Raw genomic sequence first — 72,089 nt, 5'->3', positions numbered from 1 at the left:
ACAAATTTTGCTCTTTCATCCAAGTCCACATGCAACCAAGCGTATCGTCCTCGTTTTGCATTTGTGGCCTGAAATAGGCACTCCGTAGCAGTACATAAGTGTTCAGCGAAAAATAATGGAACCTTTAGTTCCAATCTAATGCTCTCCGACAACAATTTTGACGTTTCTTTTATTTTTTTGCCTTCACAATAAAAGAGTCACTGTTTGCCAAGTGTCCAAAGTGAATAATTATGCGGGCATTTGCGTTACCCCCTGGTTGAACGCGTTGACAAGCTTCTATGTCGCTTTCCTACAGAGCAATAGCTATTACCGTTCCGGCCATCTTCAACATGTCCAAGATATCACCCGATATCCGGGGCACACCTTTCAGTTCAATATTAAAGCTTCTTCGGATGTATTGCTCAGCTTGCACAAATATGACCTCATGCTCTTTCACTTTATTTCACTTTTATAAAATATAGATAGATACATCACAGATGTTTGAAAGCAATTACCAAGAGGTCGGAGGGCAAAAAAAAAGTAATAAGCACCAGGCAGGGCACAAAACACAACTGGGTACGTCGAAAGCAACACAACCTAAAATGATACTGTCCGAACATCAACAAATGCCTCAAATACGAGAACACACACGCGATATCATTGCTTTAGACAATCAAAAATATGCTAAATTTCAATCAGTTAGGTATGAAGCGGCCACATTGTAGGGCGGCTTTTCATTCTCTGCAGGATGTTAGATCACTTAGACTCAAGTGATCAATTTGGCTTAGGCTCAAGTTCTCGAGCCGAAGCCAAATGCATCGCAAGCTCGGAACTTATATGTAGTGATGCTGTTCCTGACGTCGGCAGACCTCCGTACCCCTTCGACACTCTGCGCACCTTCTAATGAACGCTCATAAAAGGGCAACTCCGGCGATGTTTTAACCATGTTAGGATATTATCATTTACAAATTGCATTGACAGTCGTGTCAGCGGTCAGGTGGTTCAATTTACTTAGAGAGTCGTCAATAATATTAAATGCACAAATGAGCGGGCTTCCGGAACCGAAACCTAAACGGGTAGCTGCTTCGAGTATCACGAACAATGAGTAGATGACGTCCGAGCCTACACAACCGCAATTCAAAACTCGCCGAACGCATAGTAAACACGCAGTAAACGTGGTAATAACGCGAAAAAGAAATGAATTGGCGATGTCTTCCGACGACACCTAGAGCTTATCTAGCTCTTTCGAACTAGACAGCGACGATTTCAGCAACGATTTCAGCGCTGAGGGATCGCCGTTGGCGTTTGACCCACCACCGCGCGAAGTAGCTGACGTGCCCAAAGCTCAACGCAGTGCGACGCGGCAATACAAAAGGTAAGCACCGGTTATCATGTTTGCGTTTTTCTTTTGCACTTAGTTATGATGAAGTTATGACTGCTGTCGCCTCAACTTATACAGATGTACGTGCGGTGAATGCCTACCCGACCGCAGAGACGAGCTGCTATGCTGCCGGGGCATTCCTCTCATTGTGGCAATACTAGAGGGCATCAGGTGCATTTGTAAACACCGGATGTTCCCGTTGCTATGTCTGGACGGCCACCTGTTCGAAGTGAACAGACGCCAGCTACATTTTTATAACCCTACATATCTGGAAGGCGTTGATAGAAACAGGTTAGTGCAGAACCTTCTGTTTTTTTTTTGTTGTTCTTTTGTGTACTCGAGTGACAAGCTCTGAAATGCATCACGCGCTTACAGGCAAGAAAATATGTGCAGATGTATTCCCCTTGTCCCGCGGGTAGCCTCTAGCGCCATTGACTCAATGCGGATTCAACTTGATTCAGATCTAGTGCTGCCGCATATGATCGTTTAAGTGAACATTTCGACAACTTTCCCTAAGACGCGTTCAAGAATCGCGCGTGCACTCTGAAAAAAAATCTAGTCCACCCCAAGAGTGATAAATGTGCCCGTGCTAACACCAGTATTACAGCTGTGTTTGCTATTGGAAACGCAGGCTGACGCATTTTGGCCTTTTACAGCATCTGCGCCTTAACATGTACTGCCTTCGCAGATATATACGGTATTCAAGAAGTGACTGTTATTGTTTTACAATATGAAGACTACCCCATAAATAAACCGAATTATATAGTTTTACACGCATTTCTTGCTAAGAGACATGCCTGTTGCGGCTCAGACAGGATGATGTGCTTTTTGTGCAAGATCAAAAAATACCATTGCAACTACGCTAGCAATCAGATAGTCCGCAGGTAGAGATGATGCTGAAAATTTCAAGATCACAAAACTGGAATAAGTGAACACACTCAGGTTAAATGCATCGGGCACAAAGTTTGGATGTCCATGAAAAAGAACGAAGCAAGGCTGCATTGGCTTGGTTTATAGTTCTGATATCTCACATGGAGAGGCAGGAATAGGCAAGAATCAGATGTGTGCGTGAAGAGACAATGCCGGCAATATTTTTACTAATATGAATGAGAGAGTTCAAGTGGCTGAGGAGTTCTATAGAGATTTATACAGTACCACTAGCACAAACGACGATAATGGAAGAGGCCATACTCTACAGGAACTTGAAATACCACAAGCTACGCCGGAAGAAGTAAGGAAAGCCTTGGGAGCTATGCAAAGGGGGAAGGCAACTGGGGAGGATCGGGTAACAGCAGATCGGGTAGCAGCAGATTGGTTGAAGGCTGGTGCACAAATCTGGGAGATTGTTGGGCAGATTGTTCTACAAAAACTGGCCACCCTGTATACGCAATGCCTCATGAACTCGGGCGTACCAGAACATTGGAAAAACGCTAACATATTCCTAATCCATAAGAAAGGGGACGCCAAAGACTTGAAAAATTATAGACCGATCACCTTACTGTCCGGTGCCAACAGAGTATTTACTAAGGTATTCGCAAATAGAATGAGGAACGCCTTAGACTTCTGTCAACCAAAGGACAACGCAGGATTGCGTAAAGCCTACTCAACAACAGACCATACTCACACTATCAATCAGGTGATAGAGAAATGTACGGAATATAACCAACCCTTATAGCTATCTTTCATTGATTACGAAAAAGCGTTTGATTCCGTCGGAACCTCAGAAGTCATGGAGGCATAAGGCAATTAAAGTGTAGACGAGCCGTAAGTAAAAATACTGAAAGATATCTATAGCGGCTCCAAAGCCACCATAGTCCTCCACAAAGAAAACAACAGAATCCCAATAAAGAAAAGCGTCAGACAGGTAGAAACGATCTCTCCAATGCTATTCACATCGTGTTTACAGGACGTATTCAGAAACCTAGATTGGGAAGAATTGGTGATAAGAGTTTAAGGAGAATACCTTAGAAACTTGCGATTCGCTGATGTATTGCCTTGCTTAGTAACACAAAGGACCAATTGCAATGCATGCTCGCTGACCTGGAGAGGCAAAGCAGAAGAGTGGGTCTAAAAATTAATCTGCAGAAAACTAAAGTAATGTTTAACAGTCTCGGAAGAGAACAGCAGTTTACGATAAATAGCAAGGCACTCGAAGTGGTAAGAGAATACATCTACTTAGGACAGGTAGTCACTGCGGATCCTGATCATGAGACTGAAATAATCAGAAGAATAAGATTGGGCTGGGGTGCGTTTGGCAGGCATTCTCAGATCATGAACCGCAGGTTGCCATTATCCCTCATAAGAAAAGTGTATAACAGCTGTGTCTTACGAGTACTCACGTACGGGGCAGTAACCTGTGAGGCTTACGAAAAGGGTTCTACTTAAATTGATGACGACGCAACGAGCTATGGAAAGAAGAATGATGGGTGTAACGTTAAGGGATAAAAAAAGAGTAGATTGGGTGAGAGAACAAACGCGAGTTAATGACATCTTAGTTGACATCAAGAAAAATAAATGGGCACGGGCCGGACCTGTAATGAGGAGGGAAGATAACCGATGATCATTAATTGTTATGGAGTGGATTCTAAGGAAAGGGAAGTGTAGCAAGGGGTGGCAGAAAGTTAGGTGGGCGGATGAGATTACGGAGTTTGCAGGGACAACATGGCCACAATTAGTACATGACGGGGGTAGTTGGAGAAGTACGGGAGAGGCCTTTGCCCGGCAGTGGGCGTAACCAGGACGATGAATAGAATGGTAATGATGATGATCTCACATGAGATGTCTGCTCTGCTCCCTGCTGCTTGAGAAAGCTGAGGTACACCGGCTACAGATTACTCGTCTGGTGGTTATGAAGCCGCCTGAGTGGACGAAATGATCAGGCACTGCCTGGCTGCATTCTTCGGCAAATAAGGAATGCATTCCGTTCGGCCGCTTACGCGGCAATTTTTTGGTATAGGTGAGTAAACTCATTGGGGGTATGCCAAGGAGTGAATTGAGTACGGAATATAACCAACCCTTATAGCTATCTTTCATTGATTACGAAAAAGCGTTTGATTCCGCTGATGTATTGCCTTGCTTAGTAACACAAAGGACCAATTGCAATGCATGCTCGCTGACCTGGAGAGGCAAAGCAGAAGAGTGGGTCTAAAAATTAATCTGCAGAAAACTAAAGTAATGTTTAACAGTCTCGGAAGAGAACAGCAGTTTACGATAAATAGCAAGGCACTGGAAGTGGTAAGAGAATACATCTACTTAGGACAGGTAGTCACTGCGGATCCTGATCATGAGACTGAAATAATCAGAAGAATAAGAATAAGAATAAGAATAAGCTAGCCACAGTGGGTAAATAGTACCCACTGTGGCTAGCTAACACGCATGAAGAGACACGTAGGTGCTAAGGAGTGAAGTGACCAGAGCCCTGAAGGTTCACATCCACTACAGAAAGTGCCTGCGTGTCTCCTATGAGGCATTGCAGTCCTGCATAAGCAGTGAGACAAGAAATGTAGCGAGAGTCCCAAGCATGGCTTCATTTTAGTGCTTGTAATTACCTGCACTGAATTCCACCCCACATAACGAGTAAGTTAGGCATCAGGCTAAGCAAAACTACTGGAACATGAAGTTGTGCAAGATGCTTCAATATGCTTATGTGAAAATAAATAAAATATGGGCCGACAGAAATAAAAAACATACATTCTGGATGCTAAATATTATAAAAAGCGATTTCAATTTAAAAAAGTAAATAATTCAAAATACCCATCCCACTGGTGCTCATGCCATTTCATGATATTTGAAATGTTTCTATGTAAAGGATCTCTAAAGCTGTGCTCTTGACATTGCAATGACATAATCTGTTAGTTTCATGTCAATGTGAACATGACTGGTGGAAAGGCGTATTATGAATTTTCCAATTTTTTTCTATTTATTGTACAGATTTATTGCCTTTTTGTGGTGTTTCTGTGTCTTCTGCAGCTATCAATTTTACCCTTGTCTTACAGCATCTTGAACTCAGCGTCATTTCTTTTGAGAGGTCGTCAGTTTAAGGCTTGTTTCAATGCATTGGCTTTACTATAATACGGTGAAAATTAGCAGCAGTGAGAAGGTAGTCATAGAAGAAATTGAGAAATATATTTGGTCATACAGGGGCACAGCACTTTACCACATGAACTTAGGTGAACCGCTTAATTTTTCACCTGCTCAGACTTCACTGTTATAGTAAAACTTTTGTTCTGGCGAGTTGATTCATGGCTATTCAAAAGGCGCAGCGCAACTGGGACGGAGACAGAGAACACAAACCACATCACAAGCGCTGTTATCTTGTGAAAAAAATTGCAGGTTGTGACTTGTTGCACTTGCTACTGACAACCATTCATATTGCAGTGCCACTTTTGCAAAAGTACGGAACTAATTTTCTTTAAAAGCACATGAGGTAACAGTCAAGGTGGCTGGTAGAGCAGCTTCTTTGCTGCATGAACGAGAAAGAAAAACGAGGAGCTCAATTTTCGTTCATCACAGCCCTATATATTGTAACGTAGATTAAAGACGGAGTCTTACAAAATAGACGCTTCTCTTTCATGGCGGGCCAGGAGAAGAACGTGCAGCTCACGCGCTTCATCGTCTTTCATGGCACCGACCTTTGCGCGCGCCGTCCCGCGGTGCGGGAACCCCACATCATTGTGTCAACTGCCCCCCCCCCCCCATGCGCAAAGCGACCGTCTCGGTCACGTCAGAAAGTTCTCTCGGTGACAAGAAATGGAGCTCCTCAGGTGCATCTCGGCGTTCACGTACGCACATAGTAGGGTTTCATGCGCACAACATCAACAACTTCCGCGCGAGGACGACCACGGAGCGAACCGGGGTCAGAACTTCAAAGGAGGACTAGCTCACGTCACTGAGGCGCCGTGCAACCTTGTGGGGACTAAAATACCGGCGGAGCAACTTTTCCGAGAGTGCACGGCGCCGCATGGGCGTCCAGACCCACACGAAGCCGCCGGTATTGTAATGGACGTCGCGTTCACCCTGGTTGTAGCGAAGGGTGTCGGTATGCTGCTCGCTCCGGATACGATGCAGAGCAAGCTGGCGTGCTTCTTCGGCTCTTTGTACGAATTCTTCCCGGTGTTCGCTGGGCGGGCTATTATCAACCAGAGGTAGCATGGCGTGAAGTGTTGACGTGACGTTGCGCCCGTATCAAGTTCGAACGGCGTAAACTGTGTAGTCTCCTGTATAGCCGCGTTGTACGGGAAGGTTACATAGGGTAAAATTTCATCTCACGTCTTGTGCTCTACGTCGATATACATGGAGAGCATATCAGCCAGCGTTCTGTTCAGACGTTGCGTTAACCCATTGGTTTGAGGGTGATGCGAAGTGCTCTTGCGGTGAGAGCAATGCGTCAGCTTGAGATCGTCCTCGATAAGTTCGGCTGTAAATGCTGCACCGCGGCCGGTGATGAGAACATACGGTTCCCCATGTCGTAGGACTATGTCGCGTACAAAGAACTTCGCCACTTCATATGAGTTTGCTTGCGGAATAGCTTCGGTTTCGGCGTACCGGGTTAAGTAGTCGGTAGCGACGACTATCCATCTGTTGCGCGAAGAGGTCACTGGCAATGGCCCGAGTAGACTCATTCCTATTTGTTGGAACGGTGGTTGAGGAAGGTCCACAGGATGGAGAAAGCCAGCTGGTTTAACTGGTGGTTTCTTGTGGCGCTGACAATCACGGCACGTCTTGACGTACGGTTGCACCGAAGAAAAAAGCCGGGGCCAGTAATACTTCTGGCGTATCCTTGCTAATCTCTTAGCGATTCCCAGAAGACCCGCGTACGACTCATCACGGCAGGCTTGCACAATGTCTTGGGGCAGCGCCGACGGCACGAAAAGGAGGTGCGTATTTGGACCACTTCCACGGTTTTTCCTGTAAAGGACGTTGTTGTGCAAAGAGTACGATGCTAAGCCGCGCACGAGCGACCGAGGTAAGACACCTCCAGCTCCTTGTAGGTGCTCGATTAACGGCAGCAGCTCAGTGTCAACGCACTGGTGCTCAGCCATCTTTATGGCGTCGATAACGCCGACGAATGGCAAGTCATGGTCAGGGTCCGAGGACGTCGTAGGGTGTGGTGCGCGTGACAAACAGTCGGCGTCGCTGTGCTTCCTTCCAGATCGGTAGACAACTGTAATGTCGTACTCTTGTAAGCGCAAGCTCCAACGGGCTAGTCTGCCTGAAGGATCCTTGATGTTGGCAAGCCAGCACAGGGCGTGGTGATCGCTAACAGCCTTAAAGGGTCTACCATACAAGTAGGGTCGGAATTTAGCATTGCCCGCACACCCGCTAAGGATTCTTTTTCATTGGTTGAGTAGTTTTTCTCAGCCTTGGTGAGACTACGGCTTGCATAAGCAATGGCGCGTTCCGCACCTGCTTGCCACTGCAGAAAAACTGCGCCGAGACCCGCATTTCTGGCGTCAGTGTGAATTTAAGTTTCAGTGTCTTCGCAAGTATTGGGGCCGCTTGCAAGCGCTTGCGCAATTCATTGAACGACTGCTGCTGCTCGTCCGACCAAATGAAAGGCACATCGTCGCGTGTGAGCCGTGTCAGAGGCTCAGCAATTCTCGAGAATCCCTCGACGAAGCGCCTATAATATGCGCACAAACCAAGGAAGCGTTGGACAGCCTTCTTGTCTGTGGGTGGCGAAAACACGGCTGTGGCAGCTAACTTTTCGGGGTCTGGTCAGACGCCTTTAGGATCAACGACATGGCCAAGAAATTTGCGCTCTTGGAAACCGAAGTAGCATTTTTCAGGCTTGATGATCAGGCCGACAGTAGGGATCGCCGCGAGGACACTCTCGAGTCGTGCGAGATGTTCGTCAAACGTGCTCGAGAACACGACGACGTCGTCCAAGTCTACGAGGCAGGTTTGCCATTTGAGTTCAGCAAGCATGGTATCCATCATCCGCTGAAAGGTGGCATTTGCGGCACAGGGACCGAAGGGGAGAACGTTAACTCATAAAGCCGGTGAGGTGTCACAAACGTTGTTTTCTCACGATCCGGTTCATCAACCTCGATTTGCCAATACCCTGATTTAAGATCCAACGAAGAAAAAATTGGCATGTTGTAGACGATCCAATGCGTCATCGATGCGTGGCAATGGATAAACATCGCGCTTGGTTACGCGGTTCAACTTTCTGTAATTTACACTTAAGCGTAGTGTGTTGGCTTTCCTACACTAAAGGAGAGGCCCGCGGGCTTGTAGACGGTTGGATTACGTTACATTCAAGCATCTCTTTCACTTGATGCTTGATAGCTTCCCTTTCCACTGGAGGCACTCTGTAAGGATGCTGACGAACCGGACGTGCGGTCTCGTCCGTTATAATGCGACGCTTTGTGATGGACGTGCGCCTACTTTGGACGACGTTGAAGAACAGTCCGCAATTTCATTCACTAGACTCAGTAGACGGTCTTTCTGATGGTCTGGCAGAGCAGCGTTAACGTGAATCCGTTCTTTCAGGCAGGGGGACTCAGATTGCTGAGACGATGCCATTTCCAATGTGGCAATGTCAGTAACAGCAATGATTTCGCGAAGAAATGCGATTGTCGTTCCTCGCGGTACATGCCGATATTCGTTGCTAAAGTTTGTTAGCAAGACGATTGAACATTTGTCGCGCACCTGAAGAAGCCCTCTGGCTATGCAAATGTGGCGCTCAAGAAGCAGAGGGATGTTTGCCTCCGCAATTCCTTCGGCGTCGTCCTGCATGTCGCATCGGACAAGAGTAAGTACGCTGCTCTTGGGTGGTAACGTGACGTGATCGTCAGCTACACGAAGCGCGATGTCACGGTCGTTGCCATTGCTGTTCGTTATGGCTTCTGTAGTAGCGAAGCTGACTCTAGACTCTTGCAAGCCGATGATGGCACAGTTCGCCTGAAGGAAATCCATGCCGAGTGTAAGGTCCTTCGAATATTCAGGAAGATTGACGAAGTCGCCGATGTACGTGAAGCGCCGAGTGTTGACTCGTGCCGTGCACCGGCCCATTGGAGTTATGAGGTGCCTTCCTGTAGTACGAATCTAAGTCCCGGTCTATTGCGTGGAAACATTGTTCAGCATACACACGAGATTCTGGCTCATAACTGACGTATCCGCACCCGTGTCGATTAACGTCGTGAGTTCGTGGTCATCTATGTTAACTGGTATGTCGCAAGATACTGACACCGAACTACACTGCATTCTCTGCGTCTCAATTATGTCACCTCGCGGTCGCCTTAGTGGAGGATCTTCAGCGTTCGCAACGTCAGCGACCTCACCTCCGCAGGTCGCTTGACTCAGTTTTCTCGGGAGGCAGGGCTGGGTGAGCGACGCCTTGTTGAGCTCGGCCTGAAGATGGGGCTGGAAGACCCGTTTCAGGTGGGTGACGGTGACCGGGGGACACGGAATCGTGGGGTAAACGATGTCCTAGCATCCGCGAGGTAGGCTTCGATTTCCAGGGTGCGTTCACCATTGCGCGGGCACGGGGCATTCAGTGAAAATCCACGGAGCCCAGCTCGGCGGTAAGGACACACCCTGTAGAGGTGATCGGCTTCACCGCAATCAAAACAAAAGGGCCTCCGGTCTGCAGTGCGCCATACGTCACTCTTGCGGGGTGGTGGTGTTTCAGCCATGAATGGCGTGCGGCGAGTCCTGAGGTCGCCAATTGCTTGTTCAATGGCGCGCACACGATGAAAGTGCGGGACGTCGCGCACATCGTAAGAAGTCGCGGACAACAAACTTCGCGCAGCTTCCGCATACGACATGCGAGGCTGTGGCTGCCGTACCTTGTTCTGTGGTGTCTCGCTTCGCTCCGGGACTTGTACTGCCTGCCTGATTTCCTCCCGAACGACCTCAGCCAGAGCGACTCGCGGTACCGATACCGGACCCACCTGAAGCTTTTGAAGCGCTTCTCGGACAACAACCCTAATGAGCTCCCACAAGGCATGGGTGTTGTCCAAAGGTATAGCGATAGGGTCACGCGATAGGGTCGACACGTCGCGGTTGTGCTGGCTTCTTCGCTGTTGCAGTGCCTTTTCCATTGATATGGCTTCCGCGAGAAACTCTGCAACGGTCTTTGGTGGGTTGCGTATTAGTCCACCGAATAACTCTTGCTTGACGTCACGCATCAAGTTCCTGAGCGTCTTTTCTTCCGGCATGGATGGATCCGCGCGTCGGAAAAGTCGGCACATATCTGCCACAGACATTGCGACGCTTTCGTTCGCCCGCTGCACTCTCGACCTAATAGCAGATTCAGCACGCTCCTTGCGATCGAGGCTGACTGACGTATGCGCTGTTTAGCTGCCGTCAGAATTCATCCCATGTCGATAGGGCCGCCTCGCGGTTCTTAAACCATGTCCGCGCATAGTCCTCGAGGGCAAAGTAGGCGTCGCGTAGCTTACGCTCTGGAGTACAGCCGTTGAATGCTGCGACACGCTCTTAGTGATCGAGCCAGTCCTCAACATCTCCGAAGGTGTTCCCGTGGAAGGATGTGGGGATTCGCGGCTGATTAAGGGCTGATTTACGCTCGAGCCGCTCATCGCCGCAAGCCGCACCGCACGCTTGCGGTCGCGCGAAAAATTGCACGTATGCAGCGCTTGTGCACAAATTACCATTTACACTGTGTGCACCAGTGTATACCTTACACACTGTAAACCGAAATTTGAGCACAAGTGTTTGATACGTGCAATCTTTCGCGCGATCGCACGCGTGCGGTGCGGCTTGCGGCGATGGGAGGCTCGAGCGTAAATCGGCCCTAAGGACGACCTCGGTCGGTGCGGTTGAGGAAGAAGACGGGACTGAGGTACTCATCCTTATAACTCGATTGGATTTAGGCTCGTGCTCAGGTGGCAGCCCTTGAAGTCGACGGCTTGTCCGTACGTGAACTGGAGTCAGCTCGACAGGACTTCGTACTGGGCTTGTGGGCAGTGTTCGATCTGGGAGTGGCAGCATGTACCCCGCACCTCCACCAGAAAAATAGAACGTAGATTGAAGACGTAGTCTTACAAAATAGACGCTTCTATTTAATGGCGGGCCAGGAGAAGAACATGCAGCTCACGCGCTTCGTCGTCCTATATGGCGCTGACCTTTGTGCGCACCGTCCTGCGGTGCGGGAGCCCCACACCATTCTGTCAATATCATATAAGAAATGAGCTATACTTCAAAATAAATGAAGAGATAACTTGCTGCACAGTGGACCTAATCCTACTGCATCCGCCTTACGCATTTGTTGCTCTACCAATTCAGCTACGGCGACAGTCATCTCTCCGTCTACTTTCTTCGATATTTCTGTGTGCCTTCGAAGGTCCTGGACTGCTAGCCAGTGCGTATTTGGCCATGGTGGCTGTGTATTCTTTATTACCCTATTAGTGTATACCTCCTTCAGACATGTGGCACTGTGTTACTTCAAAGGTTTTGTGTACCAGGAGTCAGAGAGAGACAGTTAAGAGCCCATAGCTCTTAGCATCAATTCTGTTGCCCTTAAATTCATTATGGATGGAAAAAAATACTCATGTATCACTCTTTGTTTTGCATGAACAGCTATGTTTCCTGGTTTTCTTCACAATGTTCTGGAAATGTGGTCCTCCAGAGACTTCCCTTTCAACCTTGTAAGAAATATGTTGACTCCATTTCCTGTGAGTATCACTTTTCCTACTCTGTACTGTATTCTATACTTAGGTGAGTGATGGTAGATGTGTTCTTTCCTGCAAGAACACTTCGTTCGAAATCTTTAAGAATTTTATGCACAGGAAGACTAATTGATTTATAACATCACTGGTTGATTTCTATCAAGTTGCTTGTGTGCATGAGCAACCGGCCTAGCTAGACTGAACATTTGCACTTTCTACGACGATCATGCAGTGGCTGCTTGGCATAGAGCTCAGTATAAAAGCGGCCGAAAGGCATGTGTAGCCGTGTGCTGCTGTAAAATTGAGCTATTCATGCGGCAGCAACTGCTCAAAGGCTCTATATAAAAAGTGCAATTCAACATAGTACCTATCTAGGCCATAACAAGGTTCTCAAGCATGCTATAATCATGGAAAGAGCTGCATGGGCAGAAGACCAAAATAATAAAGAGAAGTATGACCAAACAGAGAACAGTGGAATCGGTACCATACGCATCCCTTGCAAACGCAGACATGTGAAGGCCCTGATAAGGGTCGTTTTTAACTGGTTGGGCGTCCTTATAGCGTGACAGCAGGGTCTTGCGGCTTCCTTACTTCAGATTGCTGTGCAGCAAACCATGAAGACTGCTTCCTTCTTGACTCATCTTTTGCTGGCTTTGGGCCATACTTCAAGAAAAGGGTGTCATGATGCTGCTGTACCGAAGCCTGTTCAGCTGCAGAGAAATATGGCCATTTCTCGATGCAACCCATATCATGGCTGATGTGGATGGACACATACTTTGAAACAAAAATATGGCCGCACTGCATTTAACAAAACACACTTTGCCATGTCTCTCCTTGCAATTCTCCTAATCCTAATATGTATCTTTTCAGCTTGTCAAGTGTCGCATTATAACAAGACATTCTACAGGCGCTGAATATAAGGCACGTTGCACATCCACCCCTGGCGTTTATAGGTCTCTGCAATGTATGAGGTAAATGGGCAATATGCAGGAAGTACAGGGCAGTTTAGACATAAATTGCTATCACTAACTTTTGAGCGTGCATATTAAGCAATGGAGCAATAATGAAACATCAAGGGTTGTTGAACACAAGTGCATTTTTGTCGCTATGTTATCATAAAATTTTTACTAACACTTGTTACCGTAACTTGACTGCTCTTTCACTGGTACCATGGTCCATTCCTTTTCACCACGAGAAAACTTCTGAGAGATTCGTTGAACCACGTTCATGTCTGTCAGTATAGCCTTGCTGCCATTCTCATTCTAATTACGAGCAGCAAGTTTGTGTTCTGGAAAACATGGAATTCCAAAATAAACTCTTAAACCTTGAATGTTAATAAGGGCGTAGTACTTTAGTGAAAAAAAAGGAAACCAGTGCATTACAGTTTCATCTGTCTTGCATCGTTGAATGTTTAACTTTTGCAAGTACCAAGCAGCCGACACTTGCACGTTTCATTCAAGTGCAAAGTGCCTCAGCGAATCCGTGCCAACTCTTCATTTGTAGAAAACAACACGAGGGAAGACAGCTTTTCAATTATATGAACACTAGCATGCCACACTGTCCAATTGAAATCTGCTGACATTTTGGCTGCAACGTGCAAAGCTATTCTTGCACCACATGCTATCTTTAAAGGTTACCTGCCTTGGCGCACAGCAGCAGGGATGCCGACTGTGAAGGTCCACCTAGTGACCACAAAAATGGGCGTAAGAGCTAAAGAAAGCCATTCATTTGCCTGTTTTTGTGGTTGGTAGTCGGTAGTTACATGTTTTCAGTAGCGACCAAAAAGATATATGTTCCATTTGGGTCCTGCGAGCTAGAGAGCTACTAAGGTTGGTACTGTGTTATGAAGCCAGCTCGAGCCCTGTATCGCACTGTCAATAACAAAAATTTTATCCCTCTTTGTCGTTTTCGCCTCCAGCACAATTGACGGTTCCATAAAGCTCGACTTCCCACTTTGTTTATTTCATGGAGCTCACTGCTGTCTGTTTCAGAGTTCTTGTGCGTCTAAGTCTACCTTTAACGTACTATATATTAAACCTGTAGTAGCATGCCAAACCTTCTGCTCTGCTAAACGCCCCTCCCATCATTAACGGTTATCTCCGCAGTATGTATTAATTTCACACCGGTTAATACCACGGTTTTCTTGCAATGCATTGGAATAATCAATAATGTACACGGTGCGTGGACTATGCGGTATGAATAAAGTACGATGGCAGTGCGTGTTCAAGAGACCTTTGCCCTAGGTAAGCGGTCTGGCTTAATGCAGCTCCAACAATCTAAACAGCTGAGCATACAGGATATCAATAAAAATACATATTTTTCTTCAGTACTGTATACACTAAAATCAGAACTCCATAAGAAAATCACCCAGAAGAAAATTCCAAACATAACATAGAGCTACCTTTGGGTACACCACAAACAAACAGGCGACTTTATCAATTCATGAGCTTACATCATGAAGGCTCAAAGAAATGACAACTAGTATGTTAAACTACCTTGCCAGCATGCCTTTATAGTTGAATCTGCTACTCTTTGGGGCAAAATAGATGAGCTGCCTATAAAATGATTCGACGCCAAAAGTCTGCGCGGTTGGTGATGCATCTGGCAGGTCTCGGAGAAGGTACGTGGCGGCCAGAATTGACCTTTGTCTTTGAAATTAATATCCTAACTAGTTAAAAAATACTCCACGTATTGCTACTATGCTTCTCAAGTCACTCTTTCAACTCATGTTTTTTGTTTATTTATTTTTTTGTCTTTTGTGCTACTCGCGCACTGACCGCCTGGCCGGCTCTTCTGCTGCCACGGGAGCATGCGGCCAGCGATACCGCTGGATGCTTCCTAATCTCTCGCATCCCCGACACGCTCCCAAGCCCCGGTCTTTCATAAAATTTTGTTTTTCTCTTTCTTGTTCTTTCTGTCTCCCTCTTTTTTTTCTGTCTTGGGGTCGCCCTGACTTCGCCCCCCCCCCTTTTTGTTCACTGTCTTTATTTCTTTTCTTTTCTCCCCGCGCTCCCACGCACCCGTTCTTCTCACCCCGTCATGGGAACAAAGCTCAGAGACGTCGGACGAAAGCGCTCGTTTCCTCTGAATTCTCTCTCTTTAAAAGCAGCCGCCAGCGACAACACCCGCACGTGACGTCACTGCACTAACCCTTTAAAACTAACATGCCGAGGATGACGAGGCCGCCTTTGACGAAGATATGTCATCCTACCGAAACATTGGCCAGCCTTTCTGAAGCACGTTATCACTGTTTTCAAACTTTATACCAAAGTATGATCCTAAAAGCAACAATATTTGCAATACTGCATGCAGACACCAGCGCAGATTCATGAAAAGCCTGTGAGGTGTAAATGCCTGAGATTACGCCATATATCATAACTGTGTTACGGAACAAACGTAAAAGCATTGAAAACTCTTCAGACATTACCTTCTAGCAACCAGTCACGGTCAGGCACTGGTCCATGAAAGCACAAGGGATGCAACAGCTCGAGGTGCTCCTGAACATTCACCATGTGACAAAGGATTGAGAGCCACCTGGCTAGAAATAACTTCTCATCACCATCGCTGTTGACTGCGCACCAATATAAATGCCGTATGACAGTCCTCCGCCACCCCAGCACAATATCGTGTTGCTTTGTACGGCCAAGAGCGCAAATCTTCTTCTTCAAGCTTATTAAAAAAAGCCTACATTTCAATATGCAATTTCATTGCATTCAGCAGCACATAATGACGTGAAACATTTATGTATTTTGAACTTCTGGGCATTGTACTAAGGGCATATGACGACATGCAACTTGGCTTTTGCAATGTGCCACAGGTCGAACAGGTGTCTTATATTGGGGTGGCGCTTTTTGACAAACGCCTTCATCTCGGAGATCCTACCAGTCGCAAGTGGTGAGACGAGCACATCCTTCTAGATTATGTGGGCAAGGGCTCTCTATAAACCTTCTTTCTCCATCTTATTGCTGGATGACGCTTTAGTGGACTGGAGAAAAGTTGAAAGGTATTCAAGTATGCAACTATAGCAATTATACAATTATAGCAGCAAAATAAAGTACACCCAATGCACCCAGTGGGTACAACCATTACTTAAATAATATTGCGCGACAAAAAAAAAACGACACAGACGTGAGAGAAGACGACACACCAAGCGCACACCCAGTGGGTGTAATTACACTGTGCATTCCACTTCATGCCCTTGAGCCTCGAATAGTTTAGAGGGCCCATTTGAAAATTTTTGCATGCACAATAATGTGCAAAGGACTGTCCAAGTAGCAGTCTACTCAAGCTTTAAAACGGGTTTAGTACTGTCCGAAATGAAACCAAAAGAAAGAGTACATTGAAGTCAGGCCCTGTCCCACGGCATGACTATTTGGCCTTTCTGGTTGCTATGCATCTGTATCGGCTTTTACTGATTCCAATGCTGAAAATGTGCAAGGTTCAACTGATAAAAAAAGTTTATATGTAATGAGCATTGTGCTGTCTTACTTTTGTTTCCCATGTGCTACTGTATTACAACTCTGAAGCCATGCTACCCCCGACTGCATGCACCTTTATTACTCGGAAGGCCTTACCCTGCACAATCTCTGTTTAGGCATGCATTTTGAATAGAAGTTTAGTATTGTTTACTTTGATTTTTTGTGAGATGCTGAATAGGAGGACGTAAAATCGTAAATGACATACAACTGCATCTGAGCTCAAGACACTGGACATTGCTGTCTCATTTAAAAAGGTTGGGAATAAATGTAAGCACACACTGAGTTCATCCATATTTCATCTGGATAAATTTTTAATAAGAATGAAATCCTGCGCCTTGACAAATTCCACGTGCCGGACATTGTTCATGGTAGTGTCCAGTAAAGCATATATACCTAAGTCAGCAGAATTACTGGGTGTGTCACACCTGCCATCACCTGCCAACGTGGCTGTTGTTTCACCTGGTCAACAATGCCCCTTTGATGTGACATCCACGCCTAAAAAAGAAGAACAAAAGATTATCCCTACCGGTAATACAGACTAAAATTTCAAGAGTCTATATTAAGAAATTGTCTTATTACAATCTTTCTTTGCGAACCCATCTTCGCGCCATGAAAGAGACTACACTTCCATGTAGGAAATTTAATGCCTTAGAGTTATAATTTTATGAACTGCGGCTACTGCTATTCTTCAAAACAGGTTTTAGTGTAAGTACATATCAATATTCTGAAACATTCATACTAGCATTATATGATGTGTGGCCTAATTAGAAAAAAGCTACTCTGCACATACCTGATTTAAAACTTTCTAGTTTTGTTTCCACCGACATTGCATTCATTAAGCATAAACTTAGCTGTGACACGCTTCACTACAGCTGTTACTTGTCATTTTAATAACATATTTACGAGTACAAACCTGCTGTAGCGCTGGGAGAAGGAAGCACCTCTGGTGCTGAAAGTACTGGCTTTTTTTGTAAGGATTGCACTCCCATCACAGAGAAGAGCCGGATAACTTTCGTTGGGCTGCTACCAGCGAACAGGGTCACACTGCTTAAGAATACATTGCCAGGGGGCTTGCCTTTGGTCAAAGGTTGACGGCACCACTTTATCACCTGATGATTGCTGCATGTTCTGGTTGCACAAATCCTTGTTCTACTAGATCTACAGTGGGCTCTTATCCTCCACAAACCACAAACTTGGCACCTTTTGAGGAGCTGAATGAGGCAAGAGTGAAAAATTTAGTATATTTTTTTCTGCTTCCCAGTCTTGTGTAGGCGCTTATGGTGCTGCTGGCCTATGGAGACAAAAGGGAAAGCACGGAAATAATTTTTACAGTGAATGCAGTTTCAGAAAGGCAGCTGCTGGTAACTGTTTGAAATGAATGAGTAAGTTGCTACTGACGTGTTTAGCACTTTCACAAGCTGCCCAAGTGGCAAATAAGGGCATCTCTATTCACTTGCTTACTTATAAGAAGCCTTTCAAAAAACTCTTGTTAGCTTACTCAGCATCACTGTCATCTTCCAGCTCATCACACACATAGGATGATTCCTTTGCCTAGTCCCTTTGAAATCTTAGCAGGTGCCTTAGTCAAAGTAGGGAATGGGCATGCACATTTTATCTGTCAGGTGATTACTATAAACATTATAAAGAAATAGGAAGGTTCCGTTTACACGGCTTTTGCAGTAATTTCAAACCATTACATGTAAAAAATCGCATGATTATATGCTTCTTAGTGTATGCAGTATGACATTTCTTCCTTGTAACGGCAGTTCTGTGTGGAACTCCAGATCCATATCATTGCATTCCTAGGGGCTGTGTCAAGGAGCATCAGTAAATCTTGGCTTACAGCATTACATGTATGCTGTGCGATCTGTACATGTGCATATGAGCACAGAGCCCTGTAACATAAACCTGTCATGCAGCTGCAGCTGAACATTTCTCTTAAAGTGTTTATGCAAATTCATGAGAAATACAATAGACATCTCTTACTCCTCACCAAGATCCAATTCATCAGAGCCACACAGGATATCAGGAAGGTAGCCACGTCTGAAGAGAAAATTAAAAATTATGTAAACAACTTTATTAGAAAAGCATCTAGCTTCCATTCTGAACAATGCGTCACTGTCATGTCCTACCTGTTCGCACCGAAAGGTGGTGCGTAGATGTTCTGTTTAGATGTCGAGCACAGATGTTGTTCTTGGGGTGACTCAGAGACATCTGCTAGCATGTCACCTGTTTGGATGCCACTGTCTTGAACAAAAACTGCATTGACCTGGACCCCTGCGATGCCTTACAAAAATATGTAATACTTCTAACCAGGGCTCAGTTTTTCTAGTCACACCAATACTAACGATTTTCACCAACAGATGAGTTCTTGAAACTGGTTTGTGTCGCCCTGGTGCAGTTCCCCAGATATGCCTGCACACCAATGTCCCGCGAATGTTGTCCTGCGGCACTTGTATCTGCAACCCTTTGTTCGTCCCTGCCTGCTCTGCTGGCGGTGGCCTGACAGCTAGGGGCACTCTCAGCACTGTCTTTCAAAGAACTGCCAAAGTACGCGGCTGCATTGAAAGCTTCTAAGACGAGCTCTTTGCAAACCAAAACATGAATAAAAGCACACTGCAGCAAACACACTCACGTAGGTTGGCTATTATATATTTGGCTCTCACGGCGGAGAGCTGCACCAGCTTACTGGAAAATTTCACCGTGAGAGCAAAATAACATACAAATGATGTCAAATGGAAATATGCACAAAATTGTTCCCATGATTACAATACAATGTTGCGGTACCTTAGTATTGCTGTGACGCTATGTAACAACGCCACTCTAACCATCTGGAATATTCCAGCTATTCTTTTTTCGCGGTAGGCATCATATCGTCCAGCTTTCAGTTACAAAGTGCATATGCGCATACCGTAAAATCCGATACGAATGAATAATTTCCTTTTGTGCATGCAAATTAGCCACAGGAAAGTTATACTGGTGCCGCACGGGGCATTTTGGGTCGTGGTCGAACCCCGTCGCAATGGAATTTCTCAATCGCGCTTGGGTATTTTGTGCAAGCTCCGGAAGGTAGCCAATCGCGATGGACAAATCTGATCCAGACTGGGCTCGATTGCGATCGAAAAAGGCCGCGTAACGCCCTGATAACATTAAGTGCCTACGATAATAAATTAAACCTGAAACAGGTTAACGATTTTCGACGTCGGCCTCAAAACCGATGAGAGACCTAAGTATGTCACTCGGATTTATTTGCGTGGTAATTGAGAAAGCTGGCGCTTGGCAGCTTTGAACACGTCATAACATAGTCTAACCTCTGGTATAACTTACCTCAGTTCGTATCCGCTTGACCGCTGCCCCTCGTGGTATTAGAGGTTGGCTGGGCTTAGTGTACATAAACTCCGTCGACACAGCGTCTTCCTTCAAGTACCTATGCTAGTTTGGCGTTGCGAGTCCATAAGGTTTCCTTAAGTACACGCTGCCTTTATAGCACTCTGGAGTAAAGTTATCCGAGCATACAGACACGTTTTTACTTGAGGACTTGTCGGCGACCCGAATAATACAAAGCCACTTCTTCCGAAGAGCGCTCTTGGAAGGAATCTGTCATAACAGACACCCTTCGTCGTCGCTGCTGTGTTCTTGCAACCCTCAGCACAACACCAGCTTCCACCCGTCGCTTTACCTCCTACAATGCCTACAGACCGAAGAAGAATGCTTGCAGCGACGAGCGTCTGTCAAAACGATGATTGTAGGCCACCGTCACACAGAAGAAGCAACGCGCTTCGTAGTCTGCTGGGAGAACGGCGCTTTAGGTTCGAACGTCACAAGAACAGGGTGGCCAGTAAAAAGATCCATTCGTGGCCATGAATTGGGAGCATGCAGCCAATCCTTGAAACTCAATATCAGGAAAACTAGGTGACTTGTGGTCGCATTGTTTGGCCCAGATAATATGAATGCCGAAGAGAACTTATGTTCAAAATTTTATTGAGATCGCTGGACATCAAAAAATCGCTGGAGTTGCCCTTTAAACGTTCTCTCCATTCTTTCCCGGCCATGACCCTCTTCCCATAGTGTAAGGTAGCAAACCGGACATCATTCAAATTGATGTCCTTGCATTTCTTCATTTTATTCTCTTTCCTTTCAAATATTTATATTAGGCGGCGTCTGCGGATGGGCCAGGGCACGCTGATAACATCGGAGGCGACGTGCTTCAATTTACCTCATATCCGCTAACCACCTGGTGCATGCATCGTCAGCTTTGATTATTTTAAAATACTGCTAACGAGAAAGGTATACAATTACTATCCCTTCAGCTTTGTCAATGTTGTTTCAATGGCACGGACCGCTCCTATCGAGAATAGAATACAATAGAGCCAAAGTGAAATGTCGTTGTAGGGGTTCTTTGTTGTCGTCTATTTGCATTTAGAAAATTGCTCCAGCATGCCGAGAAATATTGTGGGAAGCAATTTTTGCGATATTTGCATACAAGTGTGTTGCAGTTTTTTTCTAAATATTAGCCTAATGGAAAGAACATATGTGAATGATAACTAGTAATTAAAGCCCCTTTTCGAATTATTTCATATATCCCCCATTCTTTTACGCCCCGCTTAGCTAAAGAGAATTGGCCTGCAAAATACATTTTTAAGGCTTCTGCTATTGAGTGGTCCCGTGCTCAAAGTATTCTACAGTGAATCAGCTAACTAGAGCACCATGACAGCTGATAAAGTGATACGTTGTTGCTTTTGCAAGATGTCAATCTTTAGAATTCCAGCTTTAAATATGTTCATAGCACTTAACCGCCAGCTCAATTGTATATGACGGGTTATGGCATCATAAATTGATGTCAGTTCGGCTGCGAGTCTGCACAGCATTTGTTGTGCAAAAACAGCAGTCTTCAATAATAAAATGCATGTTGCTTCTTTCAGTACATTCGACTGCGGTTTGCTCCCTACATCTCATTAACCATCTCAGTCATCTACATCTTTGCCTCGGTAAGCAACAAAAACAATTTCCTGAACTTCGTTTTCTAAAAAAAACTTGAATGTGAGCATCCGAACAACACGTCCGCAAAAGTTTATCTCCGTCTTTAGGTCACAGGTGTAAGTAAATAGCCCGACGGCACAAATGTTTAAAAGTATAGTACTTGAATGGACAAAAGTAATATTCCAATGTAACACCTTTTTGGGAAATTGCCGAAAGCGCATTAACTTGCCTATTCTTGTATTGTTATGACAACTGTGGGTTGATATTTTAGCAAGCCAATAATGGCGGTCATGTTTTTGACTCCATATTTTAAACAGCAGTGTTTGAAATGTGATGTTGTGCTGCAGCTTCAGCACTAAAGGACGTAAATTTTCCACAAGAAGTTGTAATCTCGTGGGCTTTGCGCAAGCTAGCTCAGATAACCATGGTGTGTGACTGCTATCACAAATTCATTACGATAAGTAGTTTGGAGAACTGCAAATTGTCGCTCCATAAATCATTTGAGTGATTAGAAGTGCGCCGTGTTAACCAACTTGCACCAATGCACCTCTGTCGCGTGACGCTGCGTTGCGCGCTACATGCACTATTCCTCGTACTCGATACCAGAGTTGCGGAATATCAACTTCGGAACTAGCATGATTCGGCAATCATTATACGTTATCAAGCACTCGAAATGCAATGGAAAAATGGGACGACAGCAATCAGGAGGGTGGAATCACAGTGGAATTGGAACCCGATGTTCCGGAATAGAATTCGAATAGAATGGGCACAGAGTTCTTGAGCACTAACTGTTCATTTTAGGCGTGACTTCAAAACTGGTACATTTCTCAATTCAACTAAACTAAACGCGGCCAATTAATTACATTTCTCCATTTTTTATTAAATACCTGCTCTTTCAATATATCCTTAGACATATGACCACATCTGCCGCGGTAATTATAAACAGTATGGTATTCTAGACATCCTAATCCTGTGAAATCACGGTATCTTTTATGCATCTGCAACTTTCACTTGTCAAGAGTGATTCGATCTAGCTTGCTTCACCTACGGCTCAAGGATGGAGGATGAAAACGATGTCGCAAACATTTGCACTGTCCGTGGGTCCGTGGTGACGTCGAACACGCGTAATTTATTTTCTCGAGCTGTCGTGTATCCAGACTGCTTGATAATTGGCATTCAGAGACGTTTGCTGAAAAAAAACAGTGCCCGTTAACATGGCAGTACATGTGAAACAAGAAAGGTCATGCTGCAAGACATATGAAAGCGTTTCGTTTTTATGGTAACCCTCAAACTTTCATGATAGCAGTAAGTACGCGAAAAAGTACCACCTAACGTTATTTATTTCGTACTTATGATTTCCAAACTATGGTATTTCCTACCATAGGCGCAAAGGGGAATAGCTTCATAATTAAATATAAAAGAAGCGTTTCACTCATTGTAATTAGAGTTGTGGAATAGATCAGCTCAGACATTCCTGCGGCCAGCCTGGTCCATCTCTCAATATTACGAAGAGGTAAAAGGGACGGAATTACGGTGTTCTCCACTTTCTGTAATGAAGTGCGAATGGAATGGAGCTTGCCACTCCACAGCTCTGCAGGACACGCTGCGCGGGAAAAGTGGATACACGCGACTAGAAGGATTTCTCTTAGGGGACTATTCGTGCTAAGATTGTGTCGACGCCGAAAGAGGCACCAACCGCTATTCGCTGTATGATACTGAAGTGTTTGTAACACGCGTACCTAATCTTAACCGAGCTTTTCAAGAACTAACCCCCACTGCTTTCATTTCAGCAAAGCCTTGGTGCGCTGGCCATTTTTGCGGCAAGCCTGACGATTGTAGCAGGTATGTCTCGTGTACTGTGAGATATTCAACCAATCGATGAATCAAACAACATATCATTAAATGCATCAATGAATACATCGATCAATACGTCAGTCAATACGCCAATCAATCAATCAATCAACCAATCAGAAACTTTAATTGCAGGATAAATTACATTATTCTATGGCGTGCGGAAGAAAGTCAGAAAAACAGCGACTTGACTACTAGTCCTAATTGCCAAGACAAATCAGAATGGCAGCAGGCCGGACATGAGAGTAAAAAAACGACAGATCTAGAGAGAACAGCAGCAACTACACAAAAAGAAACGTATTAGCCACCTATCTTAACAGGCGACTTCAAAAACGGAATAAAATAAACAATATTCTCTTGTCAACCTGCCTTGAATTTATCTTTAATTATGGTCAGCAGCCACTCGCCGCAAGTAGTTTTCACAAACGTTGCAACAAAACGTAACAACGAAAGGTCACAAACGTCACACAAAAGTTGAAAAATTTGTCAATATTTCATCTTGCTGACAGAAAAATTACAAAATTCTTCGGAATATAGAGTATACAGGCTTTCGCGAGAACGGAGGGGAATCCATCCTTTGCCTCCTGAATGTGTTCACAGAAAATATTCATACCATGTTACTATATTTTTTTACTTTTACTTACAATGCGATCATACAGTACTGTTGCGTGCACAAAGTCTGATCATTTGCCAACATTCAATCTGACAAGTATTTCAACTTATTATTCATCACACGAAAATGCTGGCTGCTCCCACGAAGAAACATAGTGCTGCAAAGCTTGAAATGCCAGACCCGAGACCATGGTGAAGCAGATTGAAAACTTCTCGTCTAGAATCTAACTGCCTCGCCTCACATGCATCGAACAACATAACGTGATCCAACTACTCTTTCGTTTCATAGCAACTGTTGCGGTGGAGTGGTTAGAATATCTGTCTCTAAGAAAACATATATTCCCGCGGCTTTATGTTCGCTTGACTAGTGAGTGCGTATTCCTTTGACTAGTGAATTAGTTTGACGACAGGTTGACTATGCAGGTGAAGTCAAATTTAGGCTGCGCGAGCCGACGACAACTGCATGTTCATTATCAGTGAGCGCCACGTTATACCAGTTATTTTCGTCAAAAAGTTTGTCTTCAAACGTTCTTGTAACAGAACCTTTTTTTCCGCGCTGTAATTTTAATTACTGTTCTTCAAAATAAAGCAGAGCTCATCACTGCACAGTGTTTCATACGGTGGAAATAAAGCTTTAAGACGTTACAGTTGGCTTTACGAGCTTTTGCAGTGTAGCCTTGGCAAATGTGGCTCAACTCTACGCTATTGCTTTCTCTTCTGAGACGCCTTCGCGATTACGAAAAATAGTGTTTAATGCTCATGTGGAACTACAACAAATATGTTTTCAAGAACACTGCCATTTCTTGCAGTATTCGGATTTTCGCTGCTCTGGAGTAACATCATAATTGGACTGTGCGCGACAAGTTACACGGCACTGGTAAGTTTAACACTTCTTTAAGGAAGATGGCGCTATAGCATTACACACTAGTATGCGAGCTGTTTTCTGGCAGACAGTACTTTTACCCAAATAAATGACCTAGAAATCCTACAATCTGTAAAAATAGAACGTATTGAACATGCCATAATAGACTCTGATTGCAAAACAGCCGTCACCGGGCAAAAAAAAAGATATTAAGCTATGTCTCAACGTTCGCTATGAAACGGCCGTCCTGAACAAATCCATTCCAGTGCAAGAAGCAAAGCCGCGTAAATGCTTACTTTTCTTTCTACTTGCGCCCTCCGAGAACGTCTCTGGTCTTATTTACATTTTCATCAGTTTCACTGAATAACTATATATATGGACAGTTACCTCTTGCGCATTCCTTAGCGTACACATGCGCAGACCAGCTACCGATTACGTTGCAACCATATAACGGATTTTGATGCAAGATGGGAGGATGTGTGAGCGGTCTCCACAGCTGCAGGTCATGGACGGTGAGCAGCCGCTTTGCAGCAGCTGCAGTGATGATACGTAGGCTTTAAAAATGTCATATACGGTGATACTGATGTGGTCTTCGGCGCCACTTGAACACTCTATGCTGTTGGGCTGTTGACGTCTTCGATCACTGAACAATAGATTAAACGTGGTGAAATTACAGCGAGATACACTGCGCGTAGCAGACTGGAGACAATGTGCCCTTCTGCCACTGGGACACTCAGAAGTGGCGGCATCTGGCCATGTGTCCTACGCGGGATAACATTACGCGGATAATACGGGGGACTTGACAATTCATTGAGTGACAGCGAAAATAACGGCGGCAGTTTCCTGTTGTCCAGAGTCAGCGTGACATACAGCGTCGGTCCCGAAATGCGGCATCAGTAGCGGTTCGTCGCATATATATATATATATATATATATATATATATATATATATATATATATAGCCTGGTTCCCATGCACAAAATTTCAGTGGCGGTGCAGCGGTAAATCGGACAGAAGAGCATTAGCATGACGTCACAGCAGTTTAATCTCCAGGATCCATTATTCATACCCCGTTCACCACATTGCACAGTGTTGTGCAGCAGTTCACCGGGTACACGTTCTGCCATGATAGAATGTTTAAGCTCGACTGGATGAGGACGTAGAAAGAAACAGACACACACAAACAGCGCAACTTTCAACTATAAGTTTTGTTTTCGCTAAAGACTAAAGGCAAATAGACTAAGACTAAAGGCAAATAAAGACGCAATCTGGTCATATATAGCTCATTTGGTGCCATCGCTTTTAAGAGCGCCTAATAGTAACGAACCGCCAAAAAGATCCGAGGTAAAAATTTCTCCTTCTAGGCTGCACGGTAAGCCTCATTCTATATGGAATTTCTTACAGAGAAGGTGTTCATGGCTAGGTTCTGGCGGATGTAATCTCGGTCGACATAGACCAACTTTTTTCCATACGTGGGCCGATCCCGAAGATAGTGCAATGCCGAGCCGACCCGCGGCGGAAGTGACACAGGCGTTAAGCTCTCCCCGTACGCTGGCCGATCCTGAAGGTAGTGCAATACCTGGCCGATCCGCGCAGAGGCGAACCAGGCGTTGAGCACTCCCCATACGTGGGCCGATCCCGAAGTATTGCATAGCCGGGCCGACCCGCGATAGAGGTGAATCAGGCACTGGGCACTCCCTACACGTGAACCGGTCCCGAATATTGTGCAATGCCGGGCCGACCCACGGCGGAGGCGAAGCAAGCGTTAAGCACTCCCCGTACTTGGGCCAATACAAAAGATAGTGCAACGCCAGGCCGACCCGCGGCGGAGGGGAAGAAGGCGTTAACGACTCCCCATACTTGATCCAATCCCAAAGATAGTGCAATGCGAGGCTGACGCGTGGTGGAGGAACTAAAAAAAATCATGGGGTTTTACGTGCCAAAACCACTTTCTGATTATGAGGCACGCCGTAGTGGGGGACTCCGGAAATTTCGACCACCTGGGGTTCTTTAACGTTCACCTAAATCTAAGTACACGGGTGTTTTCGCATTTCGCCCCCTCGAAATGCGGCCGCCATGGCCGGCATTCGATCCCGCAACCTCGTGCTCAGCAACCCAACACAATAGCCACTGAGCAACCACGGCGGGTAGGCGGAAGACGTAGGCATTAAGCACTCGCCATACGTGGACCGATCCCGAAGATTGTGTAATGCCGGTTCGACCCGCGGCGGAGGTGAAGTACGCGTTAAGCCCTCCCAATACGTGGACCAATCTTGAAGATTGTGCAATGCCGGGCCGACACGCGGCGGAGGTGAAGTAGGCTTTAGGCACTCCCCATACTTGGGCCAATCCCGAAGATAGTGCAATGCCGGGCCGACCCACGGTGGAGGTGAAGCAAGCGTTAAGCACTTCCCATACGTTGGCCGATCCCGAATATTGTGCTATACCGGGCTGACCCGTGGCGGCGGTGCAGTTCGCCAGTAAGGGGCCCACATTTCACAGCTTCTCTGGTCATCCTTCTGCACAGAGTGGAAGGGTACTAATTTTTTTAACTGCACCAAAAAATTACCTGAGGTCAAGAGCACAGTTCGAACTGTTCATTCAAATTACTGCATGAGGCGGCCGTTATTCCTCCGAGGAAGCAAAATCAACCCTGTGCATAGCGCTGCGATGCTGGCGCAGGTATTTGTGTTTCAGGCTCATCGAAAGCTCCAAGTCTGTTAAATTTGTGTGCTTTCAGATGAAGTCCAGCTAAACCGAGTGCAATTTTAGAAGCAGGGTCATACGCCTGTGAACATATGTCAGAGATTCAAATTACGCACCTGCTGACTTTGGAACTGTGATATTCTTAATGCGGATCTAGTAAATAGCCCCGCCTCCTACACAGAAATTCCCCCAGTTCAAGTAGAATCAAAGAACTTCATTTTCATACGGGCAATCCTAATACTTCGTGCAGCGAAATATTCATTCAACCTTAACATTATTTTGCGCCCTGCTGCTTCTGTATTTCTTTGCCGACATTGTAGTCTTTTCTTCAACTTTCACCACTTTTAAATGGCCAAATTTTTACACCACTTATGTTTACTTCGAACCCATGCTCAAGGTTTTACAGCCGAGCTGTATATGGCTACTACCTCGGAAAAAATGTGCCCCTCCCCTCCCGAAATGCTGACAAGCACAAATCATCATGAGTGATAGCGCAGAAAGAGTCCAAGCTCAACGGCACGGGCCTCTGTGGTCTCGAGGACCTGCAACGTGCCCTTGAACTATCCTTGTCACACGTGGGACCCAAAGAGGTCCTAGCCAGACGGGTAAAACAGATTTTTTTTTCAAAAATGTGTTGTACAAAGGTTTTCAAAAAGGACTGTTAAAAACTTCGCGGCGCCAACCGTGCAGACGCGCTAGTGCCACTGCTCGCGCGTTCGTCGTCATTATTCATCAACAGCTCTCTCCGTTGTGCGAAAAACGAACATCATCAGCAATGGCTCGAGTGTCGTCATGTTGCACAGCTGGCTCCGTTGCCGCTCATCATTCCAGCGGAGATGATGATGGTAGCAGCTTTATTGTATCTCGCCGGATAAGGAGGACTCCTACTCCCCGTCCCCGGCACACAGGCCTTGGGGACGGCGGCCGGGACCTCCGCGATTAGAAGCAGGCAAAGAGGTCTTGACTCCTCGCGGCTTCTTCCGCCAGACGGATGGCGTGCTGCTGTGGAGTAGGGTCCTCGCTCCGCAGCAAAGGTTCCCAATTTCACTTCTGTCGTCATAATAAGGAGGCCGCGTTTAGGGGGTATGAGCCATTGCTTAAGGTGGTATGAGCCATTCATTGTCTTATGTGACGGACCCATTGCATGACAGAGTTAATACGCCAATGTGTGTGAACCTATATCGCCACGATGAACACAGATTAGGACAATAAATGTGTTTGTACCTTTGTTAAATATTCTGGATCACCTCTGTGTCGTGCGCTAAACAGCTTCACTGGTCGTAAATCTTCACATAGTGGAACGGCCTCAACTCTTTTTGAAATACTCTTGTATATATTATAATATCATGCTCAAGTAGAAGAAAACCACGAGAAGAGCATAAACGTGTGACGAAAAATAAGTGAACACCTGCCATGGTTTGTTTTCATTGTCTCCTTCCAATGTTCCCATTTGTACTCTATAAAATATAAATTAGGGTGGACTCCGAGGTGTCGTCTGGACAGACTGCATGCAGTTAGTCTTCATCCTGCTGGGACCGGCAACTGTCATAGCGAAGGTCATCATAGACTCGAGAAGTTCTGCAACGCCGATACAACCAGTAGATGATTTCGATTTGCGCCCATACATCGCAAAGTAAGTTGCCTTCAAGAATGACGCTTTTATATCTTAATTGAACAACACTTTCCTGCGGCTTCCGGGAAGCCGCAATGGGTCTTCAAATGTTGCCACCAACAGATTAGTCGATACTGTTGTGCGACGTTATCGACAAATATTTCATCACCATCATCGTCATCATCATCAGCCTGTTTTATGTACACTGCAGGACCAAGGCCTTTCCCTGTGATCTCCAATTACCGCTGTCCTGCGCGAACCGATTCCAACTAGCCCCCATTAATTTCCTAATTTGAAAGAGAGTAGGTTAGGGCGTGTTGGTATTCCATAACTGAGGTTTTTTAGCGCACGAAAAGGGGCGAAAGACAGTGGGGAAACGAGGACACAGCGCTGTGTCCTCGTTTCGCCACTGTCTTTCGCCCCTTTTCGTGCGCTAAAAAACCTCGGTTCCCAATTTCATCGCCACAACTTGTCTTCTGCCGTCCTCGACGGCGTTTCCATTTTCATGGTACCCGCTCTGTAACCCTTATGGTCCAATGGCTATCTAACCGGCGCGTTACATGACATGCCCAGCTCCATTTTTTTCTCCTAATGTCAATTAGAATATCGGCTTTACCCGTTTGCTCGCTGATACAAACCGCTCACTTTCTCTTCCTCAACGTTATAGCTAGCAGTTTTCGTTCCATTGCTCTTTGCGCTGTCCTTACCTTGTTCTCAAGTTTTTTTTGTCAGTCTTTTAGTCTCCACCCCATAAGTCAGCACTGGTAAAATGCACTGAATTTACACGTTCCTTTTCAATGATAATGGTTAGCTTCCAGTACGGAGCTGACAAAATCTACCGTAAGTGATCCAACCCGTTTTTATTCTTCTATGAATTTTCTTCTCATGATCAGGGTTCCTAGTGATTAATTGGCCTAGGTAAACATACTCCTTGACAGACTCTACAGGCTGACTGGCAATCGTGAACTCTTGTTGACTTGCTCGGCTAGTCATCACTATCTTTGTCTTCTGCATAATAATCTTCAACCCCACTCTTACACTCTCTCTGGTAAGGTCCTCCATCATTTGTTGTAATTCGTCTGCATTGTTGCTGAACAGAAAAATGTCATCCGCAAATCAAAGGTTGCTGAGGTATTCGACATTGATCCTTACTCCTAAGCCTTCCCAGTTTAAACGCTCGGATACTTCTTCCAAGCCCGCAGTGAATAGGATTGGAGAGATTGCGTCTCCCTGTCTGACCCCTTTCTATATAGGTATCTTCCTGCTTTTCTTGTGTAGAAGTAAGGTAGCTGTGGAACCTCTGTAGAATGTTTCCAAGGTATTTACGTAAGCGGTCTGTACTCCTTGATTACGTAATGCCTCTATGACTGCTGGGATCTATACTGAATCAAATGCCTATTCGTAATCTATGAAATCCATACCGAGAGGGTTATTGTACTCTGCGGACTTTTCCATAACCTGATTAATGACTTGATGTGATCCATTTTAGAGTATCCCTTCCTGAAGCCAGCCTGTTACCTTGGTTGACTAAAGTCCAGTGTTGCCCTCATTCTATTGCAGATTATGTTGGCAAATATTTTACATATTAATGGGAGTAAGCTAACGGGCCTATAATTTTTCAATTCTTTAACGTCTCCCTTTATGTGAATTAGCGTATTGTTTGCATTCTTCCAGTTTTGTGGGACCTTTGCAATCGATAGACCCTTCGTATAAAAAACCGGCAGTTTTCCAAGTATTACATATGTCTCCTGCACCTTTGATTAAACCGACTGGGATTCCATCTTCTCCTGCCGCTATTGCTCGTCTCATGTCTTGCAAGGCCCTTCTGATTTCATTGCTAGCTATAGGAGTAGTTTCTGTATCCTGCTCGTTACTGTTTCTAATTGAGGCATCTTGACTCCTCTCGGTACTGTACAGATCAGTATATAATTCTTCCGCTGCCTTTACTATGTCTTCGAAATTGCTGATGACATTACCCTGCTTATCTTTCAGTGCATACATCTTGATTTGTCCTATGCCAAGTTTTCTTCTCACTGATTTCAGGCTGCGTCCATTTTTTACGGCTTCTTCAGTCTTTCTCACATTATAGTTTCGTATATCACTTATTTCCGCCTTGTTGATCAGTTTTGATAGTTCCGCGAATTCTATGTTATCTCTTGAGTTGGACACTTTCATTATTTGCCGTTTCTTTACAAGGTCCTTAGTTACTTGGCAGAGCTTGCCTGCTACTTGCCTTGGTGCCTTGCCTCTGACTTCAATTGGTGCTTTTAAAGCCAGCTTTGTTACGGTTTCATTCTTTGTCTACATGTCATCTTCATCTCTCTGTTCTTAGGCTGCATATTTGGTTGCAAGTACCAGCCTCAATTTGTCTGCTTTTACCCTTACTGCCTCTAGGTCGACCTGTTTCTTCTTGACCAATTTTACTCTTTCTCTCTTCACATTGAGGTGAATCGTAGCTTTGACTTACCTATGATCACTGCTCTTTACCCTACCTATCACTTCTACATCCTGCACTATGCTGGGATCAGCAGAAAGTGTGAAATCAACTTCATTTCTAGTTTCACCAATAGGGGTTTTCGAAGTCCACTTTCTGTTGCTACGCTTTCTGGTAAACGTGTTCATTATTTGAAGCTGATCCCTTTCTGCGAATTCTGCTAGCATCTCCCGTCTAGCGTTCCTAGAATCAACGCTGTAGTTGCCAATTGGTTGTTCAACAGCCTGCTTTTTCCCCACTTTTGCATTGAAGTCGCCCATTACTACAGTATGCTCAGTTTGCGCTTTTTTAATGGCTAATTCAATATCTTCATAAAACTGATCTACTCCATCATCATCGTGACTGGATTTTAGAGCGTAGGCTTGTACTACCTTTAATTTATACCTCTCATTATGATGATGACGACTATAGCTATCCTCTAATTAATGCTGTAGAATTCGTCAATGTTGCCCGCTATGTCCTTATGGATTAGGAATCCTACCCCGTATTGCTTCTTATCTGGGAGACCTCTATAGCAGAGGACATGTCCGTTATTCAGCCATGTATAAACCTCTCCAGTTTTTCTAAACTCACTAAAGCCGATGATATTGCAAATGAAGTCTGATAGTTCCTCAAAGAATCCTGCTAAGCTTGCCTCACTCGACAGAGTTTGGCAATTAAAGGTTGGCAGGGTCAGTTTCCATTGGCGGCCTATCCGGGCCCAGAGATTCTTAGCACCCACTGCTGCGTTACAGGCCTGACCGCCACCTTGGTCAGGTGCTCCGCAGCCACTCGGGACTGAGGGCCATGGGTTAGTTGTAGGAATAATTCAGGAGGTAGTGCCCGAATACTGCACCAGTGAGGCTAATTCGTGTTCTGCTGTGGAAGTGTGTTTGTTGAAGCTTAGTGGCCTTCCTAATTTGGTTGTACCTGGATTAGTATAGTCCCACTCGCTCTCGGCATCTTTTTCCGCTGTCAGGCGTCCCTCCAAGCTTGCGGTGTCAGGCGTCACTCCAATATTTAGGTCATACGAAATCGTCCCTTTAGTCAAGCCTTATGAAATACAAGAAACGTATGTGCACCGGTGGAAACCGCATATACAAGCTTCGAGTAGAACATTGGCAGGATTGTCCAAAATGACCAACACGGCAATGCACAGGCAACCGCTATAGCGGCTCCTTGTTTGCTGTGGCGAAACGCGCAGCTAATGTCTCAACACTAGCGGAAACCACATAAGTGACAAGTGCTTCGACGTGGTAACATCGTGGTAGTCAAGTGGCATGTTCTCGGCCCGTTTGTAACAGTAGACACCAGTCCTTCGTAGTGGTATGTGCTTCGCTTCGGCTTCGTTCTGCAATAAACCTTTGGTTTTGCACTGTTCTGTACCATTGGCCCGTTAGCTAGACGGTGCTGCAGGAAGGATTAAGACGGGATTCGATTCTATTGTATTTTAGGAAAACTTGCAGGAGGAATTGAGATGATGTTTCATCTGAACGTACTGTAACAAAAGTGGCACAGCCTCATCCTTAAGATGGACATTCTACATCATTCATCGAAATCGTAACCGTGCTTCGAGAACTCTAGCACCCAGCATTAGCTTTACTTGCACCTCTTTCCATATTTTTGTTTTTTCTCGACTTTCTGGAGCATTTCATTCGCTTCACCTTTTTCCAGTAAAATGTAGTCAGCCAGTATTTACACTGGTCAACTTCCTTGTCTTCCTGTGTCTTCTTTCTCCTCCTTCTTGAGAATTTACTACTGGGTTTTTTTGGAGACAGCAGTGTATAAGATCCCTTGCAGCTCTGTGACTTCGAAGAATGTCAGAAATGAGTCGAGGATCAGCTTGCGGTTGGTTGGCAGGCTCCTCTATATATCATGCACTCTTAGCCAGCCAAGCATTGTAGATAATGGCGTCTGTTTTTCTGTTCCCGTGGCTCAGGCATTATAATATGAAAGCATTACGTGCCCCAAAGTTGCATAGAGCGAAAATCAATGGTAGTGGGCGTTACCGAATGATGGTTTCAAAAAGGGCCGACGTCGCAAGGAGTAAAAGTACGTGAAAATATGCTAGGATTGGCGTCACATTTCTCAGGGAGGTTGCGTTAAACAAAGTAAATCAACGGCTTTGAAAAGAAACAAAATTTGGTAAGTTTTGATCTTAGTGGGAGTCGAATCCAGGTCTGCAGGGTGCGACGCGAGCACGCTTCGCCGACGCCACAGTGGCCCCACGGTTCTGGCTGACTAAAGCTATGCCCAGTGCGTGCGCCATTAAACAAGTGAGGTCGCCGCCATCTGTCTGACTAAAGGTGTGGCCTAGTGCGTGCGTAATTGGGCATGTGATGGCGAAGCCAATGGGGGGAAGGTGGCGCCACGTGATGAGTATATGACATGAGCAAGCTCATGGCGTTGTGAGATGTACAAACGGTATAATGGTTTCGCATTCCCACACCTGAGCAGTTTACTGGCTTCTGTCGAGTTTTGGTACCATACCTGAATCTTGCACACTCCTAACAGTTTCACAGCCTGATATTAAATGGCGAAACGTTATTATTGAAAGAAAAACTGCACACGTGCAAAGTCCGGGGCGTCAATATCACTCACAATATAGGAGCGTTATGTTAGAGATTACATGATACAATCATACACACCTATCCTTATGTAAGGTGCACGAGCCGATCTCGAAAGCAATGAAATTTCTACTACGGAACGACTCAGACTACGACCCTAACATAAACGGGGCCTGAATTTGCTCTGGCAAAATTACATTAAGCATTTTTTCATAAAAATAACAGAATTTCCGGACTTGCCTCCAATAAACTTTGGCGCTCAGCGCAATCACTCTTCGTTGGCGTCTGTTTAATTTTGATCCTAATATTGTTGGCACATCTGAACATCGTAAATGTGTGCGGTATGTGAAGCCTCTAGTTTAAGACATTTCATGCAGTTTCAAAGTTATCTATAGTTCAATTATAGCAGCGTCCTTACTTCAAAATGTTTGCTTCTTTGCTATATTGCATTCCGTCCTTCTTAAATCACAGAAAATGTGGACTTGCATTTAGTAATTTATATTATATTTGACCGCATTGATTTGTTTTAAACACACGGGCCTCTTGCGCAAAAGCAACGGTGCTCATATAAGGTGCGCCATAGTGGGGGGACTCCCAATTGATTTTGAACATGAGGTGAACAGTGGTGGCAGCGAATGCTGCACAGTGAAGTGCTAGCGGACCAACTCAGGGCTGTCCAGAGGGCCCGTGTGATGGCAGAGGGGCTCGGCCTCTCTGTACCGACGTGGGAGCGGCCCGCATCAGTCCCAGACTGATCCCTCAGGACCTCAATAAAGTTCTTCATACCATACCATGAGGCGTTATTTAATGTGCACCTAATACTTCATACACGAGCCCCCATTGAAGTGTGACCTTTGTGGCTGGAATCGAACCCTAGACCTTAAGCTGATACGCGGAACGCCGTCGCCACCGGGTTACCCCTGTGGGTATGGAAATGCACGTAATTTATATGGTGCATGCCAATGTGTTGTATACGCTGTAACACATTATATCAACGAATAAACTTAGCTCTTGCACTAGAGCTCCACTACTGTGTTCTTCAGCCATACATTTGCAGAAAGGGTTATAGGGTTAGGACAAGGTGCGCAATTTGGGGCCTAAATCACACTTCATGTGAAGTCAATTAAAATATGTTTCGTGTCATATTGTGGACGTTAGGTTTCTGCTTGTGTTAAAGCATGTTCGAGGCGAATTTTACTACAATAATCTAACCTGTAGCGATGATTGCATTCCTGGACTGTTTAAATTTCAAGCATCGAATTCAACCTTTCTGACGATGAAAACGTCTGGGTTACTGTCGCTGCACTGACGGCATCTCTTTACCGTGTGGGCATGGACCAAGTCGTCGTTCAAAGGTGCATGGCTTCCAGAAGTCTAGCCAGTGCTAAAAGGTAAGAACATTTGCGATATTCGGCATAAAACGGCAAATGTAGTCGTAGTTTTTCTGTATCGTGCAAATTTCGATGTACTTAAAGAAAGTGCATACATGTGGAATGTATTTGTCCGCTACCCCAGAAGAGCATTAATTTAGCGTCTTGTTTCCGAACTGGCACAATGTTTCATGAGCAAACGTATGCTGAGCACTTTGACCTAATCATAAAGTACAAGTATGTGCAGCGTCGGAGACTAGATTTTTCTGAGATGGCCCTGCATCTTTGGCTGCTCCAAAGACCTGGAGCTATTTGTTGCCTGGAGCAATTCGTTCTATCTCGTTGAGCAATTTCTTGCGCGAAGTTGAGTGCTATTCAGCTTGCTTTGTCTGCTGCCTTCTGTGTAGTACTGTGCATATTTGTACCGTTTGTATGCTGCCCACCTGTTGTGAAATTGCCCCCTCCTACCATAGCCTTACGTATAGCAGGACTATGTATATATATATATATATATATATATATATATATATATATATATATATATATATATATACGCAGCAAAGAGACGACGAAACTTCTGCAAGACTGCAGGATTTATGCTCATTTTAATGTTATTGCAAGCTTGCTTTTGGCATCGACATTTGCTTGGAAAATGATTTTATTAATATATATATATATATATATATATATATATATATATATATATATATATATATATATATATTGTTACGGGAAGGAAGAAGCGTTCGTCTATTTACAAGTGGCTTTTAATGGCTGAACCAACAAGCGTAGAGCAGCGATGATGCTAAACTCTGCTTCGTCGTCTCTAAGACCACCATCAGCGTCGTCTTCTTTCCACATTACCGACTGTGACATCACCCCCGTCGGAAAAAGCACCTGATTGGTGCGGCTCAGCTGTCCGAGAAAGGTAAGGTTTGAGACGGCTGACGTAGATGATGTCAGAGAGAGGTGAAGGCATCGTGGCATCCAACGGAGACACCTCATACGTGACAGGGGTCACCTGGCGAAGGATGCGGTAAGGGCCATGGTATCGCGAGAGGAATTTCTCCGAAAGACCAACATGCCGAGTTGGATGCCAGACTAGCACCAGGGCACCTGGTTCATAATGCACGTCGTGATGGCGCTGGTCGTAACGGCACTTCTGGCGTGTCTGTGAAGCAGAAAGACGAATGCGGGCAATCTGGCCTGCTTGGGTCTCTGTGGTTATGACATCCCGAGTGTACTCTGTCGGCGAATCGAGCGTGGTCGAGAGGAGGGTCTCGAAAGGCAAAGTTGGCTCACGGCCGAAGAGGAGATAGAAGGGGGAATAGCCAGCTGTGTCGTGGCGCGAGGAATTGTAGGCGAACGTGACAAATGGTAGAGCAATGTCCCAGTCGCTATGATCGGAGGAAACATACATTGCGAGCATGTCAGTTAATGTGCGGTTCAGGCGTTCGGTAAGACCGTTAGTTTGAGGATGGTAAGCGGTAGTAAGTTTGTGTTTAGTAGCACATGATCGAAGTAGCTCGTCTATGACTTTGGAAAGAAAGTATCTGCCGCGATCGGTGAGAAGTTGACGAGGTGCACCGTGGTGCAAGATGACGTCGTGAAGCAAGAAATCAGCGACGTCTGTAGCGCAGCTGGTCGGTAGGGCTCTAGTAATGGCATAGCGAGTTGTATAGTCCGTAGCAACGGCAATCCACCTATTTCCGGCAGTCGACATAGGGAATGGTCCGAGAAGATCAACGCCAACGCGAAAAAAAGGGTCGGCCGGTATATCCAAAGGCTGCAGCAGTCCGGCAGGAGGCACAGCTGGTCTTTTCCGGCGTTGACACGACTCACACGCGGCAACATAGCGGCGAACGGAGCGGTTGAGACGGGGCCAGTAGAACCGTCGCCGAATTCGGTCATAGGTCCGCGTAACGCCAAGGTGTCCAGCGGTGGGAACGTCGTGCAGCTGCTGCAGTACAGTCTGTCGCAGATGAGACGGAATGACGGTCAGGAGCTCGGGCCCGTCGGGGTGCATGTTGCGGCAATACAGGATGCCATTTTGTAGCAGGAACATGTGGAGGGATGGGTCAGACGGATCAGAGAGCAGGCGTTCGATAATTGGGTGTAACGACTCATCTCGTCGTTGTTCAGCGCCAATGTCTTGCAAGGCAGAGAGCGAAAGAACGCAGATCGGTGCGACATCCACTAAGCCGTCCGGTACATCGACGGGATTTCGAGACAGGCAGTCGGCGTCCTGATGTAGACGACCCGACTTGTAGACCACAGTGTATGTGTATTCCTGCAGCCGTAGGGCCCAGCGACCGAGGCGTCCGGTGGGATCCTTAAGGGAGGAAAGCCAACAAAGGGCGTGGTGGTCGGTGGTAACTGTAAATGGCCGACCATATATATAGGGTCTGAACTTGCCCACCGCCCAAATGAGGGCGAGACACTCGCGCTCAGTAATCGAGTAATTGCGCTCTGCGGGAGAGAGGAGGCGGCTGGCGTAGGCGATGACGCGGTCGTGCCCACATTGGCGTTGAGCTAAAACTGCGCCGATGCCGTAGCCACTAGCGTCAGTGCGGATTTCTGTCGGAGCGGAGGCGTCAAAATGGGCGAGAACAGGAGGTGTGGTGAGCAGCGTGATGAGCTGCGAGAAAGCAGACGCTTGTTGAGAGCCCCAAGAGAAAGGAACGTCTTTCTTCAGGAGGTCAGTCAGGGGACGGGCAACATGGGCAAAATTTTCCACAAACCTGCGGAAGTACGAGCATAGGCCAATAAAGCTGCGAACATCTTTGGCACAAGTTGGTACGGGGAAATTCTGCACAGCGTGAACTTTAGCGGGGTCGGGGCGAATGCCTGATGAATCGACGAGGTGTCCGAGCATAGTTATTTGGCGGTGACCGAAGTGACACTTGGACGAGTTGAGCTGCAAGCCAGCGGTGCGAAAAACAGAAAGAACAGATGAAAGTCTTTCAAGATGAGTCGCAAAAGTTGAAGAGAATACGATGACGTCATCCAGGTAGCACAAACAGATGGACCATTTCAAACCACGCAAGAGCATGTCCATCATCCGTTCAAAGGTCGCCGGGGCATTGCACAAGCCAAAAGGCATTACCCGGAACTGATACAGGCCGTCTGGTGTGACGAATGCGGTCTTTTCACGGTCCATTTCGTCCACGGCAATTTGCCAATATCCAGAGCGAAGGTCTATAGATGAAAAATAAGTGGCACCATGGAGACAATCCAGAGCATCGTCAATGCGGGGAAGTGGATACACATCTTTCTTGGTGATCGTGTTTAGATGACGATAGTCAACGCAGAATCGCCAGCTGTTATCCTTCTTTTTGCCGAGAACAACAGGGGACGCCCACGGGCTGGAAGAGTTTTCAATAATCCCTTTGGCAAGCATCTTGTCAACCTCGCTCTGGATAACTTGTCGCTCAGAGGGCGACACCCGGTATGGGCGTCTGCGAATAGGTGCTGCATCGCCGGTATTTATCCGATGTGTCACGACCGTAGTTTGACGCAAAGGGCGATCGTTCAGATCGAAAATGTCGGAGTAGGACTCGAGGAGGCCACGGAGCTGTGCGGCTTCTTGGGTTGAGAGGTCCGGTGCAATCATCTTTGTGAAGTCGTCGGTCGGTACTGATGCAGAAGGCGCAGAATGAGCAGTGGTCGAAGACGGCGCAACAGATAGAGCAGAAATGTGGCACTCGTGCGTTGGAGACAACGTGGCAAGAGACATGCCTCGAGGAACTACTTGTGGGCTCTGTCCGAAATTTAGGATGGGAAGACATGTCTGATTGGCCGCAACAGAAACGATGGTGTGTGGGAAGGAGACATTGTAAGAAAGCAGGACTGACGTCGAGGGAGTAAGGACATAGTCTCCGTCAGGTACAGGTGGGCTGGCTAAAACAGGGATGAAGGTTGCTGCAAGAGATGGCAGGCGTATAAAATCCGCGGAACAAAGTTGAGCTGGAGCTTGAGCCGGAAGGTCAATGGGAACAGGTAGGGGTAGGCCAAGTTGTACAACACCGGCGGAACAGTCAATCAGAGCGGAATGGGCAGACAAAAAGTCGAGTCCGAGGATCACATTATGAGGGCAATGTTCAAGCACACTAAACAAAACGGACGTGTGGCGACCGGCGACACTGACACGAGCAGTACACATTCCAAGCACAGCCGGAGTACCACCATCGGCGACCTGGAGCAGTCGAGTAGGAGCAGGGGTAAGTACTTTTTTCAAGCGCGTTCGAAGCTCCGCACTCATGATGGAAATTTGGGCTCCAGTGTCGATGAGTGCCGTAACGGGCAAACCATCCACGTCCACGTCCAGAAGGTTCCGATTAGTAGGCAGGGTCAGCAGAGGAATTTCAGGCCGGTGTTCTAGAGCAGCGTCACCTCCAGGAGCTGCCCCAGTTAGTTTCCCGTCGGAGAGCGGCGACGGTAAGCTGGGGATGGAGAGCGACGCAGCTGGGGCGAACGGGAGCGGCGACTATGTGGTGATGGCGATCGGCTGGTCGCGGTGGCTCGAGCGTTGTCAGGTGCGTCTTCAACCTCGGTGGAGAGTGATGGCGGGCGAGGATTCAGTGGGGAGCGGCGGTAGGCGGGAAAGCTTGGTCGTGAGTGGGCTGGCCAGGAACTTCGACAGTGGCGAGAGATGTGGCCCACACGTCCACAGGAAAAGCAGATGGGTCTATCGTCATGGGTGCGCCATTCGGCCGGGTTGCGATAGCTCGGATATGGACCGTATTGGCTCCGGTGAACAGGGGCAGAGGCAGTAGACGAAGCAAAGTCAGGACGGCTGGCGGAGCAGATGGATGGAAGACCTACATTGGCAAGTTCTTGGCGAATGACCGACTGAATGAGGGACACAAGCGGCCGGGAATCGTCAAAGCACTGCGTGACTGGCGTGGAAGGAGACGCTGCTTCGATTTCTCGCCGAACGATACGTACGACGTTCTCGCTGGAGGTGGACTCACGCGGTGGACCAATGTCTTCGCACGTCGACGAAGCTGCGGTATTAGGTAGACGAGTAAACTGTCGAACTATGCGGCGACTCTTCGCGTCTTCGAAGCGGCGACATTCGTGAATTATCTCATTGACCGTTGTGATGTTCTTATAAACAAGCAGGTTAAACGCGTCGTCCGCGATGCCCTTTAAGACGTGGCTGACCTTGTCTGCCTCTGCCATATTGTTATCTACTTTGCGGCAAAGAGCGAGGACGTCCTGGATATACGCCACGTAAGATTCAGTGGACGTCTGTACACGGGTCCCAAGGTCCTTCTTCGCAGCACGTTGGCGGCCGACGGGTTTGCCGAACAAATCTCTAAGCTTCTGTTTACACTGGTCCCAACTCGTAATCTCTTCGTCATGTGTTTCGAACCAGACCCGTGCTGTTTTCTTGAGGTAGAATATTATATTAGCCAGCATAAGTGTGTGATCCCACCTGTTGTGTGCGCTAAACCGTTCATAATTCTGCAACCAGTCGTCAACGTCAACGTTGTCAATCCCGGAAAACATGCCTGGGTCGCGAGGCTGAGCCAGGATGACCGTCGGTGGCGACGCCGGGGCCGCGGTGGAACTCTCTCCTTCGGATGACATGGCGGCCAGGTTACGTCCGCTGCGGAGCTCCGTCTTGCTCAAGTGATTACCCCGCACGTCCACCAATGATGTTACGGGAAGGAAGAAGCGTTCGTCTATTTACAAGTGGCTTTTAATGGCTGAACCAACAAGCGTAGAGCAGCGATGATGCTAAACTCTTCTTCGTCATCTCTAAGACCACCATCAGCGTCGTCTTCTTTCCACATTACCGACTGTGACAATATATATATGTACAACTGACTGCACTCTGACTAAGGCTCGTCCTCCAACTGGACACGTTAGGTAAGTACGATACGTCTTGCAGAAGGTTCCTCGTCTCTTTCCTGCGTGTACATATATATATATACATATATATATATATATATATATATATATATATATATATATATATACACACATTAATAAAATCATTTTCCAAGCAAATGTCGATGCCAAAAGCAAGATTGCAATAACATTAAAATGAGCGTAAATATCCGGTTGGTCGCTAGGCTTTCATTTGAATGGCTACAACGCGATAACAACATTGCAACGGTCACATGTTCCTTCGTTTTCTTTTGCTTCTATTTCCACTCTGGGACTATCGAGGTGAAGGAACAGCTTCATGCACTGGTAAAATCTGCTTCCTAAAATTTCTGATGATGTGTCAGCTTAACGTACCCTTTAATGCACACGATCCTCTTCCTGCATATGCATTGTGTATACTCAAAACAGATGGTCTCACTACTTTTAAGGATTTTTAATATACCTTTTGTACTTACGACATTTCCAAGATAAGTTTACTTCTCTATTACTTCGTTTTATATTTCACGCCACTGAAATCCACGCTTCGCTTGCTGAACAGCAAGAAAGTGAGCCATAAAGCCAGCTAAAATGTCACGACTAAGGCGTCGCGGGTGTTTATGTCCCTCTGGAGTCTGAACAAAAGTGGCCTATGAGCACTGCATTTAGGCCAGTCAGACAGGTGGAAAAGTGAATACTCTCACTGCAGCAACACTGGAACTATGTGAGCTTGATAGCCTTGATACAATGTCGACTATAATCCGTTGAGTTTTCTCAAACGTAGAAAATTCACAAATCTAATTATTCGTCTAAATGTAATCGATTATTCTTGTTAAAATTTGTAATCAATCTCCAGCCACACATGCCCAATTTTTTTCAATTTACGTTACAAATACAGGCGCAAACGCTGTGAATGTATATGCCACTCAATAAAATGGAACGGTGTTCCAGATATTTCAACCTCTTACTTTTTATCTATAGTTTCCTAACAATAAAAATTGGCTCGCCATCCCAGCCCTGCAAAAGTGGATGTCACGTAATGCTGTGGAAAAACACCACTTCAACTTCTGTGGGGGTGTTCTTTCTAAATACGAAATCATTGTATCCGGCGTTAAGATCCGATGGTGCCAAAACCCATGTGACCAAGTTACGTTAACACCCGATGGTATCGAAACCGGTGTGACCAAGTGGTGACGTCACGTTTGTCATGATGAGAAAACGTGACTACGCCATCACCTCCAACTTCGCGTGAGGACGTTATCACACCAAAGGTCACGTGATGACGTCCTCACGTCAAACATGGCGTCACACGATGATGATGTTGTCAAGTGATGATGTCACCTGTTGACGTCACGTGATGCCTTTAGACAAGCAGCACACTGGGCACTGCTCCCTTTTTTCACTGCCTCCACGATCGACTTCATCATCATCATCATCATCCTGGTTACGCCCACTGCAGGGCAAAGGCCTCTTCCATACTTCTCCAACTACCCCGGTCATGTACTAATTGTGGCCATGTTGTCCCTGCAAATTTCTTAATCTTATCCGCCCACCTAACTTTCTGCCGCTCTCTGCTACGCTTCCCTTCCCTTGGAATCCATTCCGTAACTCTTAATGGCCATCGCTTGTCTTCTCTCCTCATTACTTGCCCTGCCCATGCCCCCATTTCTTTTTCTCGATTTCAACTAAGATATCATTAACTCGCGTTTGTTCCCTCACCCAATCAGCTCTTTTCTTATCCCTTAACGTTACACCTATCATTCTTCTTTCCATAGCTCGTTGCGTCGTCCTCAATTTAAGTAGAACCTATTCCGTAAGCCTCCAGGTTTCTGCCCCGTACGTGAGTACTGGTAAGACACAGCTGTTATAAACTTTTCTCTTAAGGGATAACGGCAACCTGCTGTTCATGATCTGAGATTACCAGCCAAACGCACCCCAGCCCATTCTTATTCTTCTGATTATTTCAGTCTCACGATCCGGATACGCAGTCACTACCTGTACTAAGTAAATGTATTCCCTTGCCACTTCCAGTGCATCACTACCTATCGTAAACTGCTGCTCTCTTCCGAGACTGTTAAATATTACTTTAGTTTTCTGCAGATTAATTTTTAGACCCACCCTTCGGCTTTGCCTCTCCAGGTCATTGAGCATGCATTGCAGTTGGTCCCCTGAGTTACTAAGCAAGGCAATATCATCAGCGAATCGCAAGTTTTTAAGGGTTTCTCCGTTAATTTTTATCCCCAATTCTTCTCAATCCAGGTCTCTGAATACCTTTTGTAAACAGGCTGTGAATAGCATTCGAGAGATCGTATCTCCCTGCCTGACGCCTTTCTTTATTGGGATTTTGTTGCTTTCTTTATGGAGGACTACGGTGGCTGTGGAGCCGCTATTGATATCTTTCAGTATTTTTACATACGGCTCGTCTACACCCGTCTACACTCTACACGATCGACTTATGATGATGTAACGTGAATACGTGATCACGTCAGCAGTCGCATGATGATGTTATCGCACAAAAAATCGCGTTCTGACATCATCACGTCAAACGTTACATTACGTCATAACGACATAGTCACGTGACGATATCGCCTGATGATGTAATCTGATGACGTCGTCACATCCAACGTGGCGTCATGCAATGACGTCTTCGTCAAACAATTATGTCACCTGATGACGTCATGTGATGCCTCTTCGAGAAGCGGCACACTGCGCTTTTCCCGGTTCTTTGCACTGCCTCCAGCATTGGCCCACATCTCTCTATGAGCACAGCACACGCGGTCACAAAAAATCCACACCGACTAGAGGCTACCAGCTTCGCTGTAATAAACCTGTGTCCAAGGAAAGTAGCCGCTGTTACCGGAACGGTGTTCCTCCCACCTGTACCGGAGAGGAGAGCCTGTTTCGCTGCCAACCAATTCCATACGTCTAATGTTTGCACTTAAAAGGTGAGAGCTTCACAAATATGTAACGCCGTTACACATATTTACCGCTTCGATATGGAATGTCGTACCATTTACGTAAGTTGAAGAACTTGAAAACATTTTTGTGTACATTTTTAACTTGGGTGGAACGAGATTAAGAATGAAACGTTTATACTGACACCATCTTCATAAATTTTTTTGCCTTGTCCTTCGTGTAGCAGTGCCTTGCTCCTTGCTTTTTGCTCTTGCCTACGCCTCCAGGGCAAGTATTCACAAACAGACTAAAAAAGCCTTCCTCGTGGGAGGCCGCTCTTCGGGCCACTTGCTCAGATGACCAGCAGCTCGGGCTGGTGGACCATGCTTGCCTAGAGATGTCGGCCAGGGGGCTCCCAGACGTCACGGAGCCCAACCAAATTTAAATAGTTCCAATATACTTTTATCCATCCATCCATCCATCCACTAAAAAAGCCAATTCCCGCCAATCCTACTTTTAAAGATATCATTTACGAGGGCGGCCAACCAATCGGAAAGAGCGCTTATGGATAAATAGCTGAGTGAAATCGTACCCGGGTTAGTGCGTAGGCTAGAAATCGTTATGATATGTCTTGGAACGCACAAAACCGGACAACAGGCAGTTTTACATCGTATAAATAACAAGTTGATTTTTACGTTTACATTCTGTTTCAATCGCATAAAGTTGGAACTGAAATGGCAAGAGTGCCGAAAAATCTTTGCGATTTTATTTCAGTGCGCTTTACATCGTTTGTAAAGAAGTGGACCTAAACATGCTTTTTTTTTCTTTCTGCTTGCTCCACACAGGACAGTTTTATTAGGGGCCGTCCTCCTCTTTGTCGTCAATCTTGTGAAATTAGCCTTGGCAGTCGCTCTAACCCTGTGGTTTCGGGGCTGCGATCCTGAGCTTTTGGGAGCAATAAGAAGCCCTGACCAGGCAAGTACGCGCTTTCATTTCTTAATTTGTTACTCTCACGTTAACTAACGCCTCTTTGAGCCGCAATAACAAAGTGGAAGCATAGTTATTTCTTAGTACATCGATGAGAGGCTTCTTAAAGCCATAGGTAATAACGTCAGTGAAAAGAAAAGATAGGAACATTTACATCTAACGGCATATATTGCATTCGTCTGCATGGTACGCGAACAAATTGCTTTTGAGGAGCTGCCATGGCTGTACAACCTTAAAGTTGCAGTATATGCGTCCTGTAGGCAACAGGTAACAGGCGCTCAATATTTCCTTGCTCCTACAGCTAGAAGATGTGCGATTCCTAGAGGGCCAATCAGAAAGTACTTGCCCTTTTTATTTTTAACCAAATATGGCTGTAAATGCGAAGTCAACATATCCATTCCCGGCGGTGGACCTTTGTTGAACCGGCCCGGCCTCATCTGCCGGTAGCTCCCCGACATGGCTCTGCTCTTGGTTGTTGAAGATGGCGTTCCTGCTTCACACGTCCAAGCGTACGACCAACGAAGTGTTAATCATATTCTATGGAGCAAGGGACGAACGCTCATCGAAACCCACGGCAAAATGCAGCGCACGAATGAGGAGGGTGCCCCGCTTTCAGAAGTGTGAGGTGGTGGTGTTTTGAGTTCGCACAAGGCCGTGCAGACTTGGATTACAATGAGGGTTCGGGGAGGCAGCGTGCATCGCTGACTGACGACAGGGGGCACCTCAAATTTAGTGCTGCGATGGGACAAATATCTGAGCCAGTATGGGTACCCTGGTACCCTGTGGAAAAATAGTGTAAGGCATGTATAATAGTACGTACATTTGTAATCACTTGCACGTACCTTAGTTCGGCTGATAAGAAGTAGGGCACTTATTCACACAACGAAAAAAGCAGAACAATAGTTCTGCTACGAACGGTATTCGTAGTTAATACCCGTGAAAGGACGTGTGATATTTGGTTCTTGTTTGTATCTGTATGTTCTGATCACGGAGATCGCATGAACTGCGTTGTTGAGCACACGAACAACATTGCACCAGACAAGACTGCGACTCATTTATAGCGCAAGGTATGCTTAGTAATTGCTCTCTTCTTCCTACAGATCCTGCCCTTTTATATAAAAACCTCCCTGACGAGCTTCACGGGTTTCACGGGACTTTTCCTCGCCGCAGTAGTGAGTGCCGCAACCAGGTGATAGTCAAGCACGACAATATCTTTTGAATATGGTAATTTCCGCGTGAAGCGTCGTAGCAAAGTGCGGGTTCACTTTTTTTTATCTAAATGATCGAGCTATTGCTTTTTCTTGCTATTCTCGGTACATCATGTTAAGAGTTATCACTTTCGCTGGGCATTCATTCGATTTATCGAATCTTAACCTTATGAATGTGTTGTCCCCGCGGTACAAAACAAGCGTCAAAGGAGAACAGCTTCTACGAAGACTTTGTTGAAAGATTTGGTGACGGCGAAAGAAAGCCATCTCTAGGATCCCATTTAGCGCCGTCTTAAAGAACTATGGACAACGAAAATTCCGATTTTTCGAAACTTTTATGCCAGGCACCTCACATCACGATGCATTTTGTTGGTCACCGGATGAGCCTTCCGTTGGGGCGTTTCTTCAGTGACCGGAATGCGACTGATCTGTGAGGGCTAATGCGCTTCGCGTCACGCAACACTGACTGATATGCAGTCAATGAGTTCATAAGGATGATACGCAGTAATAAGGGATTATATAGGTCACATCACGGTTGATAATTGTTCGACGTGGATGGATAAGGGGCCAAAGAGCGATAATGGTTTATAATGGTCGAAGCAATTCTGATAAAGTTGATATGGACCGATAACGGTTGGTTAGGGTCGGCTCATGTTCGATAAGGTTGGCAAGGACCGATAAGAGTTGACAATGGTCGAATAATATCCGATAGGATTCATAAGAACAGATCAGAGTTCATAAGGGTTTCATCAATTGCAATAAGGTTGATACCGACTCATAAGTGCTGATAAGGCTTTGATCGATCCAATAAGGCTTATAACTATGGATAAGGATAGATAAGTGTCGGATCGAGTCCGATAAAGTTGATAAGAACCGATAAAGGTTGATAACTGTCATATCTAGTCCGATAAGTTTGATAACCACCGATAAGGGTTGATATAGGTTCATACTGGTCGGGTTAAGTTTCGCAACATTGATAATGAGACGGGGCTACGTGAATACGAGCAAGTGGCACAATACTTACGCATACTGCGAAACTCCCGGAGGAGTTACTGCGTGAACATTTTTGTCCTCGGGGGCTTTATTCACCGCTGCAATACTATGTCATCGGAGCACTAATTCACCTAAGATTCAGCTTTGCTAGAAATCAATAAAGCTGTTGTCAAAGCTGGAGGGGGATGAACAAGAAACAGAAGAGCGACGCCAGTCCCAATTTATAAATTCAGTAAGTATGGTGTACTGAATGAGGTATCGAACCATTTATTCTCTTTTATATTCCCATTTAGGCGGGGGCTAAAGTTGGGCATGCTTAGCAAGCTGTATATTTACCAAATCGGTAATAAATCTCATATTTTGTGTCTCACATTTCACATTTCACTATCACACATTTTTGTCTCACATTTCACTATCATTCAATTTGCTTACTAAATGACCACAATACAGTCCCAGCTGTTTCTCATACATATAAATAAATTTTATGCACCATAACTATCCCGAAAGATATCCCGAAAGTGATATCATTTGATGTAAAAAAACAAAAAAACACAAGTAGAAATATTGAGCAAGCTGGAGAACCAAGCGGCTTGATTTTTGTTACAGCGGTATACGATGCGAACATTCGATCAAGATTAATGAAAAATGCGGACATTTAACTGTGATTTCAATTTAAATGCAGGAATAACGAAAAAATATTTATACATTTTAATTAAAGTCACAGCTAAGTTGTCACAGTGTCTTCCTTAGCTTTGCTGTCCACTTGGCATCATGTTGTTGTAATAGACAATGAATGTTGTGATTTCCGTAATATTTTTTCACAATTAACCAACAGTGCCTGCTGTCTTTTCCCCAGCACCGTATCCTCCGCCATAAATTCCCAGGCAGCCGTTATCTACGTCGACGTCTTATCGCCGCACTTCAGGCAGCTCGATTCTCACGTCCGCTGGATAACCCGCGGTCTTGGTAAGTAGCACTGAATATATGATCCCACCCTAGCTGCACTTATAAACACTTCATATTGATGCTGCTACTTCGGTTTAATTTATTGTCCAACTCGAAAAAAATATTTGGGGCAGGAGGCGGGGGGAGGCGAGGGGACTTCGTTTTGACAACGAACCAAATACCCTTCTTTGCAAATCTTCCACTTCGGAATCTCTTACTCGACATCCTAGGCGTAAACCCATCAGTATAAGGAATAGGATAGACTCCCACTCGCGCATTCTTCTGCGGAATGTATGACACACCTCTGTGTGGTTCATGCAGAAATTAGAAGATAAACTGCTGCGGTGTACTTGTTGTTGCTGGTAACTCATTAAATCAAACGTGACGTCACTGTAGTCACCTCCTTTTTCATGACATCGTCGTCGCTCTCATGGCATCATCGACGCCGTCATGTGGAAGCCACCGTCGTCGCCATCGCGTAGTTTTCGTCGCGCGTTTACCTGCCGTTCTAGTCACGCCACACGATTACTCCCCTTACACGGACACGTTGTGCCATCTGGTAACAATCTGCGAAACCTCTAACGATGCTAGATCATCAAGTACAATGAAAGTGTCTTGCGTAACATTGGTTCTCACTGTGCATGGAATCGGCATTTTTTCTTCCTTTCTCTCTCTCTCGTTCAACCCTCTAAATGGGGGTACTAATGTGAAATCTGCCTTCAGTAGAAAGAAGAAGCGAAACCATAATTATCTCGGCACATTCCCCACACTGTGATTGTGAAAATTTTCTCGACGTCATAAATTATTCCTCTGCGAAATGGTAACACCTTTCCTGACCCGATCGCTTATAATCATCGTTACCCTGAACTCTATTCGGAAAGATGCAAATACAATATCGTCCTAATGCAAATCATATAACTACATTGGGATGCCAAGCTCGTACGATCTTGACAGACATCCCTGGGGTCACTATGACTAATTTTCTTGTAAAGGTTTGCGTGTCTTCTCAGTAAATATTTTCTAAAGAAAGCACACGTTTTCTTTTCAGCATTCCTTCTTGGCATCATCATGACTGTTTACAGCTGTGTCTGCGTCTATTTGGGATCCATAACTAGGGTAAATGTAATTTTGTGTTTATCCCTACTTAGCCCGGTTTTTTATTCAACGTTACGGTTTTCGGAATCCATGAAACATGTCTCATAGCTAAACAGAGTGGCCTATGTGTCACGTACGAAGGCGTTACCACATCTTCTTATGGAAAACGCAGAGCGAATTCTCGACGCACTGCCCTTGTTTCATTTTGCAGCCGATGGAACCATGGTCAGCCAAGACGCGAATAAAGCGGAAACAAACCTATCAAAATTTATCTGCCCTTCTCGAAAACGTGCTTAGCGGTGACGTTTTAGTATAACCAGGTAGCTCCGGAAGCGTACTCACCGATTTATTTATTTATTTATTTATTTATTTATTTATTTCCACATACCATAACACTCGATGACATAGCTGTAGCAGAAGTCGTTAAATATATATAACAGCAATAGACAAGAAAAACAGGAGCAAAATTATTAAACATACAGAAGCGACAGAAGCAAACAGAAAAACTCAGTGCCCTTTTACTCTGTGAAGAAGGATGACCAGCGAAGATGTGTATGTGAGCTCCTTAATGGCCAACTCCACCTCCGCCGCGGGTCGGCACGGCATTGCACTATCTTCGGGATCGGCCCACGTATGGGGATTTTTTTGCTTGTGACACGAAAATTTCCTTGGACGGTAGAGGTATACAGCTTCGCTGTAAGAGGGATAAAGGCCAAATATTTGAAAGCGCAATTGTTATGGACAAAACATCCATGGTGAAATCATGCGTCAACAAGCGGGGAAAGTGCACGCTCCCAATCCCCGAACACAACGGCCTGGCATCCCACGCCATCTTGACACGATTTGTTCATAATAAGTAAACCATAATCTTCTTTCATTTCTCTATTGCAGGCCGCAATTATGGTGGTTTCAGCAATTCACGGTCCTTGCATCGGGCTGCTTATCCTGGCCATCACATGCCCGTTTGTCCACTCCAAGGTCAGAACATTGTCACCTTTATTTCTTCGCGGTGTTCTCTGTATAATGCCAGCATAACCTCGCTGTATTTCTTGGCATAGTTCTTGAAGTCACTGCGCTTAAAGCATCCTAGTATACAAATAATTGTGCAGTTTTCAACTTTGTATTTTAAATAAAGGATTTCCGACTGTCTTTGTTAGCTTTGCAGTTAGAGAGACAGCTAGGCCCTCCCTCTATAAACACAGTCTGAGCGTTAAGTTCGTATATGTGCGCTCAAACGTGTATAAATGCCCTAGAGCAATAACTGATTGCCATGCTGCCCGGCATTATTGCGTTAGTTGTGCATTCTTACCTGGATTTATCAACGTGATTGAATTTGTAGTGGGACGCTCTCCTCGTTTTGATGTATCAATTTAGCGTATCTCATTCACGCATTATTGCTCTTACACGCGGGTTTCTGCAATCGTTTCTTTGCCCCTCCTGTTTGGGCCCTCTACGATCGCAGTATAGCACAAATTAAATAAAGAAATAGATAAAGCATTCTAAGAATGCATTTCGCAAGTGATTACGTGAACCCAGAAATAGACACGTTTCATGAAAAATCGCATGGAAAGCAAAACGGATAAAAAATAGACGACAGCAGACAGCGATTAGCCGCAACTGATTTAAATAACAAAAGCCATTGCATTTATAGTTTACTATACTACTTTCAGAAACAACCTGGTAAGAAATGTAGCTCATTATCAGCAGCACCTACCAAAACAAATAAATTCGGAAATTTTTTTTGGCGAGATGTCCTTGGCAAAATGTTGCGGATTTACACTGCTAATAGTTCGGCACGTTTCTTTCTGGCAGTTCTGTTTTTCTTTCCTTTCTTTGCTTCACTGTTACTTAGTTTTTACTTGTGTGGAAATCGAGGGGTCGTGAATCCATGTCTTCAGCTTGATATCTGCCATTTTTTGTAATCACGCATGAATGATAGTCAATTAGCCCAGATTGCTGGGATAGGTTTCGCTACTGAAACCAGCATTCTACCTCGTATTTAAAAGGAACACTTTATTATTGTTTAGGTTAATTAACAAACAGGGCGCGAATATATAAGGGACGAGGGATTTGGGATGACTGGTTCTATTCCTTCTGGCACTCTTGGGAGAACAGAAGTGGAAAATAACTATCGACAGACCAAATGACTTTTTGGGAATATGACGTACACGTCACGTCAGCCTTGAGTACACTTGTGCCTTTGAACAAACGACACTTGGTGTTTAACGTTCCTGAAAAAAAAAATTAAAATCAAACGTAAGAACTGCATATTCCTCTTGAGTCTGAAGTACGATACTGCCTGGCTATGGGTGCTATAGGTGACGCAAATCACCCTGAAATATTAGACTTGCCATTACCTATGCGCGATTTTTATCTGCTAAACGACAACAAATTCACCATGGCTGATTAGGTCAGGTGATGAAATTACGAAGTTAGCAGGTGCAATTTGGAATCAGCAAGCGCAAGATAGGGGGGATTCCAGATCACTTGGAGCGCCCTTCGTCCTGTAGAGGGCATGAAGATAGGCCTTTGTTGTTGTTGTTGTTGTTGTTGTTGTTGCTGCTGCTGTTGTTGTTGTTGTTGTTGACGAAGATGATGATGATAATTAAGCATGCAGCGTTATGCATTATATGTATAAACTCCTAATGTGGTTGCAATTTTCCAGGGTGCTGGCACCGCTACGCTAATCACGTTCGCCATTCAACTCTTCCTTATGTGGCAGAGAATCAGCAGTGGACACAAACCCCCGCACATGCCGGTGAATCTCGACTACTGCCTTGAAAACAGCAGCTCTTTTAACCACAAGAAAAATGTCACTCTTCTCTCAATGCAACACAGGTACTAATTGTGCAGGAACTGCAAATAGTTAATTGAGTTCCCAAGAGAACCCCAATATTTACACACAATACAGATTATTCAGACCGACAGGTGCATAAACGCTGATGTCTGGATTTTTTAAAGCCATTAGCATTCTTTGCCAACTTGAGCCGCTTGCAATCTATCGATCTATCTATCTATCTATCTATCTATCTATCTATCTATCTATCTATCTATCTATCTATCTATCTATCTATCTATCTATCTATCTATCTATCTATCTATCTTTCTATCTATCTATCTTTCTATCTATCTATCTATCTATCTATCTATCTATCTATCTATCTATCCATCCTCTTACGTCGAACTAGTGACCCAAGTTGTGTAGCAGCTTGGGCCGCTAGGTATGTGTTGAGAGAGAGAGAGAATAAACATTTTTATTAGGTAAATGCAGCTTTGGAGAGGCGTCCTCTGTTGAGACAAACTTGCTCCGATCATGCAACTCGCCGTGGTTGCTTACTGACTATGACGTTGGGCTGCTAAGCATGAGGTCGCGGCGGCCGCATTCCGATGGGGCGGCGCATTCCTGGTCGTGGCGGCCGCATTCCGAAGGTGCGAAATACGAAAACGCCCGTGCACTTATATTTAGGTGAATGTTAAAGAACTCTAGGTGGTCGAGATTACCGGAGTAACCCACTGCGGCATGACTCATCGTCGGATCGTGGTTTTGGCACGTAATTCCCAATAAATTGTTTTTCGGATTATGTGTTGCTATTACGTTAATATAATCAGAACACTTCCAAAGGAAGGTTCCGAGAACGACAAGCACAGCGCGTTTGCGAACCGTTTTTCTTTTCAGCAAACTGCACAGAAAATTCGTAAAATCGTAAAACGAGTTCAGATTTCTAGACTTTACGAAAAATTAGGAGCGTTGGCAGGCATGCTGTTAAGCCCTTGAGAAGAATTGTAGGCCTTTTGACATGTCGCGACCACCCATGGTTGCTTAATGGCTTTGGCGTTGCGATGCTAATCAGGAAGTTGCGGAATCAAATCCCGGCCGCGGCGGCCCCATTTCTGCGGCTGAAAATGCAAGAACGGCCATGTGCAAGGCATTGGGTGCACCTAAAGGAATCCCAGGTGGTCAAAATTATTCCGGACCCCCCCCCCCCCTCCCTCCCTTCCTCACTTCCACTATGGCGTGCCTCATAATCATATCATGATTTTGGTACGTGAAAAACTGAAAATTAAGAAAATATTCACGTCTCACCTAAATGGGCCAAGTATCAAGCAATTAAAGTTCTAAAGAATCTGAAACTCCAGGAACTCGAATTAGCGCTAAAGCAATGTGATAGCGAAGCTCTGCCTGTGTTCTTCGCCGCGAAGAGACGCACACGTTAGATGTACCATTTAGGGTCATTATCACTAAAAGAAGCTCCTGGCAGAAGTTAGGGGGTTCTTACAGCGATCGCTACAAGGTCTAGCTCCTTCGAACTGTCGTATGGTGAAAGGTCAATTTTGTTACTTCTTCTTTTGCGGACAGAAATGGGCCACGGGAAGCTTCAGTTGCTGGATAGTCTTATTGTATAGTATTGCGATAGCAATTATATGGACACTCCAGGCGCATTCCTTCCATCGTCGTCGCCCTCATTTTTCGTATAAAGTCGGGCGATAACATCGTTACCGAGCACCGCATGCTGTATGTGCAAGGGAAAGCGTACGGAAAAGGGGGGCTGGAGTGGGTGAGAAGAGGATGGTGGCTTGGTCTTGTGTGCGCAAAGAGTAAACCGGGGAGCAAGCGCGTTGCCTTCCGTCGCGCGCGATAGATCAGGGGGAGTGGATGAATGGGAGTGGGATCTGGGATTCTGCGAATCTCTGATTGCGAAAATGTTTATTTGCCTTGTTTGACGCATTATATACAATGACCTTCTTTAGATACGTAGATTTATTGGAGACTTATGCTTATATTTAGATATCTTGTTGCGGGGTGTCGTGTATACATGAAGTGAACTTTGTTTGCAGTGACATTTTTTTTTGCCTTTTATCAAGCTGTATCTTCGCATTTGTATATTCCATTGTATCTTCGCATTTCTAATGTACGAAGGCGAGTAAAATGAAAGTAAGCCAACCCACCCCACGCAATAATTGTTCCTTCCATTATCTGCGAGGCATGCACGTGACACAGAGGCATCTCTCCATTACAAAAGTGACACGCAGGTGTGAGTATCTAGGTTGTTTAATGCTCTCATACACTGGATTGAATATGGTTGCGGGACATAGTAGACGCTCTAGAAGTTCAGCAGCGTGATGCCCTGAGGATTTTGACAGCTGAAGGTATTTCCCAAAAAGAAATTAGTCGCCGTATGGCTGCCGTGTATGTTTAACATTGCATTTCATTGGCCATTGTGAAGCCCTCGAGCAAACGATTCAAAGAATGACGTGAAAGTTGCAAAGACGATCCAAGGCCGGGCCAAAGCCATCGTGCAATCACCCCTAACAAAATTGCAAAGGTTAATGAGCTGATTAGACACGAACGGAGGATAAGCATCGAGGAACTGCCAGAGCGTGTGAGCATCAGTCACAGTTCGGTTCACGCCATAATTCACGAACATCTCGGTTATCCGCTCTTGTGTGCGCAATGGTTGTCCAAGATTTTTAACCACTGCCAGTAGACGGAGAATATCGGCGCTGCCTTGACTCATCTGATCCTGTATCACAATAAGGGTGACGACTTCTTGTCTCCAATTATGATCGGGGACGAACCATCGTGCCACTTCTACGACCCTGAAACACCACAGCAAAGCTTACAGTGGAAACATTCGAATTCACCACCCCCAAGAAAGGAAAGGCCGTCATTTCCGCCGGAAAGGTGTTGTTGAATTTTTTTTCGATCGTCAGGGGCCATTACTGATAGAATTTGCTAAATCTTGAGAGACTACCAATTTGTTTCGTTATTGTAAAACACCAGATCGGCTGCGGGTCACAATCAAGAACAAACTACGTGGAAAATTGACGAATGGGGTCATCTCGTTTCACGACAATGCCGTCCCCACGTCGCTGATGCGGTTAATACAAAACTGGCAATGTTCAAGTGGGAAACACTGCAACATCCGTGATACAGCCCAGACCTGACGCCTCGCGACTTCCATTTTCTTGGAGCATTTGAAAAAACAGCCCAAGCGAACCAGATTCGTGTCGGCCGATGACGTGAAAGAGTCAGTTGCAGACTTTTTGAAGCAGCAACCCAAGGAATTTAATGAGACGGGAATCACGCGACTCGTTATACAACGGGGCAAATGTCTAAATGATCATGGAGACTACTTTTAAATAAGGTACCCAGTTTGTCATATATTCGTATTGGCTGACTTTCATTTGACTCGCCCTCGTGTATTTTGCAGAACTCCTGCTCTTTATACGTGCTCTCTGTTGCGGCTATAATTTCGGTGAAATTACTCACGACACACGACCGGTGACAGCTGCTCCTGCGTGATACATTGGAATAAATGACAGCGTCATTGAGATTTTTCACTGTCCGTTGCACATGTAAAAGAATCTAAACAAGTTTCTTGAATGACAAAGTTTCATTCCGATATTTGTCCTCAGCTTGTTAATTTTATGGCCTCTAATTTTTTATATCAGTGGCATGCACTGCCTTGCTGGTTTCAAAATTATATATTTATAATGTTCGTGTGATATTTTATTTACTTATTAAATAAAGAAAAAAACATGGAATCATTGATATCTGTTATTAAGGGCACAATTTTTGGCACATACAAGTATATTCTTTTATGAAAAAATACATATGTTACTTGTTTTGACAGTGCGTAGCGTTCAAGAATTCGTTTGCAGCATCTTTAGCAATGACAATGCAGTTACTATTCATGTATTTGATCCCCAGACAAATCGTTTCAGAAGAAGCTTTAGCTCGCGCCGAACTTCGACGCGGCCTATTCAAATACATGTATAACGCAGAAACGCTTTTCTGTGATAACCCCCGCATCGCTTTTAATGAAACTTGTTGCATATAAGAGAGAAAGTTAAATTATAGTGTCTGTTGGAAGTGGAATTTCGATTTAGGGCGTGAACATTGTTTAAATATTTTGAGAAACTCGAAAGTTAAAAAAAATAGAAGCACGACGTTTACAAACTAATAGCTCGGCATCAAGCACACATGTCGCTGTTCAGTAAACGGCATCGATTATAACAGTCAAAGCGGACAAATTTGGTGTGTCAATGCGTATCTTACGTGAATTGGTTACATTGTGTAGAAGGATTCTGCGAAAGCCGTATTTCCATAATGCTGAATTTCATGAGATTCACGTGTAACATATAAATTTTGTCCGCTGTAGATGTACTATTAGGAGGAATTCACAGAATTGTGATATCATTTTTCATTCCTGAGTTGCATAGCTTTAAACTTGATAGTTTGGATTCCTGAAAATTTTCGATTTTGGTGAATTTTTAATAAAGAATTGACAACCTAAATGCGAAATTCGAAACCAACAGTCAGTAGAACTTAAGCTTTTTTTTTTTAATGCAACAAACCTTGTCAAAGTTGGTGCATTGGTTGCCGAGAAAAACGAATTCTCCTTCTACATGTATTTAGATACGAGCACCTGAGCTAAAGCTTCTCTTAAGGAGGAGACCGAGCTGCAATGTGAGCCTCCCCCACCCCCAAACGAAATTTCTGGCTACGCCACTGGTGCATGGGATAGATTTTTGCCGGAGCCCGGCAGAGAACGCTGTTGCGTTAAATAGCAAAGCCCTGGAGATTTGTCACTGTTGCTAACTAGACTCGACATCTTCCATTGCGCGTGGATTTATCGGCGCTACAAAGCTATGTAGCATTACTGCGAGACTTCGCCAGCCTCTCTAGAGATTTCGAGTACTGCATCGCGTCTGTGAGCAGGCTTGACATCACAGAGTAAGCTACACCGTCTATGGCTGGTCACTTTGATAGCTCTGGCACAGGCTACACTAGATGCCTCAGAAATGTGACGTTCTATTGTTGTTTGTTTATCCCTGCAGGTCACAGGATAGCACAGTTTTCTTCCAGATTTCACCTTTATGGAGCTGCCTGTTCAGTACCGTGGCTACAGTTGTCCTAGGAATCTTGTTAAGCTGCGCAACAGGTATGAAGAATACGCCAACTTTATTAACTAAGTGAGACACTTTACATGCGTTCACCGTTCACCTAGCTTGAAGTCAGCTGTCAAGTCGCAAATCAAACGGTGCGCGCGCGTGCTACCTCAGGTGTGCTTCCTGAGATTGCCAAAAAATACAAATCTGCCTACTCATCAATATGCGCGATTGGAGTCACTGTTTCGGTGATCGGCGCAAAGTTGCTTCAAGCTAGGGACCGTTTTATGTTGTTATTTATCTTGATGCTCACATAAGGAGCTAGTTTTTTCTTTTATTCGACATTAGATACAATATAGGAACAGTATACTGGCTTTTCAGCTAAATGACTCTGCGAATGTCGTTAAAACCATCATGAAATGTAAAAAAATAAACACGATACAACTGTTTAACATTCAAGCGAACCTTGGAGCGAACGATTAGCCCGTGCTTAATAAATTTTTATGGGAGTTTCGTATTTCATTAAATATTTATAATGCTTGAAAACCTTCTCTAATTTAAATGGATTATTAGGATTTATATACTTCAAACAAATGAAAATTTGATATATATTTTTAAACTATAACCGCGCGCTAATACATGCCTGTATAATTTTTTTAAAGAGGGATATTGTGTCTGTTTTAGTTTAATGCGAGATTTTATTTGAATGGTATAACGACTATTCGCTAAAGGAAAGTAAGAGACCTTGACATATAACCAGTTTGGTTATCTCTCTCTTTACAGGTGAGAACCGGCAGCGGCGAGCAGATTCGAGTCTTTTAAACAGCTGGTTTGTAAAAATATGGACAAAACTAGGAATTATGGAGTGCGACGAACAGAAGGTTAGTTTGTTATGTGTCTCAGTCTACTACTTCCTTTTCTGCGAGGCTATATATCACCCCTAACATTTGTAGTTGAAGTTCTGATATTTCAAATATATTGCTTGGAATACAGAATATTGAGAACAGTGTCTATTAATCGACTCAAACAGATAATATGTCGTGGCTTGTTTACGTCAGGTGCACTTTGCTAAAATACTGGTTTCATAAATGAGAGTACAGCAAGAAACAGGTGGCAATGAACAAAAGCACGAAAAAAGCATGAATTCTTAGAAAGACAGCAGAAGAGCCAAGCAATGAGATCTAATTCGAGACAAATTGCAAATTTTTTGTGACAAAACACACTCATAATAACACGAAAGTTATTAGGATGTGCTAGCTTTGTTTCGGTGTTTTATAAGGAAACAAAAAGACTTCTAGAGCTCTACATCATTGATGAAGAAAGAAAAGACTGCACTACCGACAGCAGCGAGCATGTCCATGCGTTTTCTACTTTCAACGCGTTTGCTCTGATTTGGAGGGTGTTTACGTTGTTTCTTATGTATTGACACTGATTTTAATGGTTTTTAGAGTATTATTTTCTTGCAGCAAACTAAGCGCACGTGCATGGCATGCCGCCGGAACGACAATTTCTTAAACATATCGCTTACGTGTCTAAGGTCAGTCCGCATACACACTCAACATTCGCAGCGACGGTGAATTTTGCACCTTGCAGCCTGTCGATGCTGTTGCTCCCCTTGTCATCAGGTTATTGCTCGGCGGCTGGCATTTGCGCACCTTGTAAAACATTTTTATTTCCAGGCCTTTATTTAGGTTCGCTTCACCTTTGGATATTCACGTTCACCACAACTTGCAGCCGTGTTATTCCGCGAGGTACGGAAAAAGTGCGCGGTGGCCCTGTTTCTTAGATACCCTTCAGACACCTTGTGTATTGTACAGGACATTGTTGCAACCCTTTTCAAGATTAGTTCGGTAATTATTACGCAAAATTTTCATCCCCGATATGATGACAGATGGCTGCGGAACTCTCTGAAAGAGCTTCAACCAGACTGCTAACATCAGATCTATAGAGAACTGACACTTAACTGTTTTCGGCAGTCTTGTCGCCGCAGGCGACGAAACATACGCACGAAGGCCGTTTCAAATACCGCAGGATGGCACGAACATCGAGCATGCAGCATCAAAATGACAAAACATCACACGACGTTACATCTTATTCATCTCATGTGATTAGCATTCTTTGGGAACTGCACCTAGTTTGCGGTATGTTTGTATGTTGTACGAGTGTTGTTGTATGCACTCGTACAACACACAAACATAAACACAACAAACAAATACAACACACAACACACACAACACACGCCCCGCTACTAACTGAGCATGGCGCGCTTGAAACGTGTCCCTGGCACACGGAGCAGACTCATCGAAAGATTGCGCACGAAGGAGAAGGGGAAAGTGTTTTTCCTCGCCTAACCTTAATCTCAACAACGTTGGTCAGTGGGTACTCCTTGGTCTAATTCTGGGGTTTCCATGCTTTATGGCCTTGTTGTTGGGAAGGGAGGAAAGGGAAAAGTAGAAGGCAGGGAGGTTAACCAGAATAACGTCCGGTTGGCTACCCAACACCGGGGGAATGGGAAAGGGGAAAACAAAGATCACGGGAAAGAGAGGAGGGAAGGAAAGAAGGAAATTGCGGCGAGTTCGCTGGCGCGTGTGGTCTTAGAGAAATTGCATTAATATAAACCTAATCAATGTTCCCAGAGCGCTCGGAAGGCAGGTGGGCGGGTTCTGGGAGGAACTAAACCTGATATGTTCAGACGATCTGCTCTGAATATGTGTTCCGGCCTGCGCCAGGCGTCGATTTCATCGCGCTGCTGGTAGATGTCGCGGCCTGTCTAGAGGGATCCGTTAGAGAGGCATGACTGCATACAATTTTCGTGCATGACGCGTCTCTGTAGTGACAGTGCGTGTGTCGAATGTTATTAGCACAATGTCAAGATTCATCGTGAGATGGGTCCTGCCGTAATTTCTATTGTTTGGCGAAATAAAAGTGTTTTTTTACTTAACAAGCAACAGCTGATGGTTACTTTCTCCACATAGAAATGGCAGGCTTCAGCATGTAACTGAGGCATTTTAATTGTTTAAAATAGGTAGCTCGCGCACGTAGCACACCAGCTGATAAATAACAAGTAACCAACTTCAAAGGTGATTCCTGTTCTGAACAGTCTTTGCTTCACCGGCCCTAGTTGCTTAGTAACTTTGGCGCTGCCTCAACCCGGAAAGAATGGCCCTCCCAGCCGCGCTAGACCAACTGGACAAGCGCCCGCTCGCAAAAACTAGAGTTCTTCGAAACCGGTTTGCACCAACATCAACGTAAGCCGCTATCAAGGCACTGCTGCGTTATTAAAGGACACCAAACTGTGTGGCAAGTTGCGACTTTGTACTGTGTGACGTAGAATATATTACTGGGACGTTGACATTGTGTAGTACTATGTAAATCTGTCACGGACTGTGTGACAGCGCCCACCGAAACAGTTCTGTAATGTGGGTGGGTATTTTTTTTTATTTCTCACATCTGCCGCATTCATTTCCCCGTTTCCCGATACAAAGTAGCCAACCGGATATGTAATCTGGTCAACCTCCCTCTCTTTCCTTAGCCTTTATCTCTTTCTCTCTTGACGGCGCGCTGCTAAGAATAATATCGCGGGATCAACTCCCGGCCGTGGCAGCCGCACTTGGATGGGGCCGAAATGCAAAATCGCCCGTGTACCGTGCATTGGGTGCACGTTAAGGAATCCCAGGTGGTCTAATTTAATCCCGAGTCCCCCACTACGGCGTTTCTCAAAACAAGATCGTCGTTTTGGCACGTAAAACCCTAGAATTAATTTTTAATGAAGTGATGAGGGGTTACATAGGTCTCATGACGGTTGCTAATGGTTCCAGGCGGATGCATAAGGTGTTGAAGGGCGAGGAGGGCTTATAATGGTCGGAAGAATTCTTATAAACTTTATAATGACCCATAAGGGTTGTTATGGATCGGATCAAGTCCGATTATGTAGATAATGAGTGATAAGGGTTAATAGTGCTTATGCTGATCGGATCAAGTTTGATAAGATTGATACTGACACGGGGCTGGGTGCATGGAGATGAGCAAGTGGCACAATGTTCACGCATACTTGGGCAACTTCAGGGGAGTTTATGCGTGAATTTTTCTCATTTTGATTGTGTAAAGTCACGTGTTCTAGCATTCTTAGGATTGATAGTAGCACTTGATGAATGGATGCATTGGTACAAACTGCGCCACAAGAAGGAACGCTAGGTAAGACGCAAGGCAAAATGGGACATAAAGTAGGACGAAACACAAGACGGGTTGCACGACACTTCACTGTTTCCGTTCTTACATTGTGCCTTGTCTTGTCGGCATGTTTGTACCAATATAGAGTTGCAGCGTGCTTCACCCTATGTTCGGCGTGCTGCGCACTGACTTAAGTATATCCGGCCCAAGTAATCTTAGCGATAGGACTCAGAAGCAGCGCTGTTTTGTTTTGAGCCTGTTATTTATCGTCTTTCGGGAGTGGCAAGCCTTGATTTCTGATTTCGACATCTTTTCTTTCCAGGTAAAAGCTGACGCGGGCGATAATGTCGCCACAAAGGAAGCGCTGCTCAAGAAAGACGACGACGCCCAACAAGCAACAAGTGTTTGATGAAGCAAGCACGTCACATATAGACCGCGTTCTAAAGCACGTGTAATTGTTTCTCTTTAATCTAGAACATGTATTCATAATAGAATCATAATGTGAAAACTGTTTGTCAGCTTTCATCTAATGGGTGTCAGTAATTCTCGCTTACAGACGCACAACCTAGCAATTTAGAAACCAAAATCATTAACAATGACGAGGCCCACCTTCTCCAACTGTAGATTCAATGCCAGACAAAGCATTTCCTTGGCCGTCCTCATAATGTTGCGCCATTCCACCTCCATATATTGGCTGTACTTAGCTTTCCTGGCAGCCCATCCTGACACAATATCTCTGCTAGTTAACAAAAATAAAGCAATTATCGTAATAACAAGCCTCGCTTCTGACAATAATTTGTACGTTATCGCAAGCCAAGGCTGACATCGCAACGTCCATTAGTCGCAACGAAAGGTACTGTGTGTTTGAAAAATTTAGAGAAATAATGGGGCCACGTGCATTGTATGTTACTGAATTTCGCTACATTTTCAACCCTTAGGAACCAGCAAAACAACCGTGTGAGAATTCGCCCGGTGTTGCATATTTTGTAATGATACTCCAAGCAAAACTGGTGGCATCCTCGGCAAATAGCACTGGTGCGCCCCGGGGCGCTCTTCTGCGGTGTTTCATCCAATCATCATCACACCAGGGCGGCCCGGTGTGCACCGGTGCGATTTGCCGAATTCGCCATAGCTTAACATGTGGGCTGTTGCAACACGCGAAGACGCGACATCAGTTTACCTGAAACACGCAGGATGCGTAGAAAAGTTCCAGAAAACTGCCAGGTTTGGACGGTCACTGACGCTCTATCCCGCATGATGCGTGCGTATGTCTCGAATAATTATGCAAACAACAACAGCGCTTTGAAACCGAGAACATCGAAGTGATTTTTTATAGGTAAATTCTCGCTGCTTGCCCAAGTAAGGCAGGTGACAAGGGGAAAGAATGCACATATGAACATACCTGCACGCATGCGCAATTATAAACGCAAACACTTACACACGCACGCGCACAATTACGCACACACATGCGCACACACCTACGCACACACATACGCACACACGTACGCACACACGTACGCACGACCGACACACATGGGCACAGTCGAACACAAAGTTCACGTCTGCGCTACGGTCCAGCCGCACAGAGATACTCCGGGGAGCTGTATCTGTTACAGGTCCATCGGCCGTAGTGCAGTTCAGTCTTGCAAAGACTTGATACGTCGTTCTATTCAATAAGTTTGTAAGGCTAATTCGACGGTAACTTGCGCTGGCCAGAGTACACAGTAAGCCAGCATAGAGAATAAGTTCACAAAACAAGAAAAACAACCATAAGAACTTGTGAAATACGACACAACAACGTGGTTGGTGCGTTTTGAGGCCTAACATGCAGCATATTGTACACATTCAGCGCCACACAGTGCATAGAACAGATTTAAAAAGGGGTGAGGCAGGAAATTAGACTATTTAATTCTGTGCTTTACTAGTTTTTGTCATCACAAAGTTCAAAAGATGTTGCCAGTTTCAATGTTCGCTTATATTCGAAAGCCTTTGCAGCCTTTTCTTTTCGAATGTTAGAAACGAGTTGCTTCCTAGGCAGCGTGTATGCAGTTAGCAATATGTGCAATATAGTTCGAAGCCTATGTGGAAATGTCGAAATGGCGCTTTCGCCTGTCACTCATTTTCGCCTTCTTTCTGGGGCGCCGTACCTCCTCATCGGCTTGCGCTCGACGTGGCAAGTCAGTTTTGCGGAAGACTGGAAGGCGGAGGACAGTTCATGAAAGGGAAAATTGTCATCCACCTGGCTGTAGCCTCGTCGTTGCCTGACGTGCGTCAATTCGTGACGTAATCGGCTAGACGACAATCTTTCCTTTCTTCAAGCATTCACCACCTCTGCGGCCTTCAGCAGCAGTGATTTGCCATATTGGGCGCTATATTCCTCCGAGTGTCGCTTCCTTGGGTCCATGAGGTGATTTCGCCTTCGCAGCATGCGTTGGCTCTTGGTACATACATACCCGCTTCGGTGTAACAAAATTTTAAGTTCGTACAAAGCGCTGTCTCCTACTCTGCGTTTCCATCGTACTCCTGTTCTCGCGCAGTAGTTTCAGCTCTTCTCCAGGGCTGTTTGCAGTATGTTATACGTTACGAAGTCGCCAAACTTTCTGTTCTCAAGAAGGTACACATACTTGCTGCCTCCTGCCTTCTCACAATAGCGTCTACAACAAGAGCGGCAAGTATGCCGCCTGTAGCGAAAGGCCAGCAAAATATTTTCCAGATTCTCATTTCTGTATAAACATGTAGTCATAGAAAGGCGCACAGGAAGCACAGAAAACATGTCACGTCATCACTTTCGTGTGCCAAAAAATATTTTTTGCGAATGAAATGCGGTGAATCCGTTATTTCATATTTTTTTTTTTCGTGACGACTACGAAGGATAAGCTATATGTCTGGCGAGGAAAATATAATTCGCCTAATTTCTTGCGGAAAATAATCGGCTGGCATTCTCGTCTCTTTTTTTTTTCTTTTGATAAAAAATTGTGCATCGGCGCACTCTTCAATTATTCAAACAAAACACAAGCAGATAAATGGCCATAAATGCGAGCATCGTAAAAAATAACTTGTTTTGCTCAGCCTATACGCAGCTTGCTTTGTTCGCAAAGAAAAATACACACTTTTCGACACACTGATTCTTTTGCTTCGGGTTCGCTTAAATTGTTGGTGCGGATCAAAACTTGAAGACAACCTCCTTCTTCCCTTTCTTTTGCGGCACTTGAGGAAGTGACGTTGCTAATGGTACATTTCTAACGCCAGATCCATTTTCCTTTCGACGCCCACCAATACGTTCTAAACGTCCAGCTGCTGGCGATTATCACTGCACCCATTCCAACAGGTTTGTCACTCTCGTCTCCTTTTCATTCATTTAGCGCATGCATGTGTGCGGCTTGATAATATTGATTAGCCTTAGGACTAGCACTGAGAGTGTCTCCTCACCAGTCTCGACACGTTTGCTTCATTTTTTTTTTGTTCGTGGGAGCGGTTCCAAAAAAGAGGTAGTTTAAGTAGCTTTAAGTGACTTGCTTTTTATTATTGCGGCACGGGAAGTATTTTGCGGGGATGAGTTTGATCCCCAGTCACGATGGTGTAAATGGAAACAACCCAGCTGACTGAACGGTGGCTGATGCTCACTCCTTGAGCGTGATGATCCGTCAGGATTTTTTTTCAAATTAACGAGAAGAGCGTCCTGCGTAAGCTACATAGGACGCTGTCTGGAGAAGTGCCGGTTCAACAAGCAAACCAAAGCGCCATTGTTGTATCGAGTAGACAATGCTCTACAGTATTGTGTAAACATGAAAATTGACCGTATTTTCGATACCCTTCTGTTCGCTTTGCGACTGGGCGTCACCTACACATCTCGTTTTTTTTTTTACATCGCGCGAAGCTAACCTCAAGCTAAACCTACTGTGACATTACAGACGCTTCTGTAGGGCATTTGTTCATCAATATGACCAAGACCAGGTGTGAGCCCGTTTCCGCAGTACGTTATGTCCAGTCGACCAGGCGTAACTTCGCTATTACAGCGATGCTTCGTCCATGGTCAATACCCGCTGAACAGACAGACAGAGAATAAACTTCAATTGGTACCAAGGGACTACGTTGTCGTAGTCGCGGGCAGCATCCGCGCCGGGGGCGGAAGACCGTGATCTTCAGCCCTGTCGCAGGCCTTTTGAACCGCCCGAAGCTGGACTTGAAGGTCGTCGCTCTTGACGGCTTCATTCCAGTCTTCTTGCCTTTTTAAAGGCGAGTGGCGCAACGCAGAACATTGCCACAGCTTGTAGTTCAATGTGGACCGTTCCTCGCTGCAGTCTGGGCTGCGGGGATCCACACCCGGAGTGTAGCGGCTGAACCTTGAGCGAGACAGAAAGGAGCCCGTCTGCAGCATTATCAGCACCGAGGCCTGGGGTTTGCCTAGCTTCGGGTGAGGAGCCGGAAACTGCCTGTGTCCGAGCTGGTAGTGAGCAGTGATCTCGTGCAAAGTAAGCAGCGGGTCCGTGGTTCGGCCGATCCCCTGCGAAGCCGCGCCCCTCGGACCGGCGCCGTTGACAAAACCTCGCGCCTGGTTGTGGACCAGTTGATCGAGCCGGGGGAGACGTTCCGGCCCATGTGAATCGGGAATCAAGTGATGACGTGAGGGTTCGTGCCTGTCTTGCGGGTCCTCAGCACCGCCTCAGCAGAGACCGAGCCAGCAAGAAAGGCCACCGCCGCCGACCTGGAGTCCGTGAAGATCCGCGTGCGCCCGGGTTCGCACAGAACCAGCGCCACTGCGGCATGCTCTGCGACGGACGCCGTCAAGCGTTGGATAGACGCTGCATTCAGGATCTTGCCCTGGGGGTCAACCACCGTGGCCACGTACGAGTTTGATCCGGGATACCGCGCCGCGTCGACAAAGGATGTGAGCTCTTGGTTCTGCAGGACAGTCTTGGTGGGTGCTCGGGCTCTGGCGGCGCGTCGGGCCTCGTTCTGTTGTGGGTGAACGTTCCTCGGGAAGGTGGAGACTCGAAAGGCTTCCCTTTCACCCTGGCGGAGCGGGATGACGCACGACTCCTCGGCCATGGCTGCCAGACCCGCCATCTTGAGTATTCGGCGGCCGGCCTTGGTGGTAGAGAGGCGAACGATCTGTGCCATCTTCTGTGCTTCGACGACTTCGCTCAGGGTGTTGTGGACCTCGAGTTGCATCAACTTCTCCGTGCTGGTCGTCATGGGGATGCCGAGAAGTCGTTTAATGCTCTACCTCATGAGTGCGTCGATCTTGTTCTCCTCAGACCGCAACCAGTTTAGCGCGGAAGCCACGTAGTTCATATGGCTCATGAGGAAGGCGTGGTAGGTCCTTACGAGGTGCGGAACACATTTGCGCTTTGGTATCCCTACGGAATTTTGTTGTAGACAGCAATATGACTGAGTTTATTCGTAGATTCTTGTGAACTCTATGTATATGAGTGTTTGACGTCAGGATACTTCAGAAATTATATTGATGTGTTACGGCTGTAGCAGTGCTTTTACTGCACGTTGGGCATCCACTTCTTTTAAATAACGTGGGCGCATAAGGGGTTACTTCACCCACTTCTTTTGTGTATATTACTGCCGAGACTGCAGAGCAAACGGCAATCACTCTGGCAATAACGACTTGCCCTGAAGTAGCAGTGATCCTAACAGACTCCCAAGTAGCAGCTCGCAACTATCAAAAAGGGCGCATATCAGAAACCGCACTCAAAATACTAAAAAATCACATCGCAAGCGCCCCGCTCCCCGACACCCACCTCAGCTGCATTCTAGGCCATCAGGGCATGACAGGAAATGAGGTCGCACACGCCGCTACACACGAGCATACCAGCCGGGCTTTGCTGCTATCCCACACTAGGCTGGACACCATCGTTGATGAAATCGCCCTAAACTACTCGGAGCTTCTGCAACACCATCGACTCAGCAGAAGAATGTACCCTTCACCACAAGAGGAAGAAGTCATCCTCCACCGCCTACAGACAAACACCTACGTACACGGATTAACCATGCACAGACTATATTCTGCACAGTACTGGTGCACATGCACCTACTGCGACGTCCCAGACACCCTGCAACACGTGGTCCAGGATTGACCACTGCGAGACACATCCACAGGCCCCACCTCACAAGATCCACAAGACGACTCCCAGTAAGGACGCCCCATAGAATCAGAAGACTAGCATTCATACTCACCGCGGATCTATACCACCCCTGAAACGTGAGATGCCAAGTTTTCCTCTGACGACCTGGACGCTCAACGCAATCTCGTCGCCCGGGGCAAGAAGGCAGCCCAAGCCAGAGGGTTCCTGGAATATCGAATCCTCCCACCTAGGGTGAACCGGGTCCTGACTTGAATTTCTCTCTCTCTTTCTCTCTCTCTCTCTCTTGTTTACTTCTTTACAGACTAAGTATGTTTTTTGTATCGGTGCTAAATTTTAAATTAAATTCTGGGGTTTTATGTGCCATACCTACGACCGGATTATGAGGCACGCCATTGTGAGGAACTACATATTAATTTTGACCACCTGCAGTTTTTCGCCGAGCGCCTAAATGTAAGTACATGGATGTTTCTGCATTTTATTCTCATTAAACTCGCGACTTCGAACGCACTAGTCCATCGCTATAGCCATTGAGCTACCCGTGTGTGTTCCTGATATGTGCATTTATGGGGCATTGGGTCGAAACAACTTCTCAACTGTGTGTTAAGATAGCATTCACTACTGTAGCGTACGTTAATATCAGTGCTCATTTATTAAACCACAATACACGTTTTAGAAAGCTGCTGTTTAGGAAATAAGCTGTTTTATGCACGTTATAATTAGTGCGTCTTTTACTAAGACACCTTTCCACATTAAGCATTCTTCTTTGTAACAGAACTACGGAAATGCCTACGGAACGTTACCATGCATGCAAATTATATATTACAATAGACTCTTCTTAAACGAAACCCCAAGGTAAAGGGCAAATAAACTCCGCTTACCAGCGATTCCATCTTCCGAGAGATTGAGCTCATGGGTACACAAGATGCTCCTTTAAGAGGGCCAGATACTTTTTTGCCAACCGCAGATAACATGTGTAGCAGACCTCATTAAAATCTTTGTACTTGCAAACTTTCTGCCTGCACGCATCCACTGACTGGAGCTAGCAGCATAACAGATAGCTGCAAAAAATACAGTCATTCAGCGAAAATAGCAGCGGTTTTATCGAAGCAACCACTCTCCAACTCATCGATAACGCTTAGCATTTCCAGCAGCATGGCATTGTGCAGGCGTTTCTGTGCCACCATCAGAAAACTGGCAGCTCACCAACATTGCCACTACAAAAATACCACAGCCAATGATGACAGCGGTAGAACCACACCAACCACGGCGCTGGTGAAACCCAGCAAAAGCCACCTTGGCGAGGACACGTTGAAAGGTACAAGCAGCTATGCGTGTCAGGATGCTGCTATGATTGGCCGTTATGCTCTGTTTTAGGTAATATTTTTAAGGAAGCAAGTTAAGGAAGCTTATACCCGGAGCTGTTCTGGTGATTTTTTCTAGCTACCAACCATCACGTGAAGCTCCGGAAGTAACCAGCTAAATCAAAACCACTTCAACCTGGAGCAGCAAGACGGCGGCGCCTAAATAATTTTAATGAATTGTTTCCAAGTGATATACGGTGTACAAAAGCACAAACGACGTCACAGAACACAAATCGACGCAGGTCGCATTTCCAGAGCTTATTCCTCACGGCATATGGCGACCATAGGTCTTCTGTGCCCTCCACATATCCTTGCTGCAACAAAAACCAATAAACTTCAGTAGTCAGTAGCTTCGCTAACAGGAAAGTACATATTCCATGTAGACAACGTACCACACAGCTCTTTGAAGGCATTTCTATTGGGGTAACGCTAGGACCGCAAGGCGACCACAATCAACTCAAACCATCTTGTAAACAACAGGAAAGCTGATCACAGATAAGTTTCTACGGGCTTTCTTTGTCAACATAACGAAAATATTGACCTGTACAAGAAACAATCGTAGCTCATAACCGTGCACTGCAAGTACTGAAGATGAAATCTTTTTACTCGCCAAGCAACTGCCCCTTTTGCCTTTATGTTGTCCTTGTAGTCAAGAGTCCCATTTTTGCTGCAGAATAAAAGCATTGTTAAAGAGGTATGCTCTAACGTTTCGATGATTTTTCTTTCACCGAACTCACAGAAATGCCGAGCGCAACAAATTCAGGAATATGTATGCAGTGAATACAAATGATGAAGCCACTTGCGAAATACTTGCGAAATATAAACGCCCACTTGTGGACATTTGTCGCGGTCACTTGTGGACATTTTGTTGCACCGGAGCTATGAAAGAAATTTCAAAGAACAGTTTCTGTCAAAGCTTTGTTGAAACATTTTGTGAGGGTGGAATAAAAGCCGTCTCTATGACCACATGTTGCATTGGAGCATTTTAGGCATCAGGAAAGTTCCGACTTTGCAAGCATTTATTCCCAGGCAGGCCACGTCCCCAATGCGTTTAGGTGGTCCCGGGATGCGCCTTCGGTTGGGGCGTCCTTCCACGGACCTAAATGCCATCGATCTCAGAGGGACCACACACTGCGCGTCGCACCACATAGATAAGCACTCAACGAGTTGATAAGAACAACAAGGTGTTATGAGAGGCTAAATGTGTGTCGTCACCATTGATAATGATTTGACGCATATAGACAGGGTGCTACAGAGCGACGACCGCTTATCATGGTCGGCAATTCTGATAGGGTTCATAAGGACAATTGAGGGTTGATAAAGGTCGGATTCAGTACGATAAGGCTTATAAGGAACGATAAGGGTTGATAAGGATTTATAGCGGTCTGATAATCTTTGACAATACTGATAATGAAACCGGGCTGTGCGAAAATGAGCAAGTGGCACAATGCTTACGCATACTCAGACAACTTCAGTGAAGTTTGTGCGCAAAATTTTCCTTCAGTCTCATCTCGTGCACCATCGAGGAGCGACGCTTGCAACGCCATCGCTTTTTCAACGCTTTAGTATCGTTGCACGGCTGGTATCTTCCAAGGCGCTGCTCCTGATGTCTCGCGTGCTGTGCCGCAGCGTGTCTCCTCCACCTATTATTAGAATACCATGCAATGCGGTCGAGCGAAACCCTGAACCTTGATCTGACTTTCGAAGTGAGAAACTCCAGGTGAGACTCACAATTTTTTTTATTCACCTGTAGACTTCCTCCAGGTCATCTGCATCCCAGATATACTTTCCATGCAATTAGCAAAATTCACAGTATTCGGTGGCAAAGGCATTAGCTAGTATTTATGATCTTTAAGCTGTGTAGTGAACTTTTTGCAGGCCATTATGGTAAGTTGCTTGAACCAAAGTCTCATGCGCTCTAAAACCAGTCATCCGCCGTGGTTGATTAGTGGCTTTGCAGCTGCGCTATTAAGCGCGAGGTCGCGGGATCAAATCCTATGGTCTCAAACTTTCATGGTCCACCGCTTATCTACCCTACACATTACTTGACTTGTGCATCTTTATTTTTGTTCTCTTACCGTCAACGAGAATATCGGCTATTCCCGTTTGTTCTGTGATCCACACCGCTCCCTTCCTGTCTCTTAACGTTACGCCTAACATTGCTCGTTCCGTTACTCTTTGCGCCATCCTTGACTTGTTCTCGAGCCCCTTTGTCAACCTCCAAGTGTCTGCCCCATATGTTAGCACCCGGAGAATGCAGCGGTTGCACACTTTTCTTTTCAGTGACAATGGTAAACTACCAGTCAGGATTTTAGAATTCCTGGCGCATGCACTCCAGCCCATTTTTAATCTTCTCTAAATTTAATTCTCAAGAGCAGGGTCCCCTGTGAGTAATTAACCTAGGTAAGCGTACTGCTGTGCACACTATAGAGGCGGACTGGTGATCCTGAATTCTTGTTCCTTTGCCAGGCTATTGAACATCATCTTTCTCTTCGGCAAATTAGTTTTCAACCACACTCTTACACTTTCTCGGTTGAGGTCGTCAATCATTTGTTGTAATTCGTCCCCGGTGTTCCTTAACAGGACCAATATGATCTGTAAACCAAAATTTACCGCGATATTCACCGTTGATCCTCAGTCATAAACCTCGCCAGTCTTATAGGTTGAATACTTCTAAGCGTGCAGTGAAAAGCATTGAAGAGATTGTGTCTCCTTGCCTAATCTCTTTCTTGATAAGTAACTTTATGCTCTTCTTGTGGACAATTAAGGTACCCGTCGAATCTGAACTGAACAAATATTGGGTGCCAAATATGCGCACATTCTGGTACCATCATTAATGTTCATACTGCGCATTTTATCACGCTTTCTCTGACACTGCGTCATAGCCAAACCCTTTCACACCCTGACTTTGCCATAACCAAACATAATTTTACGAAGATTTATGTAACGTGCAACTCTTTATCCTGGTTCGATACTATGAGCTCGTATTCCAGTGATAGTTTAGGCATGATAATAGAAATCTTCCAAACATCCACGTACGCTGCCGCAGTAAGACATTGTTCCAAA

The 72,089-nt window shown here is 45.4% G+C and overlaps 1 protein-coding gene and 1 long non-coding RNA gene across 2 annotated transcripts; both read left to right on the top strand.

The window, feature by feature from the left end:
• The first annotated feature begins 28,971 nt into the window (after positions 1-28,971).
• On the top strand, positions 28,972-45,242 carry LOC142584308 (uncharacterized). Its single transcript, XR_012828752.1, has 3 exons — positions 28,972-29,115; positions 35,388-35,525; positions 45,119-45,242. It is a non-coding gene; the product is annotated as an uncharacterized LOC142584308 (long non-coding RNA).
• A 1,121-nt stretch (positions 45,243-46,363) lies between these two features.
• On the top strand, positions 46,364-61,973 carry LOC142586246 (sodium-coupled monocarboxylate transporter 1-like). The gene is made up of 8 exons (XM_075697495.1): positions 46,364-46,449; positions 48,318-48,427; positions 49,455-49,522; positions 50,393-50,479; positions 52,167-52,339; positions 57,344-57,447; positions 58,178-58,275; positions 61,887-61,973. The coding sequence occupies exons 3-8, from the start codon at positions 49,475-49,477 to the stop codon at positions 61,971-61,973; spliced, it is 597 nt and encodes a 198-aa protein (XP_075553610.1). The 5' UTR covers positions 46,364-46,449; positions 48,318-48,427; positions 49,455-49,474.
• Positions 61,974-72,089: the final 10,116 nt, after the last annotated feature.

Source organism: Dermacentor variabilis, chromosome 6, assembly GCF_050947875.1.
Source record: "Dermacentor variabilis isolate Ectoservices chromosome 6, ASM5094787v1, whole genome shotgun sequence".
Classification (NCBI taxonomy): domain Eukaryota; kingdom Metazoa; phylum Arthropoda; class Arachnida; order Ixodida; family Ixodidae; genus Dermacentor; species Dermacentor variabilis.
Note: the sequence above shows the minus strand (reverse complement) of the source record. Positions and strands in the feature narration are given on the sequence as shown.

Excerpts from the sequence above, each read along its gene's own strand:
- LOC142586246 (XM_075697495.1), top strand. The coding sequence starts at position 49,475 with ATGACTGTTTACAGCTGTGTCTGCGTCTATTTGGGATCCATAACTAGG. Across the intron at positions 50,480-52,166 it reads GCCCGTTTGTCCACTCCAAG|GGTGCTGGCACCGCTACGCT; the intron begins GTCAGAACATTG and ends GCAATTTTCCAG. Across the intron at positions 57,448-58,177 it reads CTTGTTAAGCTGCGCAACAG|GTGAGAACCGGCAGCGGCGA; the intron begins GTATGAAGAATA and ends CTCTCTTTACAG.